Raw genomic sequence first — 66,311 nt, 5'->3', positions numbered from 1 at the left:
TAGTCACGCAGCAGTCAGCTGGGTTAGAGGAAACCGGCTGTGAGCAGCCAGATGTCCCCACAGCAGCAGCAGTATTTTTCTGTTTAAAGAAGCCTCATATAGCCTGGACAGGTGTGTGTTTGTGTGTTGAGGTGTGTTTTCGTGTGTGGGCGTATGCCGTTTATCTGAGTGCCATCAATTCTGAGTGCGTGTCTGCTGATTCATCTCCTTTAGGACCCTCATCCCCTAAACCTTACCTGAACCACTGATGGCTTATGAAACACAGAACCCCTCCTACATGGTCCCTTTTTCCATTTTCACCACTGATGTTGAATGAAGCTTATTCGCCACGGAGCAAAAAGAAAAGAATCTCGGCAAGTCTTTCACATCTATGAGCATTTCGCGTGAGGGAGCTGAAGAGGCCTCTGACCTCTTATGCCTTTAATGAGAGATTGTGTTGAGTTACAGAAGCTAGACAGGAAATGATCTCAGCGTTGTGTTTGTGTCATGCGATGTGTGAGTGTTTGATGTCGGCAGAGTCATTATAGAAAGTGAGTACAGCCTTGTTGTGGTTTCTGGCTGATGTAAATCCAGGTGTTAGACTGAAGAGCTTGTTGAAGTCGTGCGTCACCGTCCCTCTGGTTCTGTAGTTGTTTTATGTTAAGAGTTTTCTGGGACAGAAACAAAAATGTAAGTACAAGAAGTGAAGAAACATCACAGGGAGGTTGATGCCAGATCAGATTTCTTTTATCCTCGCTAATGTATTTTAATGACTCGATGTGTATGGCTTGTATTTATAAAGCACTTTCCTTTTTATTGCCACAATGCACAACACATTTTACAACCAGAACTTCACACAAGAACACACACATTCATACAACAGTGCCAAGCACTTGGAGCAACTTGGGGTTCAGTGTCTTGTTCAAGGACACTTCGGCCTGTGGTCCATATCCCAGGGAGTCAACTTTTCTTCCACCTTTCAACTTATCTTTTGTTACTTTCTTTCTTCCAGTATTTTCCTGTGACAGAAACACGTTATGAGGTTAAATACTCCATGTGCATAGTGAAACTGGCATTTAAAAGAGGAAAAGTGGAGATGGCAGGAAAATAAGTAAATAAATATACGAAGATAAAAAGGATTAAGAAAGACACATTACTTGGACCTGGATTTAATGTAATAACCATATGAGTAATACGTGAATACAGGTTGTATGTTATGGTACGCACTCAAAGAAACACAAATGAAACAAAGAGTATATGATACCAAGGGTCAGGAAATGATATTAAAGGACCAGGAATCAAGAAAATGAGGACCATTGGGAGCTCCAGAGTGTCCAGTCCCATGTTTAATAAGAACTGTGATTAGCCTCAGCTGGTCTGGATGAGCTGCTGCGTTCCTCTACTGTCTGAGAGGAACTCAGGACAAAGCATCTGACTCACACAAAAACAACTGTTCATGGTTTTGAAACAACAGATGACAGTAGTAGTGATTCTATATACTTACTGCTCTAGTCACTGTGCATATCTGCTCCCGGCCTTTATTCTTTTCTAAACTTTTATTATCAAAGTCCAATTTATTCTGTACAGTTTTCTATTTTTATCCTTATTTAAGTACTTTAATTTGTAACAATGCACAAAGAGACCAGAGTCAGATTCAGTCAATCAGTTTTATTATCATTGATTCTGATTCCATAGTTTTAGACACGACTGCTGCTACAATGTTCCACTGTGCCTCAAATAACGTTGGTGAAACAGGGAGAAACGGTTCTTGGATCCCAGGTGGTGGGTCGAGACATGTGACCGTGGCCCCTGAGCTGTTTGAGATTCAGATTTACCACTAAACGGGAACCCATGGGTGAACTGTCCTCACAACCTGGGTGTTCTGTCAAGGATGAGTCCTCACATCTACGTAAAGACAAGTAAACACACACGCTGAGTAAAAGTGTGATTCACACCGTAGCCGCCTCGTCCTGTTTGATCCGGACAAATTCATCAAAGAAGTGGATTAAAGCCTCAGGCTTTTCGTGGTCAGAGCGAAGCCGACACATATAAACACACCAACAGATTTTTCTGCTCATCTGTCTTCATGTGCGTCCTCACCTGGTCCTCTTTACAGGAGGAAAGTAGAGGGGGAGGGACCAGAAGAGACGGAGAGCGGACAGACGTCTTCATAGAAAACAGCTGTTAATGGAGGAATGTGTCTCTGCTGGACGTAGATGTTCCCTCCGTGTCCACTTCATTAGGTAAATGGGATTTACCACAGGGCGGCTGTGGCTCAGTCGGTAGGTAGGTGGAGCGGGTTGTCCACGAGTGGTTCGATCCCCAGAACGTCCCATATGCTGAAGTGTCCTTGAGCAAGTCGCTGAACCCCCAGTTGCTCCCAGTGCAACACTGTGTGAATGTGTGTGTGCTTGTGTGGGTGAATGGCTGGATGTGTGTCTGACTGTAAAAGCACGACCATCTATCTTCCATAGTATTAAAAAGTCGCTGCACTTTTGTCAACGTTTAATGGTGACGGCTGTTTTATATTTGACGTTAGTGACCAAGTATCTGTAACAGTGAAACCACAACTACTACTAATTATAACACTTCAGGCCTGAGGTCCACAGAGTCTATCCAGAAAAAAAAGCAACCAGTTTTTATTATGGAAACGCAAATGTGTGGACAATGTTGGGCATGTTACTTCAAAAACATAATGCTGCCGCCATCAGCAATGTGTCCGAAGACACAGGTCTTCAACAGGCGGTCCGTGACCCCTAGGGGCCCGTGGAGGTACTGCTGGGGGGTTGCAAAGTCTTTGGTTGATCAGACATTTTACTATATAGATTTCTTTATTATTTCCCCCACATTTTTAAATGTATTTAAATATTTTAATTAAATATCTTAGTAAAGACACGGTAGGAAAAGGCAAAAACCTGGTAGAGAACAAAGGGAGAGGCAGGGCTACACCTTCACTAGAGGACCAGGGAAGACCACACACAGGTGAAACTGGGTGGAGCACACAAAGAGAAACACAAAACAGGAAACCAAGAAACTTAACAAAATAAAACAGGAAACTCAAAACACAACACTGAAGCATTTAAAGTGTAAAATCTGGTAAATACAAATGGAAACATTAGTATAGTGTTGTTGTAATTAGCACTAGCTTACAAATAATGAGAGAAAGCCAGTGATGGGCCGATGTAGTCATTGCACAGCCTGAGTGTCTATCCGACAGGTTGTCTTAGCATTAGAGTGGTCCAGTAAAATGAAAGTGAACTGATCAGTCCAGTCAGATTTGACTTATTATACTTCATAGTTAGCCTAAATACTGGGTAATTAAAAGTGTGATCCTTCACAATTTTGTTCGTCTGAAGGTCTTGAGCTTGTTTCTGTGAGTGAACCTAACAGCTGCCCAAACTTTGCTTTACTGTTTAATACAGACTTCATAATTCTTGTGAGAAAAGGTGGACAAAAACTACTACAAGTAAAACTACACCCCCAAACACAGCCTCCGCTTTCACCCAAAAGTTATACTGTTCCACTCATAGATAGATAGATAGATAGATAGACAGACAGACAGACAGACAGACAGACAGACAGACAGACAGATAGATAGATAGATAGATAGATAGATAGATAGATAGATAGATAGATAGATAGATAGATAGATAGATAGATAGATTACTTTATTCATCCCCGAAGGGACATTAGGTTGTCACAGCAGTCCGGTATTTGGGTACAATAAAAATAAAAATTCATAAAGGAATAAATCACAGAGGCTCCTGGTATTTAAGGTAGAGAGAAAAATAAATAGATCAATAATCCATATTAATCCTCCACCCCAAACGTTTCCAAGTTTTGATAAATCCTATCTGATTTTTGTATTTTTTATTTATTTTTTTCAAGGTTCAGGTTATACATCACATCTCTTATCCAGTGGAGGGAGGACCAGCTTCCCTCCATCTCACATTATTATTAGGTGACGTGACAGGAGGGTCCCAGAAATAGTCTTCCAGTACCTCATAACTTGGTTTAATTAGTTACAATTATTATTATTATTTTATTTATTTATTTTTTTTTTACAGACAAATCAAATCAGACGGGACTGAGATCACAGATTACCTCACCTCATATTACCTATTTCAACTGAATGATCATTTATATTGAACTGAATTCAGCTCCATTCGTTTTGTGATATTTTCGGTTTGAACCTAATTTTCTTACTTATGAAAGACATTTTCACCAAACTATTGTTGTCGTTGGCTTTAGAGATGTGTGGATTCGTCAGAGTTCTGGATCTCCACATCGACTCATAACTTATCTCATGAGATTTGGAGAAAATGCAGGAAATGGCAAATACTGTATTTAAAAATCCAATCCAAGAATTTAATGAATTGATGCTAGATCTCTCAAATCTAAATATTTTTTTTTAATAAGCCCGCTCTGCTACAAATCTCAGTCTCCGTAATAAAAACACAGCTCTCTGTTATTTGAAACTAATGCTGAATACCAGAACCTTCCTGAAGACAAGATTTAGAGCACGACAGGCGTCTGTCTGACTTGGACATCGTGGGCACACACGTCTTTTCTTCTGATTTTCCTTCAGCTTTTTTTAAATTATTATTATTCATCCATTTTCATCTTTGTGGAGTTATCTGAGGTTAAGTAGCCGTGGTGACAGGCTCAGCAGGAAATTCCAGATGTCCTGATCCTCAACAACACATTCCCATTAATCTTAAGGGATTATGAGATGTTTCCATGCCAGATATTTTATCCCACCAGTGAATTCTGGGTCTACCCCAGGACCTGGTCCAGCTAGCTATGCCAGGTAAACCTCCAGATGTCAAAACCACCTCAACTGGACCCTTTTGGTATAAAGGAGCATCTATGCTGCTAGAGGCTGGTTGGAACAGCTCAGCAGCTTCTTTCTTTGTTTGACGCAACTTTACCACTGCTGCAACAAAGCCTCCTGTCGCCTTTCATTTGGGCAGTAGAACATTGTGATGCAGCTTCTCCACAAAACAAGATTAATCACAGAAGACTTCGGCAGAACCAAAGAAATACAGTGAGTGCAGGAAATTTCAGACGCGATGCAATAAAACTGCTTTGCTGTGAGTAAAATATAATATTTAATATAACAAGACTATGAAACCAAACATCAGACGTAGTCTGGTGCAGAATGAGAGAAAATTCAGCAAATGGCTGCTTGTCTACAAACTGTTTTTCTTTCCACACTAACACAGCACAAGAAAATGTCTCAGCAGCCAGTCCCAAGGAACCCAAGTCACTGCCCAACATGGAAAACCTTTTTCAGATGGTGACTTCATAAAACAGTTCCTGGACAAGAGACAGGCATTCAACAACGCTGGCACGTCCTGAAACACAGTTGTGCAGAAAACTGAAGAACACGGATTCCACACAGTCCAAACCATCACTTGCTGCATCTCCATTACCTCTGGAAATGTGCAAAACAAAACCCTGATAATGGAAACACCTACATTTCTAAAACCCTCTCAAATGAGAGCTCAAATGCTGGAAAATGGTTAATGATATCACATAAACACGTCTCAAATTACATCTGAGGATGAATAATCAGTCGTTAAACAGACGTGGAGTTGAAGTCAGAGTTGTGTCGGCGTCACACGTAAGATCATCGTTTTAATTGAAAAAGACCACATCACACATCCCACCAGCTGTCAGCCACACAACGAAGATCACATATGTACGACACACATTCCCAACTACAGCAGTCACTCAGGTAGATGCCTGGGTATCATTACATTAGATCCAGAATAACCAAACCAACTCCAAAAAATCTCCAACAAACGCTGCATCACATGTCTTGGGTCTGGGCCGAACAGACACATACACTCTGCACCTGAGAGGAAATAACTCTTCATACCAGCTGGTGGAGACGGTAGCCTGCAATCATTATTCAAAAAGGGAAACAGGAAGAGCAACTTTTAGCCGTGAGGCTTGGAAGCTAGAAAGAGCTCATATTAGCTGGGAGGCTAATAATACGAGAACACATATCAATACACTCTAGTATCATGAACGCACCAGCTTTTGTTCAACTTTGGAAACTTCTCTGTGACACGAACTGCAGCAGTAGCTGCCATGTCCTTCAGGGACGATAAGGAGGGTATCATCAGTAAAGAAACATTCATCCATGTCGACGTTTGTTTACATGCATGTATGTTTAAGTTGTTACTAACGTCTGAGAAATGCTACAACCCGGAGGAGACTGCTTTTAACCTCAGGCAATTGGCCTCGCTGACTCCTTTGACGTGAATAAGTGATGGTGGCGTAATTTCACCGCAGTCACAGACGACTTTTTAATGTGCACTCTTTGCACTTTCAATGTATAGAAGGAGTTTTTCTTATTTTGATTTATTTATACAAGGCTCATGCTCTCATTCATATTTCAGTGTGTATTGTTTTGGGGTTAAATGACCTCCATGAGCATCAGCTGGAACAAATAAAAATCTAACCAGTTGTAAATTACAGAGATGGTGATCTGATTCATTGTAATGTGAGTTTTCCCCAGCATTTACAGCCAGTGTTGACATTCACTTAGTCACCGCACTCTACCAGTAAGTTACAATGAATAAGTTGGGCCTTAGATAAACAGTGGCAATGAAAAAACAAAAATCTGTCTTTTCACATTTCATGTCCTTAAAAAGGCAGACAGTGCAGCTCCAGAGGATGTTGCTTCATAAAGGGGAATCTCTGGTGGGTTTTTTGTATATAAACAGTCCTTTCATCCCCATTAGTTAAAAAATGTAATGTCCTCTCTCTTCTAAGCCAAGTTGTAGATTCTCCCCGTATGTTCACACAGTCACATCCAGGAAAAATCCCTTTAACAGCTCAAAGTAGGGCTAGGGTTTCTGGTTTTAAAGCCGATCAATGAAATCTCTGTCAACTCTTCCTGGGAGGATCTGAGAGGTCCAGTATTTTCTGGCTCCTCCCTGTTGGAAGTCTAAGGTCCTGACCCGTGCAGACCTGGACCCTTCTACGCCTCTGAAGGTGCGCTGGTCCATACTCTATTTTCTCTGGATTCGATCTGTGTCCTTGGCATGTTCATGTGAAGCTGCTGACTTTTGTGTTTGGCCTGCGGTCAGCAGGAAGTTCCCCAGAATCATTTCTCAGTGAACTTGACGGCAAAATTTATGTGTTTAAACATTTTCATGTTTGTTGTTTGTCTGGCAGGAAAGAGGAAAATAAAGCAGGTGGTGAGTTTTTAGAATGACGATGGTATGACTGATAATGATGATGATGATGATGGCGATGATGATGCGATTTGTCAAGATTAAACAGCAGACATGTGGGAACGTGAATCTGGGATAAAATATTAAGGGGCACATGAGTCAATGTCAAAATGAGGAGGTTTGAGTTTTGTTCATTTTTAATACGTTCAAAAGAAAAGGATAAAAAAACAGAAGAAAGAAACATGCAATATATTTGGAAGGAATGTGAGGAAGTAAAACTTATCTAGTTCCACCTCTTCTCCATCAGTTATTTAACATAAATGCTTCCATATTTTACAAAAGGAAAACAGTTTCTATGCCATACTTTAATGATCTAACCAACAAGGCATGGTGCTAATTCTTAATTTAATGCGACGCTTCCTGTTTCATCCATATATTCACGGAGTATTATATTTTTATACATTTTTTAAAATTTCATCAGGTCTGAGCATTACTTTAGATCTATCTATAACCTTTCCATAATTGAACGCCACACCATGAAACACAAAAGCTTTTCGTTCCTGTGCGTGACCTGTGAATTTTAAAATTAAAATTTCCTCTCAAATTATAACCCCCATCTTAAACTGGATCGTAAGTGGTAATGAATTATTTTTGGAGCTGTACATTATTTGTGTTGTTTGCAGTTCAACAGTTTCCATGATTTTTACTAGCTTCGACAATAAAAATGGTGAATTTGTGTGTGTTCTAGATATCCAACCTCATGAATGACTTTTATTGCTTTTTTTTTTTTTTTTTGTAAAATTATTAGAGGATGCAGTGATGTCGTTTTTATTTGTTACCCCATACTTCAGCACAACAATATATTATTTACATATGAAGTTACATACACAACCAAGGGTTACAACCAATCATTTCGTAAGAAACTAATTCTATTCAGTGTCTTAAAGATGACGTGTATGAACACGTCACCATTACTCTTCAGTCCATCACCTCAAACACTTTGATTGACCTGACATATAATCAGTTCCCAATGGAGAGACTCCAGATCAACACATATGATCATTTGACCTAAGGATGTTCCAGTCCAGGCATTGTTTACTTCAGCCAAGCCTGATCTTTTGTAGTCATTTGTTTAAAGTCTGCAGTAAACGAGAACCACGTCCCTGATGCGTCAGTACATTGTCTGTTTCAGTGGTGGTTGGGTTGGGTCAAAGCTGTCAAAAATCCCAGATTAGGTGGTAATTTGTAACTTGTGCAATGTGGACGTTTGTTGAGGTGGTAGTAGGAGATCGTCATTCAGTACTACCACCTTAACTCACCACCTACAAAAAAATTAATCACAAAACAGTAAATGTTAAGTACACGTAGACAGAGGCTGAACCCAAACAACAAACACTGAAAGATGCATTTAAAAGAAGAGAAAGGAGGAAGGAGGAGAAGAAAGGAGTCCAAAGAGGAAAATATTCCAGAGTTAGTTACAGAGTTTATGGTGTTGGATGTTCAGCCTGTTTCTGTAGTGGGATACACTAGAGCCAAGATATGAGCTACACTTTCCACATTACATTAATATTGACGGCCACGGCGCACGCATAATCTGGGAGAATACAAAGAAGATGAGAAAAGTCTTTATGAATCTCCAGGATCAAGGAAAAGTTGGTCAGGAAACCCCTAGTTTGAACATATTTGGAGTGTGATGCAGTGCCAGGAACATGCGATGCTGAGAAGTGAGAGTTTCCCTGACTCAGTGTTCCTGATTCTTGTTCTACACATTTCTTTTATGAGCGTGGACGCTGCTCTGAATCACTTCAGACTCTTTGAGGTGGGACGTCTGAGTCTGCGAAATGTCCAGGTGTTTGAAGGAGGAAACCAAATCACACGCAGGTCTAAAGTTTGATAATTTGTTGGGCTAGGGTTAGGGTTGGAGTTAGGGTTAGGGTTGGAGTGAGGGTTAGGGTTAGGGTTGGAGTTAGGGTTAGGGTCGGAGTTAGGGTTGGAGTTGCTGTTCCCACCAACATCCCCACGTGCTCCCACCATTTTTTTAGTTAGCTGGTTCCAGTTCTGTTAATACAAAGAGAAGGTGTGAAGGCTTTTAATTATGCTTTGAGTTTCAGGTGCAGTAACTCACCCACAGTCACAATCAGCACAATTGGCCATGTCACGGTTATTATGGAATAACCACATCACTGAAACTGCTGCCTCAGTTTTCCTACACAAGGCTGGACGGATTCCATCTTCACTACAGACACACAGCACCCGTCCATGTGCATGCCACGCACAACACTTCCCCTAAAACAGAAATATCCTGTGTGTGTGTGTGTGTGTGTGTGTGTGTTAACAGGAATGCAGCCTGTAAATAAACTGTAACAGACACAGATGTTATACTTCCAGGAGGCTCACACATATTCATAATGCTGACATTCCCACCAGGCTCAGCTGTTCTCTCTGTCGACTGTCCGTGAACATGGTGAACATCAATATGTGAGTATTCTCATTGTTCACGTGTGGAACATCTGAACCCCTGACAACCGTCCCTAAGTCTCTTAAAGGGAACATCCTATGCCCATTACCACAAGTTGTTTTGTTCATGCCTCGATGGAATCTGTTTCATGCTTCGGTTGAAAATTCTCAATGATTGTGTTAAACAGGCCCCTGTTCACCATCGCCATCTCAGGAACAGGCCTGTTCTTCCCTCACACCACTGTGGAACCTTGACCTTGTAACCCAGCCACATAGCCTACGCGGTACGAGTCTTTTCTCCTTGTACCTCATCAATCTGTCTGGCTCTGTAATAACCCCACCCAAACACTAGTCGGGTTAATTTGTGTTTGCACTTGTGCACTTGCACTTACAAGTGTCTTACTCAGTTAATGTTTCCTTGATGTGTTCCTTCTGTACTGATGCAAAACAATCAATTCCAAAATTGTTGAGATAGAGAAGCAGTTGGAAATACTAAAGAAGAAACATGCTTCTACCAAGAGAACCAATCACAGCTCTTGAAATTTAAAAGCCCAAGTGGAAGTGCAAAAAACTGCAGTTCATGTAGTGGCCACTAGAGGCTCCAAAAAGGAGCAGGTTCCCGTAGACCCCCATGTTAAAAAGCCCAACTTTACAGCATTATTAAACATGTTCACAGCCTGGTTCAAAAAACGGTTTTAGTCTCAGTACCCAGACTGCTTTAACTCCGACCCACAACATGACTCCCATATCCATGTCTGTATTATCCGAGTACGGGTGGAGTAAAGCTCATCCAACATGGCCACCGCAGGCTCCGCCCACTCCAGGCTTTTTTTTCGAGGTTCAGAATCCAGCGGGTGACGTCACGATGGGTTTGTCCATAGTATAAACTCTCTTAATATTTTAATTAGTTTTAATCTTTGTTTGACTTTGTATATATATATTTGCATATATACTTTTTGTAAAAAGTGTCTTTGAGTATCTTTTAAAAGCACTCTATAAATAAAATGTATTATTATTATCATTATTATTGTTATTAATATTATATGTTGTTGTACCTCGCCATCACTGCAAATGATGGAAACCTCAATGATTTTCAAGACTTAAATGAAGAAAGAATAATAAATATGCAGTCAGTGGCCCACACGGGTCCCAGGTGGACAAGGGTAGTGTTGTCTTGGCAACGGTTGTCACATGTAAATAACAGACAAATATCCAGGAACACTTACCACACGCCGCTCTGAGTGGTAACAAAACTCATCTGGTAAATCGTTGTAAGTCAAGTCTTGTTCATGACCATTCAGGTCGTGGTTATAAGCTTAGGGTTAGGGGTTAGGGTTAGGGGTTAGGGTTAGGGATTAGGGTTAGGGGTTAGGGGTTAGGGTTAGGGTTAGGGTTAGGGTAGGGTTAGGGTTAGGGTTAGGGTTAGGGGTTAGGGGGTTAGGGGTTAGGGTTAGGGGTTAGGGGTTAGGGTTAGGGGTTAGGGGTTAGGGTTGGGGTTAGGGTGTTGGATTGACAGCACATATTCAGATACACAAAACTTGTGATTTTTCCATCATTGAGTGAGTTCAGACCTTAGAGTAACTGGAAGAAGAAGAAGACGATGAGGAGGAAGAAGAAGAAGAAAAAGAAAACAGCAGAAGAAGAAGGAAGAGGAAAAGAGGATGGTGAAGAAGAGGAAGTCGAGAGGGTGAGAAGAAAAAGAGAAAAAGAAGATGAGGAAAACTAAAACACTAGAAGACAAAGAAGAAAATAAAAAAAGCATGAATGAAGGGATGAAAATGGGAGAGGGAATGAGGGAGAGAGAAAAAGAATGCAAAGGAATGAAGGAGGGAAAGAAAGAAAGATGGGAGGAATGAATGAGGGAAGGTCAGAAGGTGCCTTGAGGTCATGAGCTGTCGTCCACTAGATGGAGTAGTTCAGTCAGAACAGTCACTTCCTGCATTTATAAAGCCTGTCCAGCTGTGAGGAACGCCTAAGCAGTAAAACAAACGCACATGTCAGGGCAATTTGTCCTCTGTAACTGGACGAGGCGTGTTTGATTTCCCTCCCTGAACTCCACAGACTTTCAGCGTCACATTTCCCCTGAAGGAAGATTTCAATAAACAAGCTCTGAGTGAAAATGAAAACCGGTTGCTCATTTCTTTGGAAACACTTGGATCTTCCCTAAAACTCTAGATCAGGGCTTCCTCGTACTTTTCCAGCTGTTTCAGTTTTCATGCCCGGAGGCGACATTAAAAACGCAGCGAGCTGCCGGCGGTACGACAGGTTCATGACTCACAGGTGGGGAGTTATTTAAAGAAGCCACCGGTGCAGACGCATTCATGCACATGTACACACCGCCGGGCCTTTATATGGCAACGCAGCAAGCGCTGAGCTCACACAGGCGTGAGCTGGAGTGTTTTCACAAACCGACGAGTCACGCAGACTTTTCCCCCGCACCGGTGATGTCAGGGAGAATCCCAGACGTCTGATTAAAGCACTGTGTAACTCTGAGTCTTCTCTGCTTCCTCTACACTCACTCCTGAGTCCGTCCTCCGGGTTCTCCACATAATTAGACCACATGCTGCAGAGAGACTGCAACAACTACACCACAAACATTTAGTGTCTCTCCAGAACCTCTTAGATCTCTTGAAATTCCACACTTGTTCCTGTTTAAACTCCGTTAGAACCCTCAAATCCACACAGAGGCCCTTTATGAAGAGCTGCTCAGAACCCATCTTCAGCCTTAAAATATTAAACGACACAGATTCTGCTCCCAGAACACACCCAGACATTTGAGGTCATGACATTCACAAAACGCTCTGTTCAGAAGTCCAGTCCTGCCAGGATCTCTTTAGATAGAGCCTCTTTAAGTATTCATAAAAGTCCATTCAGGGTTAACTCTGTATGAAAATATACATCAATGAAACAACTTCATGGAAACTCTTTCCATGCAGATGCGGAAGAACTAATTATCTCTTATTCATAGAAAAAACTTGTAAAACAAACCTGATGACAAACTTTGTGCATTCGTCATTGTGTACGTAGTGTGTCCGGCAAAAGTGGAAGAAAAGTGAGTTTTTATGATGATGGTGGTGATGATGACGATGGTGTGACTGATGATGATGTTGTGCTTTGTCAAGACAGATCAGCCGAAATCTGGGAACATGAATCTTCTGAGGAGGAAATGAGTTGTCTCCAACAGCAGAGAAGGAAATGTGGGAAAGAGACGTAAAAATGTCTGGGGAAACTTATCAGAACCTGTTTTTAGAAATCAGTAAACAGCTGCTCTTAGTTCTCCTAAGATCCCTTAGAAATGAATGTACCTATTAAATCCAGTTCAGTCGTTTAGGTTCCGCTAGAAGCCGCCAAAAGGCTAAAAACCCCTTTAAAACCATTGGCCGTTGCAGATAGACTTGATTGGATCTTCTTACAACCTCACAGAGACGTTTAGCTGGAAACTAATGTGTTTTGTATAACTACATTGCAGTCCATCACTACATAATGTCCACCACAGATCTTTGCTTGAGCGTAATCAGTTCTCAACGGAAAAAAAAACTCACGGCCAACTTTCTGGGTCTCTGTTCTTTGGTCAAAATAATAAACCTTCAGTGGCAACTTTCCACAAATGAAAGATTTAGTGAACATGGTTTAAAATCTTGTTTGAATTATAGTTTCATTTGTGTTCCTGAAGTCACTTCCTGTTTGCCATTGTTCTTCTGGCTAACTCAGCATTGTAATGCTGATAAATGTAATAATGCTGATGTAATGTAATAAAGACACTGGAGCATTTTCACGCTCTTCGGAGAAGTCGGTAAAATGTCTCGCCTGTCTCATAGCATGTCAGAGACGTGTCGTCAGCTTCCATTTACCATCGACTGTCCCTGGTCGCTGTGCTGCTGCTAATGGGGACGTAGCATAACTTCCTCTTAAACCACTTTTTGTCCTGCATTATTCTGAGCAACCACCAGGTGGCGGATGCTGACGCTGCTGTTAATATTTGGACGTTGCAGATTGGCAGCCTCTATGCAAACTTGTAAATATGTGCAGTTGTGTTGTTCAGCCTCCCTGCAGCCTCAGCTAGTTACTCGCTTTACTCTACCGACCACTCGTTGACCTGACCTCTTCAGACTTCATTCTCCCCACTTCCACACCCTGTTAGTAGGCCAGCGCTACGTAGTCCTACCAGGTCTCTAAACCCTGCCCCTTACTGGGACCCTCACCAGAACCACAGGGTAGCATTTTATGATTGGTAGCAGAAAATGGCAGAACACTGATGAACCTTTAGTGCTTGTAAGTGTTTCTTTGAGACCTGGATATCAGTGAGATCCTCGTGCTGTAGTTACTGTTTTTAGCCTTCGTGGGGATCCTCGCAGGAATTCCCGCCACTTCGAACAAGAGACGGCACAGTCATGAACCGTGATGTCATGTTGACCAACAACCAGACTAAACACATCCAGAGTGTCAGACAGACAGACTGACTGATAGACAGGCAAACAGATGGACGGCAGCGTCACAGGAGAAATCCACGCAAAGACTTTTCGCCTCAACACGTAACTCATTCACAGCCAACTGAGGGGGGAGGAGGAGGGGGAGGAGGATGATAAAGGAATCCCAGCTTTGCTCCATTAACAGCCAAACAGAGGGGGGGCTAAAGAAAGAAAGAAAGAGAAGGAGGAGGGAGAAGGTAAAAAGTTGGAAGTGCTATGAGTCACAGAGATACAAGATGGGAGGAGACTGGAGTGGAGGAGAGAGAGGGAGAGAGAGAGGGATGGAGGGAGGAGGGAGGAGGAGTATAATTATGGTAGGAGGCTGCCAGTGCGAGAGAGAGGAGAGAGAAGCAGAGGGAGGGAAAGAAAGAGCGAAGAGAGAGAGAGTCCAGCCCACTCCGGTAAAACCATTCAACTGGTGAACGAGGGAACGCATTCAACAAACAGAGAGAGAGGAAAAGAGGTAAAAAGAGAGAAAGAGAGGAACTCCCTTGGTCTGGGATAACTTCCACTCTCTAACACACTCTGTCCGGGAACAAGGATCCTCCTTTAAGCTTTTTCATCATCCATTCATCACATCTAAGACTTTTACCACTTCTTCTTCTTCTTCTTCTTGTTCTTCTTCTTCTTGTTTTGTGATTCTTTCTTTCTTGTGACGCCTCCACATTTTTCAGCCATCTGTCCCTGACAAAAAAGATAAGGATTACTCATTTTCTCTCTCGGCGTTGTTTTCTCTCTTTTTTTTTGTTTTTCTTCTGTGTGTCCTCCTCTCTCTCATTTCTTTACAGCTTTTCTTCCTCCGTTTCGCAGGTGGACTGTGAGCTGAGCTGAACTTTGCAGCTTCCAAACTTCTGAGGAGAGAAGACCGAGAGGAGAAAGACAAAGGCAGAGAGAAAGAGAGAATTCAGAGGAAGGAGGTGAAGACTCTTTTCTTTCGTCAGCCAGGATAGAGTTTTTGTTGTTTTTTTTTGGACACTTTTTTTGTCCGATTTTTCTTCATCTCTTGCGGCTCCGTCTGGGCGTCTGCATCCGACAGCATCACCAAACTCAGCATCCAATCAGGAGTCTCCTGCCATCATGTCGGTGTTACCTGTGCTCAGCTGGACCCTCCTGGTCCTGGTTCAGGTCCAGACCAGCGGCTCCTTCTCAGACATGGCGTCCAGGCTCCAGCCTCTGCCGCTGTCTCTGACCGTCCATCCTCACCAGCAGCCGCCGCCTGACGCCAGCTCCGACTGCCCGTCCTGCGCCCTGGCCCGGATGCGAAGGAATGACGGGGCGGTGGCGGCGGAGGACGCGGTGGGACGCGAGCAGGACAAGGACGGGGAGGAGGAGGCGGCTCAGCAGGACGTGGTGGAGGCGGTGAAGAGGCACATCCTCAACATGCTGCACCTCCAGGCTCGACCTAACATCACCCGACCCGTGCCGCGCGCCGCCCTGCTCAACGCCCTGCGCAAGCTCCACGTGGGCCGGGTGGCCGAGGACGGCAGCGTGCAGATCGAGGGGGAGGAGGAGGCGCGAGGAAGGGGAGGCCGGGGAGGAGGGGGAGGCGTGGCGGCGGCGGCGGCGGCTGCGGCAGCATCTCGCGTGGGAGATGGCGGCGACGCGCAGGAGACGACGGAGATCATCACCTTCGCGGAGGCTGGTGAGTACGCTGCTTAGTGTGTCTGTGTGTGTGTGTGTGTGTCTGTGTGTGTGTGTGTGTGTGTGTGCACCAGCATTATGAGGACATGTGTGGAAATGTCCTCACAGAGATAGTGACACCAACATACAGACTGAGCATCGCTGTGTCTTCACTTTGACTCTGGAAGAAAGAAAAGCGGAAATGTGTGTGTGTGTGTGTGTGTGTGTGTGTGTGTGTGTGTGTGTGTGTGTGTGTGTGTGTGTGCGCGTGTGTGTGCGTGTCTGTGTGTGTGTGTGTGTGTGCGTGTGTGCGTGTGTGTGTGTGTGTGTGTAACCTTGACTTACATGCATATTTTTGCGTTTGACTTGTGCGTATAAATTTACATTTTGTATGTGTTCAAATGAATGAGTTATCTCAGTATGTCTGCATGAATGTGTGTGTGTGTGTGTGTGTGTGTGTGTGCGTGCGTGTGTGTGTGTGTTTCCACCTGCTTAATTCCACCTGCATACTTACTCAGCCACACACACAAACACACAAACACACAAACACATATCTCTGTAATCACCTCCCGCTGTTCTCAGAGAATGCCTCATTATCTACTTAAAGTCAGAGGAGATTTGTGTGTCGCTGCCTGTTTGTGCGTGTGTATTCTTGTTTTTATTGTGTTGTGGGGGCCAGACACTGGTGGAATACTAACCTTGTAGGTGGGGGGGGGGGATTTATTTTCTGAGCCCCAAAGTTTTTGGCAGGTTTAAACCTGTCTTTGGTTTGGTTTTCGGGGAGTTCTGCGCTATGCATCATGTGAAAGGAGGGTCCTCACAAAGATAGAAACACAGAGCGGTAAGAGTGCTGGAACGCTCTCTTGACAGACGGTAGCGACAGAGAGTGAGAGCGAGTCAGAGAGAGAAAGAGGGAGGGATGGAGGGAAAGAAAGCTGCAGGCGAAGGTCAGGAGGCATTAACGGCGTTCAGCGTCACCTTTAACCTGCAGACCTTCCCCCGGTCACACTTTCCACGGCTGTAATGTGTTTTAAATGCCTTTAAATCCAGGTCACCAACGGGTTACAACGCATCGCCAAGTTTATGCGGTTGTTTTAAAGGCTGTGATTTAACCATCACATCCTCCACGTCTACAGATTCCTTCAGGCATCGCTGTGAGTCCAGTTTTAGTTTATCAATCAGCCGACGGTGTGAAGAAGTAAATTCAAAACTCACCTGTCAGTCAAGCAGCGTGGGTAGGACTGCTCCATCCTCTTCCTCCTCTGGATTTTCTGTTGCTGCAGTTTCTGGGTTTTCTGTAGGCGAGAGTCTGGAAGAGCAGATGGAAAAAGATTTTTATGAACTGAATCTGTGTAAACAGGCGGAGAGGAGCAGCTTTATTGAAAGGAAAACACAGAACTGAATGCTGCTTAAAGGAGCTCCTCTCTGTGGGCAAATCTGGTGCAGGAAATCCGAAGGTAACGTCAGACAGAAATAAAACACGACCCGAGGGCGGGGCTGGCAGTTTGGGTTCGACCCAAGACGGAGATGATTAACTAGAAGCAGAACGAGCCAGGAACCAACAAGCTTTTATAAATTAAAACTATTTTAGATCCACTTTTTTGTCTGAACCTGCACCTCTGTTCAGACTCTCTTCAGAAATGGAAGCTGCCAAAGGTTGGGCAAGCTCTGCAGACTCATGTCATACTCATTTACTAATGTTGGTTCTTTAGCCCACTTTAGACTCTCTGAACTTTCAGAAAATTAGGCTTAAAAAAACGTCTGATACAGAGAGACTCGTACCAACAACAGTGACTGGATGAGATTCAGGATACATCCTTCATAATAAAGAGTTGTCACCACCTAAAGTGTTTTCTTAAGGAAAACTACAACAAACATGTTTGGCCTTTTATCACACAAACTGATCAGTATTGATCCTTGACACTGTAATGCATGAATCCCTATGACTTTTCCGGCAGAAATTAGAGAAACAGGTACATTTTTGTTCTACTCGGCATTTATTAACATCTCTTTTTTTTTTTATCTCAGTCCAACCAAAGTCTCTTCTTCTTCTGTGTTATGGCTGTATTTCACTGCTGTTCTAAGAGAAGATGTAGAAGTCGTCTAACTTGCCTCTGGTTTGTTGGGTAGAGAGTCTACTAGCTTGTTTGACATTGTAGCCTGATGTACGCCGCTAAAATAATAATAAACCTAAGCCCAACCTGGCTTTCACCAACTCTCTCAGGTTCTAAACATCATTTGATTTTAGGAAGTTGGAGGCAAACAGCAGTGTCTGGTGTTGAAGTGTGACTGTTTGTCACAGCTAACCTAAGCCTAACTTCTGTCACATCTTTCTCCGTATGAGCTTGACTTAGTGAAGTTTCTATGTTCAAATGCATGAAGTTGTTAATATAAAAATCCAGTGATTCAGTGCTGCTTCTAGAAGAGAAACTATTGTATATTTTATTCTGAGCTTCCAGAGGAAAGAAAAAAGACATTGCCACTTTTTTTTATGAGTGGATAAAACCTTGTTGTTCTCCTAAGATGTAACATGACCCATCATGTGAACACTTTGCACCCAGCCGGTCGGTGCTTTGTTGGGAGTAACTGATGCATTCAGGGACCTCAGTAATTATTTTGGGCAACGGAGATGGCAAATAGAGGAGCGGGGAGAAGACTGAATTCTTGGCGGAGACGAAGTGTCAACCTCCTTTTAGCAGCTTGGAAACAATACCTATCTGTCTGCCGTTTTCTTTCCATCAGCCTGTTCTGTTTAAATTCTCCTCCGGCCCTGTTTACCCCCTCGTCTCTCCCCACACACAGAGGACAATTAGGCTAATTGAACTTAATTGAACACATCATTAGCGACATTCCACAACTCACTTTTATCTCACTCTCTCACTCGCTAACCTCGGCCTACCCTTCTCTCTTCTGGCAGACAGAATAAACTGGGCATTGTTGGGTCTATTCTGGTGGCCGAGTCTGTCTGGGGATTCAAACTAGCAACCCTCCAATAGGCTTGATTCGCTGACCTGTGACCAAGAGCATCTGTCTCATATGAAAATAAACTACAATGACAATGTTTTCTTTATCCAACTCCCATTTGTCTCTGTCTGTCTGCCTCTCTTTCTTCTTCTCCATCGCTTTTTGTTCTTTCTTCTTCTCTTCTCTTCCCATCACTTATTTTTTGCCCTGTGGTGTGGCGTTAGCGTGTCATTTGGATGTTTACGGTCACAACTATGTTCTCGTATCCTCATCGTTGTTTTTTGTTGTCGTCTTGCTAAGCTGTGACGCTCTGCAATTGGTGGGATGAATCACTCGATAGTAAATAGCTACAGATTGTGTCCAGACCTACCGTGCATAAACACACAAGGAGAATCACAAGAGGCTGTGGATTCACAAGAAGGAAAAGGAAGGAGATGAATCCGCCAGAGAAACTAGTCCCCCTACAAATAGCTGCAGCATGAACAATAGTTACCATCTATAGAAAGTTCCTGAGTGACATGTTTGCTGGATTTCCATCGGGATTGTTGACGGCAAAGTTGAATGTCTCCTTTCTAATTGTCACTACCTGATAGATGACGCAGCAGTTTTTTAAGCCTCCGTTTCTTTAGTCATGATTTTGTAGATTAAAACATGATTTAGATGTAGATCTGTGGTTCAGCTGATAATTAAGAGAAATTTGGTCGGTTCATTTTAAATACAGACGTCCCCTTTTACAAATAAACCCCTTGGTCTGTGTGTTGTGGAAAGTAAAACTTTTGAAAAAAAAAACAACATAATCCTACTACTTTTCCAAAAGCTTCAGGTTAGACGGTTTAATCTTGCTCATCTTTCTTTATTCAGGGTTTTAAATCCCAAACGTACCATGAATCAAATCATGATGTTGGAAAGCTGGAAAATTTTGTGAGTGAGACGTAGGCAGCGAGCGGTCTCCTCCCTAAATACTGATGAGTTCAAAGGAGAGAGGAAGGAATGGGTGAAGAGGAATCAGTGGAGAGAATTAGAGAGAGGAGTAAACCAGCCCAGCCTCAGATGGAGACTGTCCCTGAATGTCTCCTCTTTCCTCGTCGGTCTAATAGGAGATGAGTTGTTCTGGGAGGTTCCCAGTGTGAAAGATCTGCTAATGGTGTTGTGAAGTTAACGGGAAGCCTTAACCTTAACAGTCCTGATAAGACCTTTCCTGCTGAGATAAAGAGACAAACAGATAAATGCCTCTTGTTCTTCTTCTTCTTCTTCTTCTTCTTCTTCTTCTTCTTCTTCTTGCCTTCTGTTAACGTCTTTTTTTCTTCTTCTTTTTTTACTCCAATCCAACTTCTGCTTAAAGCAACTCCAGGATGTTTCCCTGTTAGTTATCAGCTTCACCCTTTCATAGCTGTTTCAGGAGAAATCTATTAAAATAGTCTGTATGCTAACTGGTTTCTGGTTTGCAGGGTAGAAGGTCTGCAAATTAGTTTCACATCATAGCCTAATGTAGGTCACTAAAATTACCCTACTTGATTGCTTTAGTGTTTGGATCTGCTTATCATCTACTTCCCTCTAGGAAACAATATTTTACTTTCTGAACCAACTTGATTTGGGTTGAAATTTTCATTGATGGTTGCAAACAAGAACCAAATGCTGTATCTGGAAGGCAAAGTGATGAAGCTAATAAGCTACGATATGTGTGTGAAGGTTCATCCATGTCATGGTTTATCCAAAAAACAGCTTGATGGCTTCACTTGGTCTTCAAGAAAGACCAGGCACAAGACCATGTTTTGTTTTTTTTTTTTGAAGAAAAATCCCAGTTAACTGTCTTCCAGCTTTGTTTTTTGAATGTAGCTTACTCCAAATATCAGCTGCATATCGTCTGTTAGCTACTGGTCATCTTCTCCGAGTCAAACCTGATGTAAACTGCACAAATGTTCTCTGGATGCTATTCCTCTGAAATGATCAATCATATTCTTTTCATTTTTTATTTATTTTTTTTTTTTTTAGTTTAAGGTTTGAACGTGTCCATTGTGTTCTGTGTACGTCCTGTGTCCTGTGTCGGACGGTCGTTTTGAACGTTTGTGGAGGCGGCTGCTTTCTTTTGTCCTGTCAGTGAAACTTGAGTCGACCCGCAGTTGCAACATTTCTTTGGCATTTTGGTTTATTCAGTCGGGAACATGTAGCGCTCAGGTTGGATCTCTTATCAGCCATCTTTATAAATAAACCACCTTGGGAACACAGACAGATAAACAGAGCTACAAGGTGGCACTTCAACTTAAATTTAGCTCAAATTTTCTTTGTCCCAAGAGAGGAGTCTGGTTTGTAGACAAGGTCTGACAATGAAAAGCATGCCACAGGAGGAAAATCTATGACAGATGACTGCAGAAAGAAAACAGACCTGGTGGAACAGTTTGATGTTGCTTGTTAGAAACTGAATTTCAGAAGAACAGAAGTTTTATTTGGTGCTAACAGCCAGACCAGAAACTCCCGCGGTTCGCCTCATTTTCCTCCAGATTCACTTCATTTCATTTGACTTTATTGTCCCTTTAAGTGAGAATGTCGCCTGACAGCAGCAATAAAAATACCACAGACTGTTCTCAGCATATAAACACACGGCTACAGAATGGAAAAGATCTAAAAGTGAATGACAATCAACGCTAACACTGGCTAAAGAAATATCTTCTTCTCAATTTATCCAAGGCAACGCTAGCCAGAAGAATTGAGCTGAAAATGTCACTGAGCATCTCTGAGATGTCTTCAACCAGATGGCTGCACTTTTCCTTCTCAGTCATCCAGGTTGTGGTTTAGCCTCTAAAAAAACAGCTGTGACAAAGGCAGAAACTTCTTGAAGATGTTTAACTGCTCATCCAGTTGAAGAACACTTCACAGAAACATGTCTTCCCTTTCTGTTTGAAACCATTTAACTGCTTCGGTTATAGTTGCTGAAGGGTTATTGTTTCTCAGAATGAGTTAAAGGTTCTGAACAAAGAAAATGTTAGTTTTAATTCCCTGAAATTTAAATGATGTTTTGAGGTGTCTCATTTTTTGGCATGAGAGAATCCAACTGTCAGAATAACTCAGTAACAATCTGATAACAGTCTGATAATGACAAATAATCAGTTAATTTTCTTTGAATTTATTCATTTGGTTCAGGTTTAGTTTAAGATCACAATGGATTCATTCACTGATCAGATCTTTGATGTGAGCATGACGTCCTCCCCTTTGCCAACAGGCTAACAGGTCTTTCTGCTTTGATCCAATCAAAATGTAAAAGTGAGGCTCTGTCCTCACTTGACGTCGAGTGGCTTTGACGTTAAGGACCTTGGTCTCATCAGACGTCGAGGCGTTTTTCTTTTCCGGCTCTTTGACAGAGTTACCAGATTGAGTTTCCATTTGCATCTCCTCGTCCCGCTGGCTCACATGTGGTCTCAATAAGGCCGCGCTGGCTGTCCACACTGGACTGGAGCAGATTTCTGGCCCAGTTAAAATAGAAGCACCCTGTTTTAAATCATAACCTTCTGTTTTGGCTGCCCGGTCCGTATGACACGACTTCGGACCCGGATCGTGGTCCGCCTGTTAGTGACCTATGGTTTAACTGCTTTCATTCAAGGTTCTTAAAGGAACAGAGCAACTTTTTAGGAGTTTACTTTCAGGGTGTTTCAAGGATTCGTTGGTTGATTCCTGCAGGAACGTCTGAGGCAGTTACAGGGTGTTAAAGGCTTTTCTTTATTGGAGTGTTTAAATTTGCTCTCAATCTAATTCCTTTTTAAGTCCTGGAAGAACATAGGAATCAGTGAATGCTTCTCTCCACATGTTTAAGACTAAGCGTATTTAAAGTCCTGCCTGTAAACATGAGGGCTTACTGAACCCAACCCATGTCAACGGCCTCAGCAATTCCTTAAAAACAAACGCTCTGAAAGTGATGGATGAATTTACATGAATTTACATTTGAAGTTACATCAGACTAGTCAGCCAGCGTTTTCCTGTGAGATATCATACATACACCAAATGAATTTTATTTTATTTTTTTTAGTAGTGTTTATGTTTCCCCAAACAGGAATCCTTCTGACTCCACCATCCAGATATTTCCAGATATTTTTGTTCTGTTCCAGATAAATTCTAATAATTTATAATAATCAGACGTCTGAATGTTTCCTCAATAATGATCAGTGTCTTTACTTCCCTTTATTACCAGAGATTCTTTTCTTTCTCTCCTGCAAACAGCTCAGCAGTGACATTTCAGTTCTAATCTAATCTGAACGTCTTCTATAAAATAACTGACTGTAGGTAGAGATCCATAAGGGACAGCAGCTGTTACAATCTTTTACTGACCAGATGGTGTGGTCCAGGTGAGTTAAATGCAGAAAACAGATGATTTAATTGATGTAATTTATTCTAAGCGTGAAGACTGTGAACACACGGGGTTATTGAACGCCACAGTGTTTATACAGATGGCTGCTGTGTCATGGGGAACAAAGGTTGATGGAGGGTGTGTCCAACCTTTGAGTTGACTTGAGATGCATCCCATGCTCTTCAGATTGACTGAGGGCTTAAGAAAGTTGCAGGTATATACTATACATGATATCTTGTTTGTAGTCCACAGAAACATTTATTTCGGTGGCTGAGGTGACTGAACAAGATTAAACCTTTCAGAAAGGGTTAAGGTTAGGGTTACTAACCCTACCGTACATGTTAATATATATACTGTATATCAACCTGTTAAATTGACTGTTTTAGTCATTGGGTTTGGTCTGGATTTTGGTTGTGTTTGCAGTTATGAAATATTATATATATTACCTGTTTGGTGAGTTTTTAGCACCTAAACTGTGTAGTAGTTGACCTAAAGCGAATATTTGATGTTTGCTAACAGTATAAACTAGGCATTAAATGGGTTTTTATATCCTATTTTTGTTGGTGTTGGTTTTTGGGAGGTCTTATTTGGTTGTATGATTTCAGCTGCGATGAGGTCTCTGAAGGCCTATTTGGTACATGTGTGTGTTTGCGTGTGTGCTCTAGGGATTAATGAGGATTTCACAAGATTTATCATAAACCAGCCGTCCTTTTAACAAAATACCAAACGTTGCTTGTGTCACAGGCATGAGACCTTGTTTACCTTTGTTAACTTCTTTCGTCTGATAAATCAAGTTATAGTCATAATACAGCTCACAGGCTGTGGGAGAGTTATGGAATGTTTGGAGGCTGCTGTTGATGAAAATTATGCTGATGATGTTTGACTCAAATGTCAGTTTAACGTTTCAGATTTCACATTCTGTATTCTCTATAGGAATCAAAGGGCTGTGCAGCTGGTGTGATAACATTTAACTGGGCACTGAGTTCTAGGCTGGAGGCATGATGGTTGATGATTATCTGAGCTGAGTATTTCAGAGGATGGCCTAAACTGGATGTGTAATGGTTGTTGACTGGGAATTCGATGTGTTATGATGGTTTAAGTTGAGCATATGATGGTATACTTGATGGACTTTCAGCAGCCTTACTGTGGTCATTGGCCACAGTTAACATTGATGTTTAATGGGTCAGTAGTAACCTAACTCTGCTGGATAGCTGAAACCTGGGTAGTTGGTGGGTTAAACTTTGTCTCTTAGTTTCATTGTTTGTCTATAGACTAAATCAACCAATAGAGAGAAAAACATAACTTGCATGCAATTAGATCTTAGATCTTAGTCTTACAACCATCTAACTCTTTTTATTTAGTTAATTGGTTCTATAAGCAAATGTGATGGTCTGAATTGGGTATCAGTTCATCTAAACTGGACATAGGATTGGTTGACAGCCTAACCAGGTAGCTTCTTGTTTAAACATGGTTCCTCTTGGTTGAATCTGGATGTTTGATGGCTTAAACTTTGACACTGAATTTTGACAGTTATGTGCTCCATCTGGATTTTGTATAGAAAACAAGCTAAACTTCCTGAAGATGTGCTGATAACCAAACAACGAAAAGGTTTGCTTGATTTGTCTGGCTCCAATTTCTACTTTTAAATTACGAGTCCATTAAATTAGTAAAGTTATATAAACGTTTGGATCAGCGTGACTCTTATTTTTCTTCACATGCTCCTTCCTCAGGGCTGTGCTGGCCCTGAGATCAGCTTTCATGAGTTGTTGTAAAGATCAGTCTTCTGTAAATGGAGTGGGATTACAGAGAGAAGGATGAGCTGTGTGGTGAAGATTTGCAGACGTCGGACAGACTCCTCAAAACAAACCTGTTGTCTCTGAGTGTAAATGAGCTGCTGGAACCTCTTGTTTGTCGGCTGCTCTGTTTCACTACCTGACATTAAGTATAACTTAAATAAACTTCACATCATCATCTGCGCTTAGATTGATTTCCTTCTTTCCAGGCAGCCCAAAATAAAAAAAGAAAAGTCCTCTTGCAGCGACCTGAAGCTCTGGGTGAAGTACATTTTCCTGTGATGGATCTAAAAGAGCACTATGCCGCAGCATGCAACAATATTTAAGTCTGCAAACTTGTCTAGTAACAGGATTCAAGTGAAAAACAGACCTCACATCCAGGATGTTTACTTGATCCACTTCAAAATAACTGATTCAACTGAAAACTTGTTTGTACCTGGCCTGTTTTCCTCTCCTCCAATGGGTTTAACTCAGGCTACAGGACATTTCTCCTGCAATTGGTTGCAGCTTTAGTTGCATTCTTCTAGTTGCACCCCCGTGTGGGAGGATTCCACTACAAACACAATAATCAGTTTTCCTGATGTGTTCCATACGAGTGCGGCAGCAGCAGCAGCAGAAGCCTCTCAGTGAAAGAATGTTTCATCTTTTATAGCATCGGTTGATTTTCAGCTGACACGCTGTGAGTGGCTGCACAGAGGCTGCGTAGTTAATAGCAGTTATTGTTTGTGCAGACAGATGTGAACATGAGACTGTAAATCACATGGATGTAACAGACGTCTGTCATTACAGCACTAATAAGCAGCTCGGCTCAGTGACAGCTGCCACTTTGTTGTGCCAACATACTATCAGGATTTCCTCTCCTACTCAGCACCACAACCTTCAGTTACACCTCAGTCTGTCCCAGAATGCACTGGGGCCGAGGTGACCCGTTAAATCAAAGGGCTGCGAAGAACTGACTTATTTCTTGTACAATAAGTCACTACAAGTCTCAGTTTAATGTTGTCAGCAGGTTAAGACGTTGCTAGGTTCCTGCTCACGAAGTGAAACCACGACCTTCCTCAGTCTCTGTATTAGGAGCAGCTTTGCATTGGAGTTCAAGCAGAGACTCTTCTTCCTGCAGCCACAAACTCTATTCTAAGAAACAATGAATGGACAGAGCTTTTATTTTTCAGTCTCTCTGAAGTGATGATGATGTAAGTGAGATAATCGCCTCCAAATTGTCGCTTCAACTGCGTTAATGGACTTGTTAAAGTGCCGACCGCCTCCGCGTACACACACACACACACACACACACACAAGCCGCCCGTTCACACCGTTTAACGGAGCATCGCTGCTGCTGACATTCATAAACTCTCAGATCGTGACTTTTATTTTCTGTATGGACGCCCACGAGCAGGAGACATTAGTGAGAGCGATAGAGAGGGAAAGGTGATGCACGGCTCTTATGTAATGGCGGTGGATGGGAACTGGGTCCCTAAAGCAGTGATGAGGCTGCAGCCTGGAGGTTTCAGGAGTCACGAGTGTCTCTGCAGGTCCTCAGACTCAGCCAACAGAGTATAAACGGAGACATCAGGACAGAGACCTCCTGCCCTGATGTCTCCTTTACAGCCGTAGACTGATGACATGTGCCGAGGGTTTCCCTGACTTTCACAGCCACTGTTCAGTCGCCCAGAGATACAGTGAACTTATTTATTCTACAGCCTTCATGAGGTCACAAGAGTCCTTGTCTTTTCTTAGCACATGTATGTAAAGAGTTTACTGAATGCCTCTCCTCCTATCTCATCATTACTCTCCATCAGTTCCAACATTTTACATTTAAACCTTGGATTTATGTCTTTTAAGAGAAAGGACTTCTCTAATTTATTGAATCGTTTCATTTAATTTGCCAAAAAACGCCTCATTAGTTGCTCCTCCTCCTCACTCCCGAACTATTTTTGAGAAAAGTTATTCCTGGGTCACTTGAGATGAGGAACAGCCTCACAGTCTGAATCCAGGGTTTGGAGGCCTCCACACCTCCCGGCAAGAAATAAAACATTTTCCTTCAACTTTTAATCTTCCCCCTTAACGTCCGTTTGTAGATGTGTAATTCATTCTCACTGTGAACTGGTCCTGGTGGGAACCATTAGCTGCTCTAAACGCTGCCTGACTCCAAAACCTCCGACCACGGCTGCAGAGTCAGCAGGAAGACTCCAATCAGAGAGAGAGTGTGTGTGTGTGTGTGTGTGTGTGTGTGTGTGTGTGTGTGTGTGTGTGTGTGTGATGGTAACATAATGAGGAGTGTGTGCCGTGTGTGTAGATGACTCTGTAGCTCAGATGTGGCTAAAAACACACCCACATGGTGAATGTGTGTTTGTGTGTCACATTAAATTCACTTCAGCAAACTTCAACACACACACACACACACACACACACACACACACACACACACACACACACACACACATGCGCGGCATGTTATAAAATGTGTTACCTGATGGTCACTGCTGTTGCTACGGTTACCTAAACCAGTGTGCTTAGGTTTGACTGACAGCGGCGTCTAGTTGTCATGGTGATCATTAAGTCAACACAGGGAGGGGGTCAGGGTGGATGGATGGGTTAACAAACACTGGACTGTTAGTTGTTTGTGTTGATGGAAACCACTGTGGACGTTGTCTAACCCTCTGTCTTTGTCTCTGTCTCTGTCCCAGGTGAGTCTCAGGGCACGGTGAAGTTCGTCCTCCCTAAAGAAGGAAGCGATCTGTCTCTGGTGGAGCAGGCTAACGTCTGGGTCTTCCTCCGTCTGTCAAAGACCAACCGCAGCCGAGCCAAAGTCACCATCCACCTCTTCCAACAGCGCCGCCTCCCCAACGGACGCCTGTCTTTGCCCCAGGATGACGTCCTCCTGGTGGAGAAGACCGTGGACACCCGTCGTAGCGGCTGGCACACCTTCCCAGTGTCCGTGGCAGTGCAGGCGCTGCTGGAGGGCACCGAGAGCATGACGCTGAACCTCCGACTGTCCTGCCCGCTCTGCGCCGATGCCGGTGCCACGCTCGTCCTGGTCTCAGGCAACTCGGAGTCATCGCAGCGTAACAACCAGCGGGAGCAGTCCCACCGGCCCTTCCTCATGGCCGTGGTCCGGCAGGGCGACGGCGGAGACTTGCGGCGGCGCAGGAAGCGCGGGCTGGAGTGCGACGGGAAGGTGCGCGTCTGCTGCAAGCGGCAGTTCTACGTCAACTTCAAAGACATTGGCTGGAACGACTGGATAATCGCGCCGCCCGGTTACCACGCCAACTACTGCGAGGGCGAGTGCCCCTCCCACGTGGCGAGCATCACCGGGTCCACGTTGTCCTTCCACTCCACCGTCATCAGCCACTATCGCATGAGGGGCTACAGCCCCTTCCAGAACCTGAGGTCGTGCTGCGTTCCCACCCGACTACGAGCCATGTCCATGCTCTACTACAACGAGGAGCAGAAGATCATCAAGAAGGACATCCAGAACATGATCGTGGAGGAGTGCGGCTGCTCGTAAACGGAACCCAGAACCGAACAAACTGGACTGGACAGGAGAGGATGAGGAGGAGCAGGAGGAGGTGGAGGAGGAGGAGGTGGAGGAGGAGGAGGACCTTTGAACTTTGAAGAGAAAGAGAGAGCAGATGGAGGGAGGAGGGGAAGACGAGGTGGTGACATTATGATCATCACGTCACTTCTTTCCCTCGTATCTCATCCTTCGCCTCCCTCCGTCACTCTGTCACTCTGGGTCGTTCTCTGGGATAAAAACTCTTCTCCGAATTCATCTGGCAGAACTCAGAGAGAGTCTCGAAGGCACTTTCAGAAAAAAGGACAAAAAAAAGATAGAAAAAAAAGAATATCTAATATATTTTTGTTACAAACGGAGGGAGTGAGGCTTATTTATGTGGCTGAGACGTTCAAGCACCACTTGACCTGTCAGACGTTGGAGAGATGAGGTGCCTGAAAAAAATCTCAAAACTATGCAACTTGTTTCACGTATTACAATCTTATTGTATTTTACTGGTTTGTGTTTCCAACTGTTTACTTTTTCAAAATGTTCGAGGAAGTGAAAAGAAGACTTTTTTATTCTTTTATTGAAGTTCGTACATTCGTGGTGTGTGTGTATCAGTGTGTGTTTGTGTGTGTGTGTGTGTGTGTGTGTGTGTGTGCGTGTGTGTGTGTGTTGCGTGTGTGTCGTGTGTGTGTTGTGTGTTGAGAGATACTTGAAAGAAACAAGTTGGCCCGGCTGCTGGAACCAAACACTTCTTTACTTTGGAACGGTTACCATGATGATATTCTAATTATTGTCAGTATATTAATATTATTGTTATTGTTGTTAATAATATTTAGTGTTGTTTTTTTTAAGAAGAAACGTTACAAACGTTTTTAATTTTTTTGCACTATAGCGACACTCATGTTCAGATTAGCCACAGACTGAAGAGGGGCGGAGCCACAGGTCACAGAGAGTCACATGTTTGATTCCCGCTCTCAGAAAAATCTGTCACTGTGTCACCTGTAGGTTTTTGTAGCGTTTAACGCTCACTGCCAGACAATTAAAAGAAAAGAACATACAGCCAAAAGTATGTAGGCACCACAGCTTACTGTGATTAGCTGAGAATATTTTGATGATTTACGTCTGATGCCAGCGTGCTGCTTCAAATTAAAACGACCACGAATGAACCAATTCTGTTTGGTTTTGTCGTCTGTGATCCAGTAAATGAACTTAAAACTCAACTAAATCCGTCAAAAACACTTTGGCTCAAATGAAGACGTCAAACATGATCTTAATATCAGTACTGAAGAGAATGAGGACAATAAAAAAAAAGCACTTGTTAATTTTGGATTGTGCGAAGGCTAAAATAAAATGTAACGCAGCAGCTAGCGTGTCCATATTCACTCTCAGCTCTTCATGAACTAAAACTTAGACAGACGTTATATCAGAATTGACTTAGATGACCAGCTGTGATGCACTTTAGATAAGTTAAAGTTGTTTTTATCACTGATGTTGTTCGTCACTGATCATTGTAAAACTACGTTTGGGTTCGGTGTGATTAGCGTCCGTCGCTCTGTCCACTTTTAGTTGCTTTAGGACACCAAAGATTCGAGTTTGTGCGTTTGTCTGTTGAAGTAGAAGAAAAGTCGATTCCAGAGAGATGGACGTTTAGTTTGGTTTCAGGTTCATCTTTTTATTTTAACCTCTTCACTTCGACTCTGTCTCCCCAGAAAGAGAGAAAGAGGTCGTCCACACGTCCACAGTCGCTTCGTTTTGGTAGAAAAACAAACGTCGTCCGACCAGATTTGTGTGTCGTACGTTGTTTTTTTTGTTTTTTTTATCAGAGTCGTCGATTTGTTCACCAAAAGTTTTGCAGTGTTGGTCGCCTTTTGATGAAGTCACACGTTTTTCTTTTTCTCTTCTTTTTCTTTCTCCTGGTCTGAACTTCCTGCTGACACAGAGTCAGCGGAAAACTAAAAGTGGAAAAATGGAATAAAAGAAAAAGTGGTTATTTGTTCAGACTAAAAAAAAAAAACTAAATAGTAACACTGAGCAAAGTGGACAAAGAATAAAAAGTCTATTTTTTATTCTGTATATATGGAAATCATGATTCCAGTCTGTTGCATTGCTTTGTTGTACAAATCAAACGTGCTTGTGGCATTTTTCTAATCTAATTTATTTTACGTATTTTTTTGTTTTCTGCATCACCATTAAAGTTTAAACGATGAACACAAAGGAAAAATGTTTTGTCACTTCTTTTTGTCTCTTGAAAGATGCCTCATTAATACATGTGTTTATTACAAAACGTGGCACTTTAATTTCCCAGAGTCAGAGGACGAGGATTTAGGGTCGAGGCCACTGTCAAACATGAAGGGAGAGGACCAGAGGACCAGAGGACCAGAGGACCGGAGGACGGCTGCAGACTGGAGACGTCCCCCTGAGCCTTGTTTTACTTTAAAGCTGTTGATAACTAAGAAACATAACTTGATAAAAAGTGAGGTTTTAGCAATAGAGCAATAGAGCTAAGGAGGCTAAGCTAAGCCAGATCAGTCTGGTTACTGCCATTAGCATCAGTACCGTTAGCATTATGGACCCCAGGATCAGGACCCATCTCTAATCACACCACATGTCCAAATACTGACACTCCCACCGAGATGAACAAAATTTAATGCTGTTATCTTAACTGAAGAACTTAGGAACATCGGAAGCTTTTAAATGTTTTGGAGCTTCTGGTCTGAAGCAAAGAGATGATCTAAGTTGAAATGAATGTGTGTCTGAATCAGCTCTTATGTTCTAATGGTCTAAATACATGTTTACGTTTGGTTACCACTTAAAGGAAGAAACCATATATGGTAAATGCATTCATCTTGATTTTATTCACAAAAATTAGAAATTAAAAAATCACAAAAGTTAAAAAAAAGTCTTGTGAGGTCTTAGAACAACATGGTGGAGCTGTAATTTCAAATATCCAACTATTTCAATGATCCCCTATAAAGGGTTAAACAGAACAGACTCACACAGAACCAGCTAAAACAGAACAAACTCAGTGAACACAGGACACAGTGTGCGAGTGCTGTCTCGTGAGCTGCCGTCTGTTCTCATCGCTGAGGTAATGGACTGAGGTTTGTGAGGAGACGGGAAATAACTTTTCATTTTGAGGATGAAGAGTGTTACTCATGTCGTCGGGACAGACGGTCAAACCTTGCGAAGCCATGTCCTCATAAGGTGAAACGGGCGAAGACTTGGGGTTTGTGTGTGAGCGCAGTATAAATAGCAGGCGGCTTTAATGACAGGAGGACAGTGAAATGACTAACAGATGAAACGTCCCCGCCTCAGAACATCAGAGCGAGTGTTTGCTTTTCCTTTTCTGCGAGGACCGAGTTTCCAGCTGTGTAAAACCTGCGCTGTGAAGACATTTTTAGGCCTGTGTGAAATGAGCTGTGGATGCCGGTCCTCGTCAGGGCAGCAGTAAGAAGTGTGGATGAGAGGCAAACCACAGATGGGTGTTTCCCTGCCAGTGAGGAGGTGACGTGATGCAGTCTGTGAAACTCTGTCACTGGCTTTAACTTTGGCTTCTTAAACACACTTTAAAACACGGTTTGTCCAGACGTTCTAAAATGACCCGTGTAAATTATATCGTAGAGACACTTCTCAAAGTGGAAGAGGACCAGCTCTGGCTCTGCTGATGGAACCGCTCTGGGTCATTTAACACGGAAGTTTTTCTTGACAAATTACAGACATGGACGATTTGCAGGGGAATAAAATCACAGAGCGCAATTATCACAAATGACTGCGTTTCCCTGTGCGATAGCGGCGCTGCGAAAGTCTGAGTTTGCTTCCAGTACACTGGGTGTGACGGCCGAGTCATTTCCCCTCCGGCGACCAATGAACAGGAATCCAACGGCCCTGCATGGGAAAATAAGACCTGAACGTGATCCTTGAGAGCACTGGCCGCTTCTCGTAACAGATAACATCTAATGTGATTCTCCAGGTTAACGCTATCTGAGAAAACTCAGCTGCAGAGCGTTGTCCTGCCAGAGAGGAACCAGAGAAATGTCTGCGCACATGACTAAGCACATTGCAAATTGAAAACAAAAGCACATCTTGATGCACCACCGTGATTAGAAAAGGAATAATCTTATGATACATGCCTCTTTCTTACACATAAACACACAGATAGATGGTCTGTCTCACTAAATAACTAAAGGAATCATCTTTCACACAAGCATTTACAATCTACTCAATAGCTATCGTTCATCACGTTCATAAATATTTACACACATATTCAACTCTTTCTGTAACTAATTCCACATTTTGAAATCTGTTTTAAAAACAATTGCCATGATCTTCTGAACTAAAAAGCAAACAACTTCTGCAAGTTTCATTTTTTAAGTTTCATTTATAAGTCCACTTTGAACCAGGAGGGACCCAGTCATTAGGATGTGGAAGGAATTGGTTAAAGGCCCAGTTTAGAGTAGAACACGCTGGTAGAGGTGGTGAGAAGAGTATCGGACCCTGAACAGCCATGACGTGACTGGCTAATTGAGATCTTGGAAGAATCTCATAAACTCCCACAGTTAACTGAGAGAAAGGGTTCAGACTTTTTCATTAACTTCTATCCTGCACCAATCTGACCACACCTGGCCATGTGACATTAAAGCTTCTAAATGTGCTCTTGAGATCAGATCTCAGTAACTCTGTATGTAAATAAACAGCACAATCATGTGGTCAGAAGAATATTGAGACAGCTGCTGTCTCTAATGGATCTCTACCTACCACTGTTGGATCAGAACCATCTACAGCTGCTTGTTGACTTGGAGAGTTAGGTTCTTATTTACTTCATGATCTCCTGCTCTGACATTTTATTTTAGAGATAAAACTCAGAATAGAACTGAACCCTGGCAGCTTCCATCCTTTGAGTAATATTAATCTTGCTAATAAAGCGGAATATAACTTCACGTTAATACTTTGCATTCGTCAACACACGATGAAACGCTTTTAATGGCAGGACAGAATATTTTCATTTTTTATTCTTTATTCCAAGACCTGAGCAAACATCACTTTCAGTGCCTTTGTCTTTTCAGGATATTATTTGTATTATATCTCTTCCACTCATCGCCCCTGTTGAATAGGTTGTCTTTAATGTGACCCACCCAGGACTCATTGTATGTTCACATTACCCGAAGAACTTTAAGATGCACATAAGTTCACTCAGGACAGATGTTAATGAATTCGAATGGGCCTTCCTGATTAAACAACTAAAAGACCGGTTTCAAAGGGAGACTGTTTATGAAGAACGACAAAGGAATTCATCTTCAGTACTTTGACAAAAGTCCAACTCACATGGGATCAGTTTTACCTGAGGACGTCCTGTGATTCACACAGGACGTCCACCTCCTACATCTGTGTTTCATGTGGCACAGGATAAACAAACTCTGTGTTTTACTCTAATTTACGATCCGTTGTCTTGGCTCTGCTACTTTCCATCTCACTACACTGTGTGTCAGAGACGGGTTTAATTACTTTACAAATTATAATGGATGGTAAAAAATATATTTTTGATACTATTTATTTCAGGGAAGAAGTTACCAATGACCTGTATTTAAATGAGCTCCACCTTTTTTGATGGTTGATTTAATGATTTCATCCGTCTAAATGGGCAAATAGTACAGCAACATCTCAACTTTACTCCATCTGTCCAGACTTTGATTTTTAGTACATCATTCATGATTCTTAAGTGACAAGAGGCAGAAAAAAACACAAAACAAACAAAAGTCTCAAAAAAGCGAAAAACTCACCCCTGAATCACAGAGATGTTGGTTCACACTGCATTTAGTTTTAGTTTGCAATTAGTTTTACTAGAGGACCTTTGGTACGTAATTTGTGATGTAATTTTTACTACATGAATCACGGACATGGCTGATTTGCACAGGATTAAGATTACAGACAACCTCAATGATTATTAGAAATTACCAGAGGTCCCCAGGTAAAACTAGCTCCGTGCGAATAGAGCTAAAGAAAAAGATTTTTTTAAACTTGACCGAAGATTCAACTTCTTCGTGGGCGACCTCCTCTGACTGAAGGTTTTCACACAGACAGACAGACAGACTCATGGCCTCCAACATGGCTGCCAGAGAGGAGCCTGAGCTGCACCTGGTGACCATGATGAGTCAGCAACAACTCGTCCAGGCAGATTTATATTTAGACTGAAAGAGCTTAACAACATAATGGCTGCAGAACAGGAAGCTGGTGCGTTCATATCCTCACTGTTCTGTTTGCTGTTTTTAATCTGAGTTAATGAATTTCTGCACTGACATGGTCTGAGAGGACTCCATCAACATCTCTGAGAGCTGGATTCAAACTCTCAAGCGCAACAAGACAGTTTTACAGCCCTATGTCCTCATTTGTTTTTATCTGGCTTGGCTGTCACTGAACGCCAGCCGAAGGACATCAGGGAGGACATAGAGGCATTTTTAATCACAGCATAAAACACTGATTATTTCAGGTTGGGATGAAATCCAAGCCTCGGCCTGAGACATTAATGAGTCCTTATCTCTTGCATGGTTCATTTTACAGTTGAGAGTCAGAAAACAAGGATCAAAGATTAAAGTTCTCTTTCTCCAGTTCACAAGAAAAGATCCAGAAACCGGAACAAATAAAATACTTAAACAGCCACCACTGACACCTCTGGAAAGTTTTTACCTTGAAGCAGTCTATTCTGGGAAATGTGTGTGAATACGCAGAAGTGATTGTGATTTGAGACCAGTAAGGAAAGTGCTCCGATTATTATACAGTGATAAATAAAACTATTTCAACTTTTAAACAATGATATGATGCGATACGATATGATACGATATGATGTGATACAATATGATCCAAGATGATACGATATGATACGATAAATGATGCGATACGATACGATACAATATGAAACGATACGATATGATACGGTACGATACAATATGACACGATATGATATGATATGACAATACGATATGATATGATATGATATGATACAATATGATATGATACGATACGATACGATACAATACAATGATACGATGATATGACGATACGATATCATACAGTATGATATGATACGATATGATATGATGCCATACGATACGATGCCATATGATACGATACGATACGATGCCATATGATACGATACGATACGATGCCATATGATACGATATGATACGATGCCATATGATGCCATACGATACGATGCCATATGATACGATACGATACGATGCCATATGATACGATACGATACGATGCCATATGATAGGATACGATATGATGCCATACGATATGCACCATTTCACAAGCTGCTCCTTTAAAGACCTAAGTCTTCAGTTTTCTGCCCCTCCCTCCCAGATCCTCAGACCTTCACCCTGAGTCAGCTCTTATACAAAGTGTCTTGGTGCGTTTGTTCTCAGGTACAAAGGACTACTGCACATCCTCCTTGTTTCCATAAAGTTGCTGAAAAGTGGCTCAAGTGGAAACAACGTCAGACGAAGGTCAAAGGCAGTCTCTCTAAAACAGCTGACTGGGCAATGCAGCTACATTCTTGCTGTCCACTCATTTCATACACCAGATTCTTCATGTTGCTACACTGTTGAAGTTCTTGATCTGAAAAGAATCAGTCTTTGTCCCAACATGAAACCTGGCATCATAAATAATTAGAAGAGTTATACATGTTAGAGTGTACAGTGGATGAGTCCAGAAGTTCAAGTAAGTTGTCAGCAAAGATGCAATAATGGAGTCAGCAGCACCGGCCGATCTGCACCACACATCTGTGTTTGCTGGAGGAGGAGCCTGACTGCATTTGCACTGTTTTATAAAGGCTGGTTTATACAACATTTATACATTAACTTCATTAGCTATAGCTGCCCTATTTACTACCACTTGGTACAGTTGATTAATAGGGACTGTCCACATCATAATAACCTAATAAAGTAAAGTACAACTGGCTGATTTTATTTATTTACTACATTTTTTATCAGTGTCTCTGTGTTTTCCTTTTTTTCCTTTGCGCAGTTAAGTTTTTCTGTAAACCGTGAACATGTAGGGAAACGGACAATAAAGAAACATTGAATCTTGAATGATTTCTACCTTCCTGACTCTGCAGACTAAAAATTATTTGTTATTATTGTTCCTGCAAAGAAGAATATTTAAATATTCAGTCATGGCATGACCTCTGTCCTCTCACTAAATCTACAATGTTCTTTAAATTATTGTTTCGTCCAAAGTAAAACAACAAACTGTCATCCAGAGGATAAGCCCTTCAGATGTTAATAATGTTGAGTCCAAACATAAGAGGCTCATACAGGTATGGGCATCATGAGCAGTCACCCCAACAGCATAAAGTTAGGATTTAACATTGTGGGTTAATGTGGGCACCATCCAACTTCTAATGAGTCTTTTGCAGTCACTGACGTCATGGGAGGTCCTGAGCTCAATAAGTTCACCTACAGCTCAAACGGTATGTATTATACACATATTCAGTATCGTTTGTGATGTGTTCCAGGTCTCGAGTCCTGTTCCTCCTCATTTGTTGGTGTTTGGGGAGTGGTTTGTTAAAAAGTGGTAGCTGATGTCTGGGTTGATGCAATTGCTTCCTTGGGTTTGATTTTCTTTGGTTTACATCTTGGTTGTTGTGGAGATGAGAAGGAGGTGGTGGAGGAGGAGAAGATTAAATAGAAGGAGGAGGAGCAGGAGGAAGAAGGGGTAGGGGAAGAAAAACAATAATGAGGAGGAGAAGGAAAGAAGGGAAGAGTAAGAAGAATCAGTATGAAGAGGAAAATGAGGATGATGATGAGAAAACAAACGAGGAGGTTGTGGAAGTGAGAAGAAGGAGATGATGACGGAGGAGCAAGAAGTACATGGAGGAGGATGAAGGTGGAGGTAAAGATATAGAAGAGGAGGTTGAGGGAGAATAAGTAGTATTTCTCCATCTTTGTCTCCAGTCCTGACTAGAAGAAGACGTCTAGCTTGTTTTAGCTTTCTGCCTCCATGTTTCTGTCCCTCCTGGAAACTCCTCACCTGACGTTTACCCCACATGGAGCAAACATGACAGAACCGATGTCCTGTTCAGCTCTGAGGGATTAACCGAGGCGTTAACCGAGGGGTTAACCGAGGCCTGAAGTGGCTGGAAACACGTGAAATGTAGCTTTGAGAATGTGGAATGAAAAACTAAAATGATGCAGAGTCTCTGTTGTCAAGGTCTGGTGTCAGAACTGATTCAATGCACTGAACATGAACACATACACAAACCCATGTTTCTGTCTTCATGAGGACCCTCCACTGACATAATCCCTCCCCCAACACTACTTCTAACCCTTACCTAATTGTAACCTTTCCCCTGGAACCAAGTCTGAACAGATCTTGACCCTCAAAAACTTATGTCCTCTCAAGGTTAGTATTTCACTAGAGCTTGGCCTTCATAACTTAAAAAATGTTTTTTTTTTTAATTAATTAATTTTTTCGTTGCTTCAGAGAACATAACGTTGACTCATATTCACTTCCCGCAGACCTCCCTGTGAGATGTAAATATTCACCTCATGGATGCTTGTTTTTGTCCTCATAAGGAGACTGGCTACATCGATGTATGTCATGACAACACGAGTAACACAAACACACACACTCTCCAAGTGTCAGTGATGTCCTTCGGTCTCTGTCTGTCCTCCACGGAGAATCTGAAGACTCAACAGGACTGATATCTGCAGCTTGACCCTGGCATCAGTGGTTTGTGGTTTGTTAGTCTGTAGAATAACAGTTTGTTTTTGAGGAGCGTCTGTATATTTGAGGCCTAATAAACACCAGGGTTTGAAGCTGCTTCACGTCTGTTTTCTCTCAATTAAAGCTGCAGACGGAACGAGATCGCAAAGCAAAATAAATACTAAACTAAGTACAAGCTTGTTGTGTATTTATAGCTGGCTTCAGTCTGGTGCATCATGAGAACACGGGTACTCCTGTTTATTTCAATATTGGTGATATTGGTGATACAAAATACCATATCATGTGGTACAATATTTTAATATGAAACATGTTAAGATATGACAACATACAGTAAGATAAGTAACAAAGTACCATATCATACCATACACTACAATAATTTAATTTCCAATACGTTATGATATGATGGATATGATGACATATGATATGAACAACAGCCAGAGAAGACAATAAAGGAAGACAACTATGTCTACCAAATGTTCTTCAAACTCAGTCTTCACTGATATTATTATTTATTGATGGACATTTCAAGGTGTTGGCCCTGAGGTAGACTGGAGACCTGTCCAGGGTGGACCCCGCCTCTCGCCCTATGACAGCTGGGATAAACTCTAGCCCCCACGCCACCCTAGTGAGAATAAGAGATAGTAGAAGATGAGATGAGACATCTCAATATCCACAGCAGTCCTCAGGAAGACTCTGCATTTCCTGTACTAAGTTGTTAGCATGCCATCAGATTCCTGAGGGTACCATACCATACAGTACAACACAGTACTATATGAAACTCATCATCAGACCTTAGTCACCTCATTGTGTTATTTAACAGTGGCCATCACGTAAAGACAGTACCTGGTGCTTGGCGTGATTTGACTTTTTTCAGGACTATCGACTATTTATTTTGGATAAAGGACATTTAATCAGTGTGGATACCCTGGATTGACCCCTGTCTCGATGCTTACGATTTCTGATTACTCTGTGGGTCTGAAAAACATCATATCCCATGAGGAAACTGAGGAGATCAAGAAAGTGCTTGAATTTTTTAACAGAGGAAGTCTCTGCTGTTAGGTTACAGCAGAAAAATATTCTGGATCATATCGGTGGAAGAAGTTAAGGCGCTCCGCATCCAGAAATGGAAACTACTGAGAGGCCCACACAGAGGAGACAGTGAAGGATAAAGAGACAAACGGACAGACAACACTGATGATAAAACCTGGACTTTTAACAGAAGGCTCTAAATAACTACACACTGGTTCATTTAACTCACAAAGAGATGATGTTATCTCAACATTGTCAGTTCTTCTGATTGATCAACTTCTTGAAAGCGAAGAAGAACACTGGTTGATGTCCAGCTCTCCTTCAGGGAACATTAGTGGATATTTAGAAGAGATTATGGGAATTGAAAGAAATGATCATGACAACAGCTTATTTTTCTTGAACAGTTCTCCTCATCATCTGTTACTGAAATGAAACTTTGTGAGACGTTAGAAGGATAAATGTGTCTTTCAATGAAGTCAGACCTCGACTCCACTCCATGGTCACAAGCTTATCACATTTCTTTGGTTTATTTTTGTATGAAAAGTAAGAAATGTTGCGGGTTAGAAGGACGGTGGAGTGCAGACAGAGTGGAAGTACTTAGTTACTTTCCAACCCAGGCTGGGAATCAGAACTGATCAGAGTCTCATTCATCAACCTGCAGCTGAAAGACCGACAAACACACACAGTCACACACAGTCTCACACACACAGTCACACACACAGTCACTGGCACTTTGATTTGGAAAAACACAATTTGCTGTAAATCAAAAGACAACTGAGACCAAAACATTTCTTGATTCAATTTGCTCCAACTCAGAAACAGGTGTCCACACACACGTTTGACTTCATGTTGCTGTGAGGACATAAATAAGGAAACCTGATTCTAACCTGAATCGATTAAAAAAACATGCAAACCCTCAAATGTCCCTCCGAAGGTCTGGCTCACAGCAAGGATGGGAAAAATGGCCCCACAAAGGAGATACGTCCTCCCAAGGTCTGAAACTGAGGTTGGTCCTCACAGAGATAGACGTGCTGTACACACACATTTTTCGGTTGTGTGTCGCCTGTTTAATTTCCTGGCCTGCTATCGTTTTACTCTGCAGAGTCGTCAAAATAGGATTAGAGCGTTTAATAAAGGATGATTCCCGCCGCGAGGAAATCACACACACACACACAAAATGTAACATGTCTGTTCAGCTTCTCAGTTTCCACTGACTTAACAAACACCTGAATTCTTATATAAGATGACTTCTTCACACACACAGACACACACACACGTAGATTATTACACGTTATACACGTGAGCGTATATCTGCTGCATTTTCAGCAACAGCCGGAGTCGTTCATGTGTCAAACCGGCATTTAAACAACAACCAGATAATAGTAGTTCAGCTTTTTTATGTCGTACTCCATCTCTGTGCGCTACCTAATGTGTGGTGCAGGTAGATGGTGCTATACCTCAGGTGGTTCTTCTACTGCTCTGTCTACCTTCTTCTTCTACAACCAGCTTTCATGGATGTTTTTGTTCCACATAGTGTTGGTTGGATACACCAGCGCAGCGGTTGTGGAACATGAACACACACGTTGTCCAGTTAAAGTCTGATTAAGGCAATAATTCGTTTTTTTCATGTGCATGTAAATGTCCTGACTGAAAGTTAAGTTAGTTCACTGTTTCCCAAATTATAAATAATGAAAAAAGGATCATCTGCTTTCAATTTACTCACAACTTACTGACTCACTGTGAAATCTAACAGCACTTGTGCACATGCGTGACCAGGCGTACGTGCCAAAGTACACCTCTACCAGGGAAGTGTACTGTACTCAAGCACGGTACAGTCGTACTAACACCAGCCATTGAATCTGGTCTTTACGGGGCAAATGTGCTCGGATACGGCTCCATCACCCAGTGTGAGTACGCCCTCAGACACACTAAGCATAGTGTTGGTTGGGTAAAATCCTTCTGTAAAATAACCCACATTTATCCTGATATTGTGCATTAACTTGTGTTCACTTTTACCTCGTATACTTGTACATATTTCCTTATATACTAATGGACTCTGGACTCACCATGTGCAATCATTTCTGTGTAATAATTTCCCGCTGTACAATACCTCATATATAACGTTATTATAGAGCAACAACTGATAGATGGCGCTCACTTATACTTGGACATATTTTTACATATATATATTATATATTTTTTTACACTGATGTGTGCATTCTTACAATAATTGTCTATTTATTCTTACTTATTCTTATTCTACACTGTTCTGAACACTGGTACTTTGAGTAGGAGCTGCTGTAACGAAAAGTATTTTCCCCCTGAGGTCACTGAAGTAATTCTAATTCTGAGAACTCTCATTGTCTTGAGCTCAGCCTCTTTGTTTTCTTCTGACCACTACTCATACTAGGACCTTCTTCTGGGTCAGAACTTTGTCCAGGACCCTGTTCTTTTTCTTTACTCTCTTTTCCAGTATTTATCCATCTCTGTTACCACTGTCTCACTCCAAAAATCACGACTTACTCTGTTGTTTGAGTGGTAACAGGTAGACAGATAGGTTAATTTTCTACCTTCTGCCATCTAGTGGAAGAGTATTTAATTGTTCTGCCCTTAGTTATATGTTGCTGGCATAGGCAAATCAAGACTAATGATTTGCAGTAAATTGATAACAATTTTCTGACCAGTTAAGTGAAATAATGTCCCGTGGCACATCTGATGATCTCTCATGGCACAGTGGTGAGGAATCACTGATGTAGTTGACACATTTAAACCAGAGCAGAAGAAGAAGAAGATGGAGCAAGATCAAAACTTCAAAGATGGAAATACGACATTCTCTTAAGCTGAGTTCAGATTGCAGATGTTTACACCTGACAATCGGCAACAAATATGGTGAGATAAGATAATAATAATATATGATACAATATGAAGTGATGCGATGCCATACAATACTATATGACACAATACAGTGAGTTCAGATACTGTACAACAGTGTGCAACAACATACCCCACCTGCGCATCACAGAGATTATGCTGCACAATTTGTGAATGTTTCCGAGAGTAAAGAGCAAGAAGTAGAAAATCAAAGGGAACAGAGAAACGCAAGCAACTGTCAAGTGACGGACGGGAAAAGTAAAGTATTGAGTGGGTCATAATATGAGTTACAGAAGGAACAGCAGTAGCAGTGTGAGCAGCTGAAGGATAAATCTGAATGCACAAGTAGTTCATTGGTGCCGGGTTGAACCACGCAAAAGAAATAATTCATAGCTTTAGTGTGACCTTAGGAACACATCAGGTTTGTTGGATTTATGAAAAATAACTGAGGTTCTTCAAAACTCCAACACACCACATTTTGAGTTGATTAATACACAACCTGGCCACACACTCTAGTCAGTGGGCGGAGCTCCTCCACTCTAGTCAGTGGGCGGAGCTCCTCCCCTCTAGTCTGTGGGCTTATTGGTTCATAACCCTAACCCTTATTGGTTCAATAAGGGTTAGGGTTCTCCAATGTCTCCAGGTTTCTTCCATCCAGTGTTTTAGTTCAGATCTTGTATTGATGATGTCTGAGTCCGAGTCTCCAGCTCATCCCAAACATTCTCTCTGGGATTCAGGTCTGGACTCTGTGGTGCCCAATCCATATGTGAAAGTGATGCTCCCTAAACCAAGGATTACTAATTAACCGATGGAATAACCAGGTCGTTCAGTATATTCAGGTAGTAGCTGACCTCATTCTTTGGGTAGAATGTTGTGAACCTGAACCTGGACAACTACAGCAACCCCACATCATAGCACTGCCCCTGCTTGGACAGTAGGTTCTAGACATGATGGCACTTCATCTGCTTCTTATCCTGATGCACCATCACTCTGGAGCAAGATGGTTCTCCACTGTCCTTCCAGTCTTTAACAAAGTTCTTAAGCCATTTTCAGTAGTTTCTAGATGTTTCCTCTGCTTAATGCAGCCAATGATTTGACCCTTCTCCAGTTGCATCAGGTGGTCTTAAGTAAGTTGTTAAATATCAGCTGAAAGTTAAACACCAATCACCACCAGTAATTATCCAACAGGGTTAGTTAAACCCAGGTGGATGTTTTTTTGTTTTTTTGTCCAGACTAGGTATATTTTCTGGCACGGCAGAACATTCCTCCTAAATCATGCTCCGATCATAACACGGACAAATTAAATCTGATGCTTTTAGCAGAGAATGAGATGTACTAAACCAGGATATTTACGAACACAAGATAAGAATTGAACGGTCTGTAGTGGTGGTTTGTAGTTCTCACTGGGTCATTTGATTTGACTAGCGTTTGAGGATGGTCTAAAAGTGCTGACGGAATTTAGTTTAACTATAGAGATAATAGGAGAAAAAATCTTTGTACATGTGAAGTGGGCGGTACCAAGTTGAACTACTCCCGACCAATGGGAGAGAAGGATATAGGTGATTAACATGACTCAAACAGAGAGTTCCCAAAATGTTTGTCTGAGGGAAACTCACCATTACTTTGGTCCCTACGTCTAATTGAATGATGCCGATAGCTGGCTTGGAGCTTTGGGGGAACCTAGATGGAGCACTTTCTTTTCAAATAAAGGACAGTCTAGCTCCATCCATACACTAGCGATAGCTTTGTTTTCTGCTGGTTTCACTGGGGAATATACAGGAGCCTCACCTATGCAGCCAGAGCCTGGAACAAATACCAGAAGCCACTAAAAAGACTGAAAACAAGAAAATTGCAGTACAGGCTTAAAATGGCGACACCATATATTTATCTAAGGTTAGTGTTCGATAGTTAAAGGGGTATTTTATTATCCTTCATAGACAGATAGAGGCTGTGTTCAATGTGTGATGGTGTAAACCAGATGTTCCATGGTCTAAGTTTAGTCTACGGCGGTCTAGTCTCATTAGTGTTGGTCATTTTATGGTGTAAGATGAGCACTGGATGGTCTAATTCTGGGCTCTGGTGGGTTTAGCTCATTATTCTGTGGTTCCTTGTGGGTGTTCAGTGGTCTAAGATTTCTTAGGTCTAAGATAATTACCTTCCAGGCATCTAACCATTTAATACTCGGTCTTGAGGCTGATGGTATGGATAGGCCAGTTGATAATTGGAGGTGGACATCTGGGATTTTATCTTTCTAAGCACGTCCTTTAAGGCTAATTTGGTCATTTAATGGTTATTAAATTCATTAAAGCTTGAGTTTCATTGGAAAGTGAAGCTCAGTTCTATGAGTTCATCTGCTGAAACTCAGTAACCCACATTTACTGGAAAGTATAATGACAGTGGACCGTGCTTTTCCCTCAGTCACCTCTGTAGCAATCAGAGCCTCTCATTGACACGGTGGTGGAGAAGAGCTGGTGAGTCACACCAACCACTACAACCGAAGACGAACATAATGATTGTTTCGGACCTGGACAAAGAGATTATTACTACGGTGATGACAGGATGTCGACAGCGACGCTTGATTGACAGAATCCCGGGAAATCAAGGTGTACTTGAGTGCCCTCTGCACATTTTCATACGTCCACATGGAGGAAAACTGACGTCAAACAAGCTTCATTTAATGAGCTTCTATTGTGGTGGGTGTCTTGTTCAGTATGTGTCACGGAGTTCATGTCCAATCATCTCTGTCTCCTTCTCATTCAGTCTTTCAGTCTTTCTGATCATTCATTTTTTTCTGAATTAGTTTCCCTCTTGTTCTCTGTCTTATTTCTTTCTTTTCATTTCCTGTGTTCACTGCTGCGTGTGAAAGCTCGTTCCTCCGTTAGCTCCGTGTTTGAACTTTTATTAGCCACTGGGATTATTTTACTATCAGACTTTGTTCATTGTGTTTTGAAACATAAAAGGAGAATATGAATTTTCCTCTGTGTGACCATGTATGCATTATTAGTTATGAACTGTAGAATAAATACTCCAGTTACACTCATGTCCTCTACTTCGCTTCATGATTCAGAATGAAACCAGAAAATTCATTTAAAAACCTGTTTTAAAGTTGGATCCTACAAAATACATGCAGAGATAGACATCAATTCATTTATATATGGGACTGGAGGAGTGCAACTTTTAACAGTGAATTAATAATTAAAATTCAACTTCACTGACTTGTAAATAAAATATTTTACCTCATTTATAAAACTCGTATGTGTGTAGATTGTTGCCTAGAACCAGATATCCGTTCGGACCATGTGAAATTCCACTTATTCAATGTTTGGGGGTGGTTATGTCCTTGTTTGGGTCTGATCTGCGTCAGGACGGTTTGGCATCAATGATGGAATCCATGCATGAATTCTGAATTGCACCAGTGAACTCTAAATGAAAAATGTCAGGACATCTGTGCATGAGAAACTGGGTCAAAACACCACCAGATATTTTGGAAAAAGTCTGGTGACAAGCCTGGTGAAAAGCCTGGTGACACTGACCATTAATCTGAAGCTAACAGTTCACATGAGGAAACCCACCAACATCTCAGAACCTTTGTACTAACAGTCCTCCGAGCTGCCATAGACGACTGATCACAACACGGCACAGAACGTCGTCAATCTTCACTTGGTGGCTCCACCGGCTGTGGGCTGGCAGACACCTGAGCTACCACCACCTAGTTTCTGTCTACATCATACACAACCTAAACTCTTTTTCATATATATCAGAGGACCATTGCAGTCTTCCATCACTCTCTTTTCATGTCTGTAAATAAAACTTTCCATTACGATTCCATTTCCGTATTTTCCCCACAAAAACGTGAAGTGCATTAAAGGGTCATCCTCTTACGACCGGGTGTATATTCAGTTGGTGCAACTGACCCTTGAACTGTACTTCTTCTCCAGCTGGCTCCCAACAACACACTTCATCAGCAGCTAATAGAGCAACACACTAAGGCCACGTCCAAACGTACCAAAACAAGCCTTTTTGTCTCTGGTTTTCCTTGGTGTCCTTTCTTAAGAGAAGTTCTCACCCATTGCAAAACTGCATCTAGTTGTAGAAAGGCTGTAGTACTTATCCCAGGCCTATGTGTGGCGTGTTTCTGCCACAGAACTCAGTCAAAAACAAAAGAAGAAGAGGCAGCGCACACAGCATCCCATCATGGTGTCACCCGTTGGAGTCTGAACCTCAAAAATTAAGCCTGAACTGTGCAAAAGGTGCAAGACTTAGGAGGTTTCACCCAAAAATCGTATTCGTATGGATGTGGCCTAAGATAAACACATTTCAACTCGTTAGGGTTGGGATTAGGATTAGGGTTTTTTGTTTTGCTTTATCAAAGTGGTTCAATCATCTACTTGCCCACATTTTCACTTAGCTTATCAGCCCTTGTCCAGACTTGTCTCATCAATAAATTCCTAATTAATCAGGATGTTGAGAGTCAGAGGTCACGTCTCAGTGGCCCACGAGAAAATATGACTAGACAGGAGCATCTCATCCTGTTCAGGTTTTGGTCTGATTGTGTTTCCCTTCTTTGTAATTCAGTCTAAAAGTGATTTTTAAAAAATGATGCAGGGCTCCCCCTCAGCTGCAGGGGGGCTCCGCTTTGGCCAGAGAAGACTGTAAATTACACCTGAATTTCCTAAAAACACACAGAAAACCTTGACCCTACAAACCCCGTAAGCCTTATATAAAGATTAGCAGGCGAAGCTGGTGTGTGTGTGTGTGTGTGTGTGTGTGTGTGTGTGTGTGTGTGTGTGTGTGTGCGACTGGGCAGATGTTTTATTGCCCTGTGCGTCGACATTTAAAAGGAGAAAGACACTGAAAAACGTCTCTGCAGGACGGACGGATGAGGAACGAGGGAGGAAGAAGAGGAAGCGGAGGAGGGGAGGGAAATGTTCCCACCATAAATCAGAAATGCAGATGGCTCAAAAAGAGGGATCATCTTCAGCGAGAGACACAGGTTAGCGCAGGTTATGTAAAACTCCAAATGTATCACATCTGATCTGAGGGATTCTGCTCCACCTGCACAATCAACACTTACTTGGAAAACCTGTTGTTGACACCTTCACTCTTGTCATGTGCCCCCGGTGGATTTTTCTATGCTATGCAGTCAGTAGCTTGTGGCAGTCATTTCCAAAATGTCTGTCTTCATCCTTGCTAATCTTATACATTACATATCATATACATTGTGCAGCCTTAGAACTTACAGACTGAGTTTAATGATTGGGAAATATAAGAAATGCCCTTTATGCCCTTTAGGATAAGGATTCAGGAGGTTCTGTCTCTACTTCAGCTAGAAAAAATAAGACAGACACTCATACATCAGAGTGTGGTGTCTCTTTATAATGAAGTTAAACCTCAAATCAATCATAAGCATGTCCTCTTATCAGCTCATATGATTAGCCCACTGACTCTTTTTCTTTTTCTTCTTCGTACTCAATGGAGGGTTTTAGTCCAGGATCATGTGTGTAAAATGTTGCCTCTATAACCAAAACTGATATAAATTAAGTTGGTAAAAACAACAAAAAATAAATGATTCTTCTTCTTCTTCTTGGCTTGGAGTTGAACTCACAGACTGTGCCTACAGGAACGCTGCGTTCTCAGGCGGGAGATGTCAGATACGATAAGTCTGAGTGGCCATGAGCAAACACCGGATTTCCCATGAGGCCGTGTGGCCAGTGGCGGTCCAGGACAGACGGGAAGTGCAGAGACAGAGGGAGAGAGACACGCTAGAGAAGAAAGGTAAAGGTAAAGGTAGCTTGTCAACAGTTCAAAATGAAAAATAAGTCGTCCATCTGAGAGTAAAGAAAAGAAAGGAGAGGAGGAAGCAAAGGGAAACTGTGGTGAATAGATCTGCTAGTCTAACCTTAACTGTGCAGGAGAGACATTTGAATTAAATATTATTTCATTTCATCGTTTTTTTATTAGCTAGCGGAGCAGTGACGTTGTCCCTGACCAGTGTGGCCACCACCAGTATGACCAGAACCCAATAGAACCCACCATCCATCCATAGCATCACTACATTTAACCACTTGAACCTTATCCACCTTATTCCTGGCCCCAAATGAGCCCTTTCATAAATTATGTGTGTGAAACTCTCTATGACCAGCTAGTGATGTTCGGTACCACCTCCTTTCCAGTCCGAAACTCAATAAAATTCAGGCTGGTATCAGGGATACTGATCCGATGCTTTGGTAAATCACAGCTGCTGTGGTTTAACCTGAGCTGTTTCACAGGTTCAGTAGTTTAGTTCCTGCATCACCTCCAGTGACTGAAGTATCCAACGTGTCCATGTTTGGGTTTGAGAATCGATTGTGGAGCATAAAGACCTGGTATCAGACTTTATCGATGGTTCAGTGTCGATCACTAACACCAACCGTTACAGTCCCACTATCTACTAATGGAGAAGTAAGGGAGGATGACATGAAACAAAGTGGCCACAAATAAAATACAGTAGCATTTTTAGCTACTTTCTTCCTGAAAAAATCATTAAGAATTTAAAGCCGACATTCAAATAAACGGGAAACGATAGCGACCAGTGGTTCACTGCTACTTCCAATTACACCTATAATGATTCCCACATCAGCGTCCGCAGGAATAAGGTGGATAAGTCCAGCTGAGGGACATGTAACAGTTAGACTCATGCAGGTGAGAAAGTTTGCTATCACAGTCTTTCTGTGTGTTGTAATGTGAGCTGGAGTCTGATTCATCTGTTGCTGACAAGAAGTCTGAGGTTTCAACTCAAGCTTCATTTATAAACGTCTCAGTATGAGGGAAAGTTACAGAACAGCCCCTGCAGCCCCTAGGCTTTTAAATACTCTCTAAATACTCTGTTATTTTATGGTTTTGTTTTTTATTTTTTGTAAATTAATTATCTTTTTTTTTCTCTTCGTATATATCCTGTGCTCTCTTCTGTCCAGCGCCTTGATCAAATGCTGCTGTGCTTCATAAATAAAGCTTGAGTTGTTTTGTTACCTCTCTGTTTTATGTTTATATCAGACTCTCTATATGACTTGATTCCTGATCAATTCATTGAGCTGTTGGCTGCTGTTGTTGGACAAAATGATGAGGGAGCAGAGTTTACAGTCAAGTCATGATTAGGGGCTTGAAAACCTTTAACCCCACTAACGTGGTGTCAGTCTCTCTGCAGTGGAGCGAGACATGAAGACTCTTCTTTCAGCTACAGCTGAGTCAGTGTCAGTAATTAATCTGCTGCTCAGTTTCCACATGTCAGGGCTGGTGTCAGATCTGTTTACCTGCAGAGGAATGTCAGAATCACTCTCAGTGGTTGTGTTGTTGAGGAGTCAAAGTTGGCGCACAGTGCATGGAGCATTTACTCAAACACAGCTGACGTCCACAGCTCTGACTGGTTCAAACAGATACTGATGTCCCATAAACCACCAGAGGAACGACATATGTTGGATTCATGTATGTACTTAAAGAAATGTAAATTTGTGGAGTAAAATTAATATATATATATATGTCTTAGAGGGAGGAGGAGGGAAGCAAACTATCTATCTATCTATCTATCTATCTATCTATCTATCTATCTATCTATCTATCTATCTATCTATCTGTCTGTCTGTCTGTCTGTCTGTCTGTCTGTCTGTCTGTCTGTCTGTCTGTCTGTCTGAGTTAGAGTGTTTTGCAGGGACCACATGCTCCATCAGTCTGTGTGTGCATGTGTTCTGGTCAGATGGTGTCTAGACATGTGTGCGTTCAGGTTGTGCTAATGAGTTTCAGGGTGCGATGAAGAGTTTTAATCCAACAGTTCCCTGTGGCTGCTCCTTCTTCCACTCCTCCGCCTGAGAAAAGGAAACCAAAATGACTGTTGTCCTGTAATATGACACGCGACTGTGCACACGTGTGAAATGTGAAAAGACTTTGGAAACTAAGAATACTTTCAAAAATGTAAATAATAACTTTTTTTTTGTATATTCAGAGTCAGAATAGGTTAGAATTTATTGCCATTTGCACAGGTACAAGAGAACACAGGGGCACTGGAATTCTTCTACACAGTTAAAAAAAGTAAAATGTTTTAATAGCAAGAGAGAGAAATGAATACTGAATAAACACAATAAATATCTGAAATATGCACACTCTGTGAAACCATAAAGATACAGTTATTGAGTATTGACCGCGCCGTCTTTGAAATTGCTCATGTGTGTGTCCTCTGCCTGTGCACTCTGCTCTAATTGTTACTGTATTTAGTCGTGATGTGTAGGTGGGATGCGGCAGAATTGCCAGGTGGTCAGACTTACAAAGTTTTGGTTTGGGGACAGCGATGTATGCATTTCTGGTGTTATTTATTTATTTTTTTTTGCACTGGTAAAATTCCCCAAAAGATGGATAAATGAGACCTGAGTGGTATTACATTGCACCACTTGAACACACCACTGGTACACACTGCCATTGAGTCTGCCATGGTTAGAGAGTTAGAAACAAAACAAGATGCTGTGGTTAATTAGCACGTCCTCCATCATCCGCCTGTCTGCCTTGTTAAACAACCATCACTTATGTAAGTGTTACTTCCCTTTGCCTACAGTTACACTTGCACAAAGTATTCTGTAGGATCGTAGATGCAGGGGTCGTCCAGGGAAGTTCAGTGCAGCAGATGAAAAACAGTTGAAGCTTACTTGTCTTTGAAACCAGAAGTCCTGCCATAAGCTCAGAGGTGGCAGAGACCAGCTGAACCATGTACACCCATCTACTGTCTGGAGAAGTAAAAGACAAACCCCCGACATGGAAACAAGGCCAAAGAACAGCTGTGCATGAAAGCTTAGGTACTGGGCGGCAGAAAAATGAAATATCTGTAAGATCTGTGGTTTGTTCTCCATGATGTTTGGAACAACCTTTCAGATGAGTTCCCTCTAAAACTTTGTGTAAGGTGCCGATGAATTAATGCTGTTTTTAAAGCAACGGGTGGTCACACCAAATATTGATATGATTTCTCTTCTATTTATTCATTATATTTTGTTAACTGATTACTAGTGATTAATCAAATCACTAGCAGACAACTCTGATCAACCACTTCTAACCATTAGCGCCTAACACAAGGAAATGCTGGGATTCTTGACATGAGTAAGAGAGAGAGAGAAGTAAACAGGTAAATGAGATGCAGGTGAAACCATTCAGAAAGGAGCTCGTAGTCCCAGAGGCAATAGGAGGGAATCTGGAACGAAGGGAGATGTCAGAGAACAAAAAAAACAGAAAAAAAAACATTTGACTAATAAAAAACATACCCATTCATAGAGGGTTCGAGGCAGGAATGAAAATAATCAAATATTGCCGTAGTGTAATCAGTGGACCACAGACTAGTCAGCTCTGCATGTATGGGTATTTTCATCTGTTAAGATCCATCCACACATGATGCATGACTGAACAGATCTCATTCGTCTGTGAGGGTTCAGTCATCCAAATAAAGCTAAATAAAACTAAGGCAACTGGAGCAAATCAGGGCTGAACAATGTCAATGGCAGTTTATTTCCAAAGCACATTTAAAAACAACCAGCTTTGACCAAACTGCTCCACTAACGCTGGAGCGATGATGTGCAGCCTCATGTGCAGAGGAAATCTCTTGCCAAGTTTGCCGCAAAACCCTCGATGTCTCCTGAGGTTCAATTTTATGTAGCCAAGTCTTTTATAAGATTAATACGCTCATAATGTATCTGGTTCTTTATTCTTGCTGGCCAGTAGATTTGCTTGAGTTTGGAGATTTACGACATGTTTTATTGCCTCAGACCATTCTTTTGTTTTGTTTGTACTCTGTTGCTCTTGTATTAGTAGATTTTTTTGTACCAAACCTCGGAGCCTCTTGTTTTTAAAGTGCTATAGAAATGAAGACAGTAAAGCAAAGACACAACCATCACAGTCACAATAAGATCAGATATCTAAACGTTTCTTGAGGGCCTTTCTTCCCAGACGCTCCATCTGCTGCTCTGCACAGATGAAGTCAGGTCCGTCAGTTCTGCTGGTTTCCTCTAAAGTCAACGACAGTCCTAACATCATCAGGAAGTCAGAGACACCACAGCAAAGATTACCTTTAGTTTTATTGTCAGGATGGGTTGTATTTCATTTGTCTTTGAGTTGTGTCTGGAGTATCTTCCCTCCCAGTCTGATCTACAGATGTGATGAAGGTGCTCAGTCCCCAGGTTAAATGCTGAGACCCAGGAAATGAACCAGACCATGAGCGATGTTATCATGTTGTTTCTGCTTTGTGTGTGTATTGGTCCAATAATGATGATAATAATAATAATCATTCATTTCCCTATGACGTCACACCCTGGTGGCGGTGAACTACCTCAGCAGTCACAGACTGACAGGCCTCTCACATCACTCAGGCGCAGTCATACACCAGGGAGGACACACCTGAGGGTGAGGGGACAGGTGTCTTGCCCCAGGACATGACGGACAGACTAGTGACAGGGCGGAACTGAACCGCCACCCTTACGAGTCTGAATGTCAGTGAGCTCTGACCATTGACTCCATGGACTCCATCAGACTTCTGAAGGTCCCTGCGGACGTTCTTGGAAGTTAAGGGTAAGAATCAATCACATTCAAAATTTGATAAACAAATAAATTCTGTGGTGAAAAGTTGTTTTTTCCAACTATGAAATATTGACAAACTAAAACTAGTTCTCTGACCTTAAAACAGTTACCAACGCCTTGATTAGCTCTAGATCAGATTATTGTGGCTGCCTCTACTTCCAGCCAGACGTCTCTATCCCGCTTGGTCCAGATTTCTGCTGCCAGATTGTTAACAGGCCCCAGGAGGAGAGAACATATATCACCGATACTTGCTTCCCTTCACTGGCTCCTTGTCAAATACAGGACACAGCCCCTGGTCTGGGCTAACAGCTAACCCTTCGCAATCAGATGCTCCTCCTCTGTAAACACCTTCAAGGCCAAGCTGAAAACCTTCATGTTCTCCCAGATCTTTAGAGTCCGTAATTAGTCTCAGGTGTCATCTCCCCTTGTGTGTCCTTTGGTCTTGATGTCTTGATGGTTATTTTGCTCTGCACTTGTTTGTAATCTGTGATCTTTGAATTGTACAGCACTTTGGTCAAACTTGGTTGTTTTTAAATGTGCTTTATAAATAAATTGATTTGATTTAATTTGATTTGAAATTGAATACACAAAAGACATTTTAAAACGTGTAACAGCCGGATACCTGTTGCTAAGAGGGGGACTGGTGCGTCTGTAGCAGTGATGCTTTGTTAAATCGGTTTGAAAACTGCAGAGATAGAGAGAAAGTTAAATTCCTGGGGAGGTGAACGTGAGTCACGGCACTAAGGTCTGAGCCAGCTTTACGTGTCACCGTAGCCTAAAACCTCTACAAAAGCTAAGTTGTGTTGGCCCCCATTTTTCTTGGCCCACAAGGTTGGTTTGCCCCCCATGACACACAAAAAGAAGAACACACACATTAGACAGGCTGTTCTTAAAGCCTTTACATCGAGTACAGCCCACAAACGCACACTGATGTCCATCCGCCCACGTGTCGCATCATCGCACACAAACACACAGACGGCCAGACAAACAGTATGACCTGGGAACACACACACACACACACACACGTGTGAGCCATGAGTAAATGTCTGAATCACACAGAGAAACTCTGAGAAAGTTGGCGTACTTGTCCTCTCTGCATGTGTGTTGTGATGTTTGTAACTAAATGTTCCAGCCAGACTGAACGAAGTCAAACGGAAAGTCAGCGTTAGATCGGGTTCTTTGAGGTGGTCGGTCCAACACGGAGCTGAGTGAGACGAGAAACACAACAAACCAACTACTCCTGTTAATACCACTACTACTACTACTGATAATAATAATAATAATAATAATAATAATAATAGTAATAATGATAATAATAGTAATTAAAGCAGGGTAGGTAATTTTGTCCAAATTTGATAATATCCTGTGGCTGTGTTTAAAGGCTTTTGTGACAGTATTTTCATGTTTCATGTTACTAGTGCCGCTGTACTGGGTCCCTATTGGTTACTCTACATCAGTCTATGTGCGTTCTCTTTGACAGTGGAGGCTCAGTGGTGGATTTCTCCATGTCACAGTGGCTGCAGATGCCAGCGCTGGTAGTCGGGGACACTCTGTACCGGTCTGATCAATGAAAAAAAAATGTCCAGACGGTTTCATTTGACCTGTTTCCACGCTGGGTTTAAGTGCGTTCACAGGGAGGAGGAAGGAGAGAACCTGCCTTTAAACAGGCAACGTCAGCATGTCCAGAAAAACTGTCAGAAAAAGTTTGTGCTCAATTACTTGATAAATTCATTCAGTTCATGTGAACAACATTTTCTAACAAATGACGTGTTGACAAGTGCAGTAAATTATTTGCACTTCATTTCTCGCAGCTGTGGCATCACAACAACTACAACTGCTTATTAGACAAATATCTCAGCATGGTGGGACTTTGTGTAATCTGCCTGAGCTGACATCCTGTCTATACCTTTGAGGAAGACTTTGGTTTCCTCCATGACGTTTGTTGCGGCTGACCCCACAAGGATGATGAAGCAGCCATTGATCAGATGCGTCGCGTTCCAGACACGCCTCCAGACGGCCGTTGTTAGTCATGGCGGCAGATTACAGCGTCACACCCAGCCAACAAACACCCTCACTAGTTTGTTCCTGGGGAAATCCTCATGATGCAATACCAGTCACACAGACTCTGGGCCAGGTAGCGCGTGGGCGGCTGCTAAAATAAAAACAGACAGCACAGACGTGCCCCTACCTGTGGCCACACCTCCGCTATTTTTATAGACACATGGAAACACAACTTTAAACTGCAGCCACGTTAATGTCCTGCTGCACCTTTAACCAACATTAAACTCATTTGTTTCAGTCAAACCAGCACGCTGACCCATGATGAGGATATTTGTGGCATTCATCAGATCAAGGACAGTGCACACAGGAGATAAAAAGAAGTAAATATTAAATAAAACATATACTGTACATATTATTAATGGAAATACAAGAGAAATCGTACAACTGAGGTTAGTTTTGAGTTGTGATTTTCCAGGGTGCATGTGCAGTGTCCTGAAGGTGGCAAAGGTGAAATAATTTGTGAGCACACAAAATCATACGATCAACTGTGATGTCAAAACTAACGCAGATGATTAGTCTGATTACAGTTTTTAACACAATTAACTAATCTGCAGCACAGAAGGACCTGATGCATGGACCCTCCGCCGGTGTGAGACATTTGTCGTCAGTCTGTCTCGCTCTGGAACAACTTCACCCAAACACTAGTTGGCGCTTTGTCTTTTTTGCCAGTCGGTTCATTTTTGTTTCTACTTCCTGCTTCATTTTCAACAATGGAGACTGAAACTACAAATGTTTGTATCGCCTCTCTCCTCCTTTCTCGTGCTTTGCATTGTCCCCACTTGAGACAAACCAAGACAAAGACAAGCTGCCAATGCTGCTGCAAATATGTGTCCACTCCTGCAGCCACTGTTCACTGGGAGAGACTCAATAAGAAGCGTCAGCTCTCCTCTGGTTGGACAATGTCCACAAGTTAGTTTGTCTCCGTAGCAACAGGGACACATTAATGAGGACACATGGTGGACTAAGAAAGACACAGAAAGTTGTTGAAACTGTTGAAGGTGTTTAATCAGATACATTTTTAATCGTTGGATTAGCACTAATAACAATATTTGACTAAAAACACATATCTATGCACTAAAAAACATGACACCAACTTCATTTCATACGTGGCTTCATCCACGTGACTGAGCTGTGAAAGACTCGACTGCTGAGCTAAAACCAACACCAGCGTACGTGTGTCCTGCTTGTCTGAATGAAAGACCTGACGTTAACACGAAGAAAAAGTGGCGCTGCAGAGAAAAACAAGGTCCTGATTTCACTGCTTCTATCTGCATGAGGTCATTTGGGCCTCAGACAGTAACACACACACACACACACACACACACACACACACACACACACACACACACACACACACACACACACACACACTGAGTGGTTCATTCCTGGAGGGAGGTGTGTTGTTGTCCTGGTGTGTTTACTGCTCGGACGGTAGCTCCTGACTTCAGACCACAGAGGCTTTGGCGTGCAGAGAGTCTGACTAAGAGCAGCTTTAATTGCTCGCAGACCATCTGATGTTGAAGGGACATTGTGAAGTGTTTCACCTCAAAAACCATTTCAAACAAACAAACAAACAAACCATATCGCAGTCGTCCTCTGTCAGAGGCCTCACACGGCTAGCTAGTTAGCATGAAACATCAGTCAGTCAGTTGCTTTTTTTATTTGTTTGTTGGTTGTTAATCATTTCATTGGTTGCTTAGTTGTTTGTCTGTTTGTCAGTGCCAGCTACCAAAGCTGTGGCGTTTCCAGTAAATATACAGGACCCACTCGACTAAGATTGCGGCAGAGTGGGTCCTGTCTATGTAATGGAAACGCCAGTCTGCCACCCTGTAGCTGACATATTTTATGGACTTTACTTTTCATGAATTGTTCTGCAGCAAAGGAGAAATACTACGAATAAAATACGGCATGCAGTATGAGACATACTGTTTTTACCTATTTTACTATTTTACCCAAACAAGTACATTTCTGACTAACTTACTAACCAACAAATAAACAAACAAACAAAGTAAAGATGGAAGGAAGGAAATAACCAACCCAAGGATGAACAAACAAAACCAATCAACCAACAAACAAACTGCCTGCCTGATGTTTAATGCTAGCATTAGCTAGTCAATGCTAGTTAACCCCTTAGCTCCATACTGGGCCCTTTAATGTCTGCAGATGATGCAGCTTTCTATCTTGGATCAGAAATTTGGTGCCATGGGATACATTAGAAATGTATATTTTACATTTGGTTTGCTTCATATTGTGTTTGCCTTTTCATATCCACGATGTTCATGTAGAGAAGAGAATATCCAGAGGAGAAATGCGGACAGGGTTGTTTTTTTTTTCAAGTGAACTGTTTATGAGGAGCTGTTTCTGTGAAAATATCTAATATGTATATAAAAAGGCCATATTTCAATAATATGTTAAGATGTTTCTGTGGATGCTTTCTGGATTTGTTAGGACGTAATAGTCCGAGTGTTTGAAACCAGCTGATGAAAGGAAATGAACTGCAGAGAGTTTCTCATGGAAGGCAGCAGGGTCAGAGCCAGCAGCATATGTTCATGTATAGGTGACTAGACATGTTTGTTCTGTACCTCTGTGCCTTAATTATGTGTATGTTTAGTCCTGACGTTTGCATGCAACGTTGTGTGTGTGTGCGTCCACAGCAGAGTGTGTGGTCATTACTCATTGTGACTCATCTGGTCAAAAACAACCCAACTCAGGAATTTCCAGATCAGCTCGGTTTGGATGTTTCCCTTCCAGCAGCTCTTTGTCTCCTCGGCTGGAAAGAAAAGGGACGAGTGGGAGACTAAACACTGAGCCCTTCTTTTGTTTTTCTGTGAAACCAATCAACCCCAGCTGACCTGAGGTCGCAGCTCTGCTTTTCCCTGTAACGTTTGTGAGAAAAGATCAACAAGTGGTTTCCTTGAAGGCTCTGCTTGATTTTGTTTGTTAGCAGCATCAATGGTATTGGTCTGTTGGTTCACCACCGTTCTCCAGAGTTTAGACAACGTGTTCTCCAGGACCTTCAACAGGTTCACCAACACGTAATAATGTTCCACAGGTCCTTGAGAGGCTTCAGCATCTGAATTAAACTCACTTAGAACTCAAGTGAAACCAGGAACGACTCTCGTGATAAAAGCACGTGTTAAGTAGTGATTTAAAAGGGTCATTTCACAGCCTTTTAGACCTGACGGCGAACACGCTGCCACCTTTTGTTTTTTTTAGCTGGTAGCAGACAGTAGACCTTAAAGTAATCGGTAAGACCTTAAAATCAGTTCTCACTAACACTGACGTTCCAGTAACTGTATTAACTTAATCGTCTCCAGAGACATTTCAGTTTGCAGCTTCTAATGACTGGAACCAGCTCTCTCTTGCTGTTCCCGTCATTCACATATTTGCTGCATTCAACTCTCAATGACTAATGTTCCTGTTTGTAATCGCCTGAATGTTTTTACATACTCTACTTTTAAAATGTTTTTCTTTTTTTCTTTTTTTTTTTAATCTTGCATTGAATTGCATTGAATCCAACTTCCTATGTGTAAATCTATTTTTCTGTGTTTGTTGCCTCTGGCCCGGAACTTGTTCTGACTCCATTGGATAAATAAAGGTGAAAACAAATAAATAAAATTCTTAAACATACTGGGAGTCAGTGGAGATGTGATCACTTTCCCCAGAACCGGGGTGAATGTTGGACCATCTGAAGTCCTGAAATCGATCTTTAAAGGACAACGAGCTAACTAGCTTTCAAGGTTTTTGAGGAGGTGAGTGGAGATGCATGAAAACGCTCCACAACATGGAGAGTTTTCCAGGTTGTCCACATGTTTTAGGAAATCTGTGAGGTTGTTCCTTTTTTTACTTTTACCTCCATGCTCGTCTCTTCTTTCTATTTCTCCTTTCTTTCTCGTTCTCTCTGTTTCTTACTATCCTTCTCGTTTCCTTCCACTCCTCCATTTTCTCTCCATCCTGCTTCCTGTCCCCTCTTCATTTTCTTTCCTCCCTTCTTCATTTTCTTCTTTCGCTCCTTTAATTCTCTCTAATTTCCTGCTCCTCTAATTACCTCATTTCTTTATTCCCTTCTTTGTTTTTTCTTTTCATTCCTCTCTCTCCTTTCTTACCTCCTCAATGTTTCCTCTTCTTCTCTCCTCTATTTTCTCCTCTAAGCTCTGTTCTTCCTCTCCTCCTGTTTTTGTACATCTGGATGTTTTATATATATATATATATATATCTTTTACGTGCTGTGACTTCTCTATTTGTGCAGCGCATCAGACCACTTTAGTTTTTGTTTTTTTTTGTTTTTTACATTGTGCTTTAAAAATAAATTTACACTGACATATTTTCTGCAGAGGGAATTAAAATAAATGTCAGGGCGTCCTTGTACGCATCATTCCAACAAAGTTTTAAAACCCCAAGTTTGTTCCTTTTGGGCCTAAAGAGACAAAGCTGGTGAAAAATGTCAGCTGACCTTCTGTTGTGATCTCATCCAACCCACTGACTGTTTTTGTTTTTTTGTATTCTTTTCTGAAGTTGAATTGCGGAGAAACTCCAACCGTCCAGGTCCAAACAGACTCTGCAGTGTATGTGATGATCTCTGCAGAGATTCATTTGGTTGTTTCCTGGTGGGAAAGTTTCCAGCGGCGGAAAGATTCCAGCTCTGCTGTTCGGGGGGATTCCTGCAGAGGACGGAAACCAAAACCACTGCTAGTTTCCAAGATGAAATTTCAGCTGTCCAGAGAAGGAGGAGGTGGAATAGGAGATGGGGAAGATATGAGGAAGAGGAGACGAGATAGATAGATAGATAGATAGATAGATAGATAGATAGATAGATAGATAGATAGATAGATAGATAGATAGATAGATAGATAGATAGATAGATAGATAGATAGATAGATAGATAGATAGATAGATAGATGGTGCAGAGGCGGTGGATGGAGACTAATGAAGTGGGCGGAGGGAGTAAGAGATATGTAAACTTCTCCAGTTGTATTTACATGTCAGGTACCCAGAGAGGACAAACAGAACTTTGCTTTAATCCTACTTCTCATCCGGGGGGCATGTGGACATCGTCAGCATCCAGCAGGAAGCTCACACTGAGACAGCGTCTGAGAGGCGTTCAAACACAGTTAGGGAAACACAGTAACCTTCCCTTCCTTTTGTCCTCTGTCTCCATCCGTATTTCCTCTTTAAACTATGAATTTAAGCCATAAGGTTCAGTTTAATTCAATTAAATTGTATTTATGTAGTATATATATCCCTAACCCCCTGAGGCCACAGACAAACCAGAAAACCAAGAATCTGACTGAGGCGTACACAGGTATTATAGGCAGGTTTTTTTTCACTGCCTTATCTTACACAAACTACCTCACTGTCTACATTTTATATTCTTAACAGTTATATTTCATTTCAACTACCAGTTTTAAGCAATTATAATTCCCATCCTACACCATACATACAGACTGTCCTTAAATTTCTATTTTCCGCGATATAGCTTTCAGAGCGCTGCTAGTTTTAGTATATTTTGTATATTAATTCAAATGTGAGTTTCTTGTGTTTTTTGTATATGCTGGACATTTTCCATACATGGTATAAACAAACAATGTCTCATGTCTTTAAGGACCCTGTGTGTAAGGAAAATTTTAAATAATTCCTGTCAATGCTCTTCCTGTAGCACTTTACACCTACAACAGCAGAATTTTATCCATGTGCAGAGATCATTTACTGTGCTTTTGTCTTTTCAGGTGAACATTTATAATAGTGGTCGGGGGTTAAACTCCTCTTCCACAGTTCACCTCCACATGTGGACTAATATCAGATCACTGTGTTCACACCTGGACTTTAACATGGACACTTGTGATCAAATTACTCAGGATGGATGTTACTGAACAGTCTGAACGGGGCCTTTGGGTCTTAAGGTAGATTTATGTATTGGATCTACACAGAGCCTCCATCCATTCAGCATCGCTCTCTAAAACTCTGCTGTGTTGAGTTTCTTCAAACTGAGCTGAACTGATAAATATAGACCAAGTTAATAGTTTGAGGAGAGGTGTGGGCAAGGAAGTAAATTTGGTCTGTAGATCCGACACACAGATGAATAAATGTCGACACATGAAATAGAAAAGAAGAGGAGTGTTCCTTTAAAAGTCACGAGAATAGAAGAGAAGGAATAAAAGCTAAAGAGTTATGAATGAGAGGGGACGCGGTGTATGGGTCCACTGGGAGGGCTGAGTCACTTTTCTCTGGCTGACCGGCCGGTGAGCGCTTCAGGTCTGGGAAATACATCGGAAATCATCATCCAGACACAAACTCCTCTTTCTGTCTTTGTGAGGACCTTCCATTGACATAATGCATCCTTTTGCCCCGACCATAAACATCTCAGAGCTAACCTGAACCTAACCCTAACCCTTTACCCCCAAACTGAGTCAGGTCTGAACAGGCATAGAGCAATGTCTCCACAAGGTTAATACTCAATCCAAATCATTCTAATTCAAGTCAATAACAATACAAATCGTCCACAAAAGAGCAAGAACTAAGGCAAACCTGGCCAATAAAATTCATATGGGGGGGGGGGGGGGGGGGCATATCTCCCTACTCGTGTGTGAGGTCAGAAAAAGAGAGAGAGAAGGAGTCCCCTGGCCACGATCCTCCTCCTGACTGAGTTTATGACGTGTGAGCAAGTCATCAGTAGGAGTTGTCTCGGCACTATGATCCACCTGGTGGACGTTAAGGTGAGAAGGAAGAGTCATCCAGCCACTATGATCCACCTGGTGGAGGTTAAGGTGAGAAGGAAGAGTCATCCAGCTACTGTCATACTCATGGTGGAGGTTAAGGTGAGAAGGAAGAGTCATCCAGCTACTGTCATACTCATGGTGGAGGTTAAGGCGCGTTGAACGAGTCATCCAGCCACTATGATCCACCTGGTGGAGGTTAAAGTGAGTAGTGTGAGCCATCTGGACGTCATCCTCTTCCTAGTTGAGTTTGAGGTGAGTAGAACGAGTCCTCCAGACACTAACGTTCTCCTGGTTGAGTTTTCTTCTGTTGGAACAGCACGTCTCCCTCATCCCTTGTCCTGATCGAACACAGCGCTGAAAGCCGGACATATAGACATCCATTAAACGTTGTGGGTGCTATTTATGGAAGGCTCTTCAACTCTCAGCTCTCCACAGGGTGACTCACCACACATACACCTCTTCACAACACTAACAAACATCCAGAGACAGTCTGAGTGACACACAGTCACTCTGCTGAACCTCCACCGTTACAACAGTGTCCGCACACAATCACACAAGGAAGAGGAGGAGGGAGGAGAAGAAGTAGTAGGTGGAGGAGAAGGATGGTGAGGATCAGGCAGAGGTAGCGAGGGAGGAGGAGAATGAAGAGGAAAAAGGAGCAAATGAAGAACAAGAAGAAGAAGATGATGAAAGAGGACGAATGGAGACAGAAAATGAAGAGGAAGTTGTTTTTCCTTCATCTCTGTCACTAAGCCTGAATTGAGTAGAAGAAGACGACCAGGACGTCTCTACATGGATTCCAGCTTGATTCGGCTTTTTACACTGGTTTTCAGAGAAACCAGCAATTAGCAAAGGTTCACACCTACACCAGCCCTCTACATCTGATCCATCTGACTGATCTGATTCAAGAGGTTTTATTTTAATTAGCTGTTCTCTGATAGGAAGCTTGTACTTCTGTCTTGAGCCCTAAGTGTCAGTCTCCGTCTGATGAGTAGGCAGCACTTCTGCTTCCTGGCCAGAAGATCTTAGTCACAGATGCAGTGGGAGATGTGGACAGGACGGGTTGATATGAGGTCGGTGATGCGGAGGATAGCGAGGATCTATCAAATAACGGACCCATACAACAGACTAACCAGGGTTAGGGTTATTCATTCATTCTGCCGTTAATAAGGGCCAATCACAGACAGACAGAATTTACTGCTTTGTGTCAAAAACAAAAGATTCTCCTCTACATCATTAACACTGCAGAGATGAGGAGGTCGATCAGACCTTAGGAGACGAGCTGGGAAACATCCATAAGGATTCAACTATTGGCTGGAAGCTCTCTCAGATTCAGCAAATGTTTGACACTGATCTTTCTTGTAATAAACCTTTTTGAATGCAAGTGATCACTTCTTTCTTCAGCACATCAATATACAACATGTATGTAAGAAGGAAATTTGATGGATAGCAGAACTACGTTAGCCTGTGGCTCAACTAGCAGCTAAAACTGGATCTCGCTTCGTACTGTTTTATAAAGCCTGTGACTTATCTAACTTGTGATATGACACCACTATGAATGTTTCAGCTCACTTATAAATTACACATGTACATACATCTCTTGTAACGTACTGAGCATTTCGGAGGAGTTAAAGGCCTGGAAAACTCCATATTTATATACTTCTATCTTCTACTACTTCTACCTACACATATTTGCTTGTACTTGTCCTCATCAGTATTGAACTTCACATGAACTTGTTTCTGTCTGTGTGTGTGTTGGGATGCACAGAGTTTAAAATGCTTTACTGGGTAACAGATAATATTATCATTATTATTATAATAAGAGCTGTTTGGTGCATTCAGGAGACAACAGCAGCTTTTTCTGCTGCTGGAGCACGCTGTTTTCCAAGAAAATGATTGATTTGACCACCTCAGGAGACTCAGGAGTGGGGGCGAGGGGCTGGGGGGCGAGGCCCGGCCACCATCCTGCAGGCTGGTCTTTAAATAAATCCTCTGCTTGGACCAAAAACCACAGAGAGCTGTTCTCAGAGCAGCTGTAAATGAGCGTGATGACAGCCGTGGACACCGTGTGGACGCCGTGTGGACGCCGTGTGGACGCTGTGTGGACGCCGTGTGGACGCCTCTGTGTTTAGCCCTCGTCCTCTCTCCGTCAGCCGTTAACACCTCCACCCCTGTGTGAGTGGAAAATGTTTGTGTTTACGTGGGTGTAAAATAATGTTCTTGCAGCCGCGATGATTCATTTCAAGCATCTGTGTGTTTGTGGAGGTGAAGAGGGCGCGAGATAGATGGGCGGTGACAGTTTGAGCACCCCCGTGTCCCCACCCGCTTGACAGGCCGGAACCAGACACACACCTGTGGGAGAAGGACGGAGCGTATTAATCACTGCTGTTGTTAGAAACTCAATAAATATGATGTGTGTGTGTGGATTTGATGACAGCAGGGATTTATAACGGACCAATCACAGAGTCCCTCGGATCTACGAGCAAGCCAATTACAGAGCCCGTCTGACTTATTAACCAGACCACACCTGTCTCCACCTTAAATGCTGTGGCTCAGTAGGTAGAACACGTTGCCTGAAAGTGTCCTTGAGCAGCACATTGAACCTCCAGCTGCTCCCTTTGTGTGGCGCTGGTGTGTGAATGTGTGACTGTAAAGTGCTTTTGGTACCAATAGTTAGAAAGGTGCTTCATAAAAACAAGACCACTTACCATTTAACGTCCACAGTTTGATTCCCCGGTCTGTGGCGTCATGTCGTTTGGGCGGGGTTTTCTGTGGTGATGGAGCGCCATGGAGTTGCATTAGTTTACAACGTAGCGCTGCCATCAGAAAAGCCAGCTGTGCAGAGTCCACTATGAAAAGTGTTGTGAAAGATACTGACAGGAAATAACTTTAAAGACTTAATTGTTGACATTCGTGGAGAAAGTAAATATTCACGTGCACTGTTTCCCAGTAGGAAAATATGTAGAGAAGGAGCATAAAAATGGTCAGCGCTGACGCCTCCCAGTGAGAAGGTCCGGGTTTGAGTCCAGCTCGGGTCTTTCTGGGGGGAGTTTGCATGTTCTCCCTGTGTCTGCGTGGGTTTTCTCCAGGTTCTCCGGGTTCCTCCCCCTCCAGAGACCTGCTCGTTAGGTTGATTGACTCTACATTGACCCCAGGTGTGTGTGAATGGTTGTTTGTCTCTGTGTTAGTCCTGAGACAGACTGGAGACCTGTCCAGGGTGGACCCATATTTTTATCTTCTGCTTGTTTCAACTAAATTCTGTGATGTCCAGTAGAGCTACGAAGACACGGGCAGCACTTTAGATGTGGACTGATCTTCAGTGTCAACCCCAGCAAAACCTAACTCCTTAACTAACTACGTACGTGCACTGTACAGTGAAGATACAATAAATGCAGCAATACACAACACATTTGGCGTCTGGCATGTTTGAAACATTTTTATTTTGTGGCCACTTGGGCTGAACAACCAGGAAATGTGGACAATGAGCTGCAGATCGACAACTTATCGAGAAGACTTTTTCTACAGGCCGGTGGACTGTCTCACAGCCAGACTGTCAGTTCTGTCTGGTCAGTGTATGATATGCTAAGCTAATGAGCTTCATTTCATATTTCATAGAGTGGAGTCTGTAGCTGCATTTCAATTGCGCTTTGTATGTGTGAAATTGAAAGGTGTTTTGCTGCTGGTGTTGTTGAAGCCTCCCTTTGGTGGTGTTTTATTTATTTATATCTGAGTCTTTGTTAGCTGTTGTTAGCTGTTGTTAGCAGGCGCTACATTTGCTCACATCCTGGGGGGCGGAGCCTCCCTGGTCCTTTAAACCCAGTGACGCCCGTGTGTTTCAGGAATGAGTTGTAACTCTTGTAAGAGTCTCTTAGATTCTCATCACACTGAACAGACTTCAAAGCAGTGTTTCCATTGCACTTTTGTGATAAACTGTTACATCGATACGTTTGAAAAGAAAAACCTGATGAGAACATAAAAATGTTTTAGCTTTAGATATCTGAGAGGATTTTAGAAATGTAGGCGTTTCCATCGCCCGTTTATTATTGCTTACTTAGGTTTAGCACATTTCTAGAGGAAATGGAAACGCGGCTACAGTGAAGTCTGTGGGAAAACAGATGCTGTTCCTTTGAGGTACGACATGACTGGAGATGGATTCTCTTGTTTTTGATTTAGACTCAAACTGTGACTGATTTCCACTTTGTTTGGAAGCCATTCTCGGGCACTAGTGGGATTCCCTGGTTTAGTCCAGAAAAAAACATCTGATGTGTGCACTCTGAAGACCTGGTGTGACTCACAAATTCACCTTCCACATCTGTGTTTCATAACGTGTGTTAGAACCAAATAACAGGAGTCCGGCTGCCAACGCTCTGAGACGTCTCAGCTGACGCAGAAAAGGTTTCGCACAAAACTTCCCCAAGAAAAATCAGTTTTCTAAATGTTTCTACGTTCAGTGAAAACACAAATGAAAGAGTGTGATGTTTCCACCCTAACAGGCAAAGCTGCAGGTGTGTGTCGACTCACACCGCGGGTTCTGGTTTAGTTTGTCTTGGCACCTCAGTGTTGCTGAGATGCATTTATTGTAGTTGTTTTCATCTCTTTTTCATTTTTTTAGATTGTTAGTTAGTTGTTAGTATTCCTTGTTTTGTGTTTTTGTAGTTTAACGTCACTTTGTGGTTGTTGTATATCTGTTTGTGGTTGTTGTAGTTCTGTGTCTGTTTGCAGTTGTGTTTGTGTCTTTGTGCAGGTATTTCCATCTCTTTAGCGTTGTCGTTTGTGGTTAATATTTCTTTGTGGTTTTGTGTCTTTTCCTCATGTTATGTTTCTGTTGTTGCACAGTCTCCTTTTAACTGTGTCGTCTCTTGTCATGTTTTTGTATTTCTTCATAGGCGACTGTCTCTTTGCGGTTGTTTTGTGTCTCTATGTACATGTCTCATGTGTCTGTCTAGTTGTATTGTGTGTCTTTGTGAGCATAGTACGGGTCCTGGTGGCTGGTAGAGGACGTCCCCGTCGTGTCCTGGTG

General features: G+C 42.2%; 1 protein-coding gene across 2 annotated transcripts; it reads left to right on the top strand.

The window, feature by feature from the left end:
- Positions 1 to 14,433: 14,433 nt before the first annotated feature.
- Positions 14,434 to 30,531, top strand: inhbaa (inhibin subunit beta Aa). Of its 2 annotated transcripts, none has more exons than XM_047568895.1 (3): positions 14,434 to 14,558; positions 14,906 to 15,737; positions 27,496 to 30,531. In XM_047568895.1, exons 2-3 carry the CDS (start codon positions 15,173 to 15,175, stop codon positions 28,314 to 28,316), a joined length of 1,386 nt encoding a protein of 461 aa, XP_047424851.1. In that variant the 5' UTR covers positions 14,434 to 14,558; positions 14,906 to 15,172; the 3' UTR covers positions 28,317 to 30,531. The 2 variants fall into 2 exon arrangements, with proteins under 2 accessions (XP_047424851.1, XP_047424850.1); XM_047568894.1 differs by having other exon boundaries at positions 14,435 to 14,558; positions 14,884 to 15,737.
- Positions 30,532 to 66,311: the final 35,780 nt, after the last annotated feature.

This window comes from Mugil cephalus, chromosome 18 (assembly GCF_022458985.1).
Source record: "Mugil cephalus isolate CIBA_MC_2020 chromosome 18, CIBA_Mcephalus_1.1, whole genome shotgun sequence".
Lineage (NCBI taxonomy): Eukaryota > Metazoa > Chordata > Actinopteri > Mugiliformes > Mugilidae > Mugil > Mugil cephalus.
The sequence above is the reverse complement of the archived record's forward strand: the minus strand, read 5'-3'. Positions and strand labels throughout refer to the sequence as shown.

Bases quoted from the DNA above. Each gene is read 5' to 3' on its own strand.
- inhbaa (XM_047568895.1), top strand. From the start codon at position 15,173: ATGTCGGTGTTACCTGTGCTCAGCTGGACCCTCCTGGTCCTGGTTCAG. The intron at 15,738-27,495 runs GTGAGTACGCTG...TCTCTGTCCCAG, and splicing joins CATCACCTTCGCGGAGGCTG to GTGAGTCTCAGGGCACGGTG.